Source organism: Carassius auratus, unplaced genomic scaffold, assembly GCF_003368295.1.
Source record: "Carassius auratus strain Wakin unplaced genomic scaffold, ASM336829v1 scaf_tig00013114, whole genome shotgun sequence".
In the NCBI taxonomy this organism is placed as follows: Eukaryota; Metazoa; Chordata; class Actinopteri; order Cypriniformes; family Cyprinidae; genus Carassius; species Carassius auratus.
This window is the reverse complement of record NW_020524363.1, coordinates 1-64,414: the sequence shown is the minus strand read 5'-3', so window position 1 is coordinate 64,414 and position 64,414 is coordinate 1. Positions and strand designations below refer to the sequence as shown.

Genomic DNA, 64,414 nt, shown 5'->3' with positions numbered 1-64,414 from the left:
TATATATATATTATTTCTAGCCATATTTAACTTATTTATTTATTGATTTTTATTTATTTATTTATTATGCAGTCGACTGTTTATTTAATAAAAATGTCAGACCTCAGATTTTTGTTGACTTTGTTTTGCCATACAAAAATTATTTATTTATTTATTTATTTATTTATTTGTGGCATGTGTTTATTTGGTCGACTGATTACACAGTTAGAATCTGGTAGATTGTTATATATTTGTTTGTCGATTTATGACATAATGTTAAACATTTTGAAAACAAACAAACGTCATAAACGTTGTCTGTGTCTGCTACGCCCTGAGCAGATCCCAAGTGCCTAACCTTAATAGCCTTAACTATGACTTCCGCTTTTGGTTGAGTGGCCATTACAATAATAATAATCTTGTGCACCTGCCGTCCTCGTTACGGAAATAAAACATATGATGAGCGACAGCAGAGTTAGCACAAACCTGCCAAACTTAATTAGTGTTTAATGGGTCTCAGCCCTGCGTCTGACAGCTCACCTGGTGCTCTGTTTGTCTGGAGGAGCATCAGTGAAACGCGACCACACGTGTGGCACTGGACACTTCAGCAAATCTCTGGATTACCTGAGCTTTTCAGACCAATCAAACAGACTTCAGTCGGGGGTTTGAGAGAGTGTTGTTATGGGATAATATTAATAATAATAAATAAAAAAATAAAAACAGTAGGCGAGACGGATGTGAGCGATGCGCATTCTCGGTTTTACTGTACAAAGGACCTCAGTGATATTTAAACAAAGCATAAATATATACTTCTATAATGGATCATTTCACCTAAGATATAGCATGTGCGTATAATTGTGTCGCCCTGGACGCGAAGCATGCATTTTCGCTCTTGCTTCACATTTATATGAAAATAAAGCAGATACTTTCGAGCCTTAAGCCGCACTGAAAGAGAAGCATAGGGAGATATTTAAAAGAAATCCATCTGAAATAGAATATGTTACAGACACACACACACACACGCAAACACAGAGGAAGATTAAGTGAAAGTAAGGGGAAGTTATTTAGCTATTAATATTTTTTTCTCCTCAGGCGTCGAGAGTGACTCCATCTGCACTTTCTTGCAGCTATTTTGGCTGGGCTGAAATTGTGGGAGACCCAAATGTTGGGCAGAGATAACATAACCATCAGAGTGTGCACCATCACTGCATTAAACACGGATTAACCTCTTCTCTCCCGTCACCCTGTCTCAACACAACTCTAGAATGTGACTGGCGAGGGATTTTCTGAGTGTATAGAGTCCAGGGTTTTATACATGAACACAAACACAACACTATAGACTAAATAAATATATTATTATAATTATTTATAATTGTTCTTTTTATGCTCTGTTGTTATACATTTTTGTTGACAGGGATAATAAGTTGAACAGATAAGCTCTTAATAATGTTACACTGCTGCTGCTTATTGTACAATTTTCGCCATTCCAGTGCTCCTTACTTAAAATCCGCATAAAGACCCTTTTAATTCCTGGAACCAATCAAATTTGACCGAACCAGATATCATGATTTGCATTCAAGCATTGATGATGGTGACATTGTTTGTTTTTGTTTTTTCAGGCGTGCATTCATTAGTTCATTTATTCATTTATTTGTTTGTGTCATAATAACAACAATAATAATTGATATCCTGTATATATATATATATATATATATATATATATAGCCTATATATTATGTCTTTCTATTTGTGTAAAATAAAATAGTTTTTTTGGTAGGCTAGTTTTTGGGAAGGGAACTGCTGGGAAGGTAACAAGCCCCAATGGCACGGGTATATATTTAATGATAGGTGAGGAAGTGAAAACTATTCATGATCCAGCTTATATTAGCTATTGAATTGAACTGGCTATTTTTAATGGCTTTTATAGACTAGTTTATAATAATGTCGTTTTTAGACGCGGATGACCTGTGAACTCGAAACAGGGCCTGCATTTGAAGATCTGAGATTTGATGTGTTTCAGAGAAGTTTAAAAATAACCAAAACTGGTAAGGATGATGTGAATGAGGGCTCGGGTAGTTCAGGGAAATTGAGGAGCTTATGATCTTTGATCCGTGAATGTCTTCTGCTTATCAGAAACACTTGAGACGACTGCAGAACAAAGCGACTTCATATTACTGCTCGACTATGTTCATTAAATGCGCTTTGCCATCTGGGACAGTGTAAATCTCTGCACAGATGTTATGGAGAATATCATTCTCTTATATCTGAGAGAATTCTTGTAATAGTGCGGTTTCAACACTCCCCAGCTGTTAACAGAGCGCGCAGCAGACTTTTACGCACATAACGCTTTTATTATCTGCTCCCGCTAATAACCAGAGAGGATTTCATTTTTCAACTTTTTAAAGGGCTTTGGAACCCAAATGTAATGTATGAATCACACATAATATATCTGCGTAGATGTGTGCTCGGTTCTTTGTGGCGTAATTCCCTCTCCATGCGAGCAATGGATATTTGGTGCGTTCGTATCTGGTTAATGTTTGCAATGGGGGCTTAAATGCACAATTGATTTTGACATGTAAATTGTCATTTCCGTTTTAGCCATTTGATTTGTGAAGGCGGGACACACACAAGCTGTGATACAGGCCTCATTAAACTGTGTGTGTGTGTGGGATTTTGGGAGGGCATTAAATTTTTAAACTAAAATTTGTGCTTTTATTTGCTAAATATTGTATTTTATGGCAGCTGAATTGTAATTAATAACACATGGATAGCCTATTACAGACGGAGTGCGCGCAACATTCTCAAGTGCAGTGTAAAAATAATTATTTATGTGATGGAAACCGTGGTGTTTATGCCAAATGATGTGTCAGAAAGACATGCCTCCTGAGATTATAATTTAAGAACCTTATGCCCACATCGATGATTAGATTTAGGATTATTATCCAGACATTTAATTTATATGTATGCCTTCGAGAATATAAAAGGGCGTAATAATTGTTCATTCATTATTTGTAGTATGTATAGTTAATATTGCTGTCTGTTCCGTTGTCTACTTTACGTATTTGTCTCCAATCCTTACGCACTCTTTTCCTGCGCGGGCGTGTGGATTTAACTAATGGAGCGTTTCGGTCTCGTTGGTCGGTGTTTTAGAGATCCGTTCAAGTGGCTTTCAAGGAACAATAGTGGATCCCGGGACGCGGTAAATGGCAGTGACCGGTAACCTCTCTCACACTCGGGCAGGTCATCGCGCTTCACTAAACACAGTTTATAGAGCTGAGAAAGTCATCTCAGCAACAAGTGATTCGCAGAATTTATAGAATTCTACATCCGAAACTCAAATCGCCCGGATCGAACATTTACTGGAATTACCCTACTAGTACTGAATAATAATTATTTTTTTGGTTACATTTAAATGCATCTGCAGCAATGTAACATACACAAACATGAAATACAAACTAAAACAAAACAAAAAGAATACAATTCTATAATTGTATTTAACTACAGCAAATATTTTATTATGTAACATTTTATCCTTTCATTCGTAATATGTATTATTATTATAATTATTATTATCACCATCATCATCATCATCATCATCATTATCATTATTAGTAGTAGTATTTTTAATAAGCTGAGGGGGGCACGTTGTGTTTGACTCGGAACTCAAAACTTGACCAGAGACCGAAACGAACGCTTTGAACTTGTCAGATCAAATTAAACGCTTCCTTCACAAACAGCACAAACAGACAAAAACGATTATGTATTTATTGCATTTTCTCTCCTGTATTATTATTTTTATTCGTTATTTTGTTTATATATGCAGATATCTAAATTTAATATAGCCTATATATATATATTGTTGTATTATTTAAAATTCGTTGCTTATTATTATTATTAGTAATATTAATTTATATTATTCATTATTTTTTTAATCGGAGGACGAAAAGCGCAGCAGTCAGTAGTTTTGCACCTTGCATTTAATGGGTGTGCGCCCTGTTAACTTAGCAAGCAAGTTTGTGAATTTTTTGGAGTTGTTCCGGACCCCACAGGAGAGAAGGGAAGACCCAGCTTGGACTGTGGCGATCTGTTCTAATTGGCGATGAAATTCATTAGAAAATACTTTGTTTTCCACCCATTTTCAGAATGGTTAATGGCTTATAGCCAATACTGAAATGTATTGCCTTTTTAAAATTTGTCCTGCCTGTCTAAGGGGTGTCAAAGGAAGCACTTAGAAAAATGAACAAATAAAGTGTACTGTAAAGTGCATGCAGCCATGCATGAATGAAGCAGGTGATGGTTTATTCATCTTTTTTGTTTTTATAGGCTAATGTAATTTGATATGATCTCTTTCCAAATATAGTAAGCTCATTTATAATGATATCCTTTTTAAAAAAGAAGAAAAGTCTGCTCTTTGTGCATTGTGAACATATATTTACTCTCTGTTTGTATTCTCACACTTTGTGTGCGTTTGAATGTGTGTTTTCTCTTTTGGAATAAGATATGAAGCGATGCTCGGATCATCCTCTCACTTTTGAATGGAAGAGAAATCAATTGTCCCCTTCCCCTTTATGGAAAGCATTTTGTTCTTTTAATTGAATGCTGCCTTTTTTCCTTGTGTTGGGCCTAAGACTCCTCTGAAGTCTAACAGCCTTCTCTTTCCATTGTCAGAGAAACCGCTCCTAAAAAGGAAAAAAAGAAAGAAAAGAGCAGAAGTAAATAGAACTCTGTTATTTTCTGTCTTGAGATTCAGTGCACAGGCTATTCAGGCCAGTTGATGAACTCCTTCAAAAAGTTTATTAAGGGTATGAAAACAATGTGAACTAAAGCCTTTGGGCTCGCGGGCAGACAGTTTATAAACTAGCGGCCATTGTGCCTCGAAGGCAGATGCATGAATACTTTTGAATGGGGGCTTCAAACTGACACGATGGGGCTGGACAGCAGCCTGTTTAGTGAAGAGGGCCCAGTGTGTTGTCTGCATTAATGTACATCTGTAGGGACTGGGGGTGAATCCCCACTCCAACACACTGAGATGGAGAGCCAGCGAGAGCTGCTTCTGCTTGGGTCCCTTTGGGAATTTGTGCTGTGCTACATTTAGGTTTACTCAGGAGAGTAAAATCAGCCAGCTTAAATATTCTAGATGTTTTCTGTGTAGATGCATGGGAATGAACGCTGATGTAACGATGACACTACAAAGAACGTTATACGTGAGGTGGGATCAGAGACTTCTAGTGGAGATGCATCTATTTTGCATTATTTTCTATTTAATTTTATATGTTGCATACTTTTCCAAACTGATGATCATGTTCTTGGAAAAATTGACAAATAAGTACAGATTCCTCAATCAGAATACATTTCAAAGTGATTTTAATAGATTCAAATCTTTTGTAGTTATGGTGCATCAATATCTGTGAATGAATGTGAGGTCCAAAAGACTGAGACTACTAGTGAAAATGCATCCATTACGCATTATATTCTAATTCAAGCATATTTTATATTATATTGCAGAATTTCTTAGTGTTTGACAAAACCTCAGCAAATGAGTACAAATTCATATTCATATTATATATGAGGTGAGGTCCAAAGCTCTGATCACTTGCATCTAATTTGCATTATCTTCTAATTAGTTTAACAATGTTTAAATTGCAGAATGTCTTAGTATTCGCTATGACAATACGCACATCATGACAAAACCTGATAAATTATGTTCTTGAGCATGATTCCAAAATACATGTTGTGCTTTAATTAAAGAAAATCAGTCCGTATATACAAAGTCACATGTTACTCATTTGCTTATTTAATTAAAGATTTGTAAATAGTGCAGAAAGTTAAATGTCATGCGCTTATCTAGGTTTCAATGAAACCAGCATTTAAAGGTGGCCTCAGATTTTTGTACCTGTCTGAACATTTATGTCACATAGCTTTATTAGTCACATTTATTAATGTTGTCATGTTTCCAAGCCTCCAATATGAAATAATAGATACAAAATAGCCTTCCAAAGTCCTTTTCAACTTTTTGTGTGGTTATGTGGTTGGTTCCCATAAAGTATTTGTAATCGTCCTGAAGAGATCCCGTTTTCGAGGTGATTTGCATCAGGCTGCAGCAGGCACAAACAATCCTCACTCCTCTGGCAAGTGTCAACATTAGCAACACAATTGGCTCTTGGAGCCTCACTGTAGAGAGACGGCTAACTTTAACTGTGTGAGACGCCATGAAAAGAGGGCCATGAAGAGGTTGTGGAGGGAGATTATACTTTGAGACAGCTATTAGTGGGGATGAGGCTTTTCTAAACAAACAGCCGAGAGAAAGAAACCCAAGAAAAGATCAATAGTGTGTTAGTTTTGTAGGCTAAGCCATGATGGATCTGAAGTACCCATTTTTTCTTTTTTATTATTATTATAATTTTTTTTCATTCTTCTTAGAGATATTTTTCTTGATATTATAGGTATTGGCAATCCAATTTGGGTGCAAATCATAAGAGGCGTTTTGTGAAATTCGGCTGATTATTTGAACATGCTCTGCGTGTTGCATGTGTATTTCCAACGCTATCTCACGACCAATTCGTACGTATTTTACGAGGTTTCTTATTCGTACGAATTTGTATGACCTCACTCGTACGATTTTATACGACCCCATTGACGGTTAGGTTTAGGGGCGGGGTTAGGTGTAGGTCATTAGTACAAATTCATACGAATTGTGCAAATCGTAAAATACGTACAATTTGGCAACAATCGTATGAATTTGTACGAGGGTGGTCGTACGAATTCGTACGAATAAGCCACCTTGTGAAAAATGTACGAATTGCCGTGAGATCGGGTTGGTATTTCTGACACATGTAGGGTGAATAAATTGTTGGAAAGGTTTTTTTTCAGGTTTTGGGCTCAGAAGCCTTCTCAGTTAACTTTGTTTTGTTAAAATATACAGAAAGAAGTCAATCACTGGCACACAGTTAGAAAGCTATAAAATTAATGTGAATAGCAGATCAGATCATTGACTCATTGAGAAATGAGTTCATAATGAATTTTCTGGAAGAATCTGAGAAGCTGGAGACACAAGTAAAGGTCTCCATTATGGTTTTTTTATATAATCTCATTGATGTCCAGGTTTAAAAAATATGATATCATCTATCTACATGTATATTCATCTGACTGTAATGTCTTTTTTCTGCAGCGCAGGACTTTTTGAAAACTTTGACAGTTTCCATAATCGTAGGCAGTATTCGTTCTCGGTCATGTGTCAAGATGGTGTCTGCAGGTCTCCTCTATCTTTTGACGAAGGTAGGAGGAGACATTGGTAAAGGAATGAGTTGACATCCGGGTTGCATTTTTTTGTAAGTGCTTGTGTTGACGAAAAACAAGCTTTCCAAAAGTCATTTATCTATCTTTCTATCTGTGCTCGTCTGGTAGATCTTGACAGTGCCATTGGAAAGGACAAGAGCGCTCTATAGTAGGTCCCATGGGGCTTTGACTCAATGTTTTTCCTAGAGCGAAGGCAATTTTGCTTTAATTGGTTGTTTTAGACTCCTTTCTTGTCACACACTCAGGATGGCTCTCCAAAAACAAATAGAAAGGAAAAGTGTCTCTTGTTTTCTCCAGGGTTTTATGTGAAGCACATCGTCCAAAGTGAGGATGTTGATTGAATTGTCTGGTTTCTGCTTTAAATATCCATTTCAACACAGATAAAACAGATGAATCCATTCACATTTAGTCTTGAGAAAAAAATAAATGTTCTTTGTTTTGTAACTGGCTCTTTTTTTATTCAATTTTCACAACTGCTTATTGCAATAGTCTGTTTATCAGTTGGTGAAAACATGACTTCATTCACATTGCAGACCCGCATCAAGTTTTCAGTGCACTTAAAGTCTTTTTTAATTTGCTGCATTGTTAAAATAAAGACCCAACAGTGAATGTTTAGTCTATTTTACTCATACTATATGAAGAGTAAAATTTGGATTGCAAATACGTGTGTAAAAGTGGTAGATATATGACATTTATAATTCGTCAGTAAAATCCTACAATCACTGAAAATTCCTATCTAAATATTAAACAGCGATTTTGTAACGAAGTCACTAAGATAAAACTAGAACGCCTAAACATCTTTTCACCCATCCTCCATCTGTCATCATCATATCACTTTTACCCTTGTAAACAAAGCAGTATTTTTTAAAGATGGGCTAGTTTGGCTTTGTTTTGATTGGATCTGGTGTCTCCTAAGATCTGTGTGGTCTATTATATTTGTGGTATATTTATTTTTATCCACTGCTTAGGAAAACATTCAGCACATTATGATTCCTTGACTGATAAATCAGAAGGGATTCGCTTGAAATGCATGCCATATTCAGTGACAGACATAACATCAGAGTTTCTGTTTTCTTCACAACCCATGTTTAAAGAAAACACAGGATCATAACAGAGCTAAATGTCTAAATGTTAAATGTCCCGTTCTTCCTGCCTGCCATAGATGTTAAAGTTTTTGACAGTTGGCACAGACACCACCGGATTATTGTCATCCTCCGTTACACCAAGGCGTGTTAGAAAGTACAGCAAGCATTCCACTAATTTTATTACAATGGAGAAAATACCACACATAATGTGCAACACTAATTAAGTTTAGAGCCGCGTGCCCAGTCGGAGAGCTGATGAATTAGAGCCATTCACACCATGCTCGACTGCTTTAAAATCACCATTAGCCCATGCTACTTATGCCCATAACATCACTCATTTTATGCCTTTGACCTGCTTTGCAAATGGATTCTTCATTATTTTCGTGTACGTATACGTGTGGCCGCTCGTTTCTAAAGCTGTACAGAAAGACAATAAACACGTTCACAGACTGTTGCAAATCAGAAATTTGTTTCGTCTTTCCACCAAGTTAAAAAATATGCAGTCGTTAACTGGTGAGCGTAGAGAGACAGCGAGCATTGCAAAGTGAGCAATCCCTGTAACATCAAAGGAAAAAGCAGAGCCTTCCATTTTTAACTAATGGGTTTATTTAAGGCGTCCCCTGTCAGACCCTCCCTAGGGGAATGTACACTCTAATTTGAAATGCCCTTACGGTCCAAAGACACAATATAGAGTGCTGATCTCTAACTTTACCGTCCTCTGCTGTGAGCGCGAGCTAATGTAAACTCAGAAAACAGGAAATTTTAAAGACTTCCTTGAAGTCCATGAAGTGTCTACTGGATCAAAAGCGGTATGACTCTATAGTTAGGGACTGATGTTTTTTTTAAATAGTTTTCAATCTTTTCAATATCTCGTATCAGTAATTAGAAATTGTATTTCAGATAGAAATGTGGGGAAAAAAAATCAGATTTTCACTGGACTCTCCTGCTTCTCATATAGTGCTATGAAAAAGACTTGATTCTGCAATTAAAATGTGAGAGATCTCAATATGAACATTCCTCGTTCAGTTGTTCTGAACTCTGTACTTTTCTTATTTCTATTCATTCTCTTTTTTTCTGTTTTTTGTAGAATTTCAGGAGGAATAGGAAAAAATTTAAGGTACATAGGCTCTTAAAAATAAAGTTTTTTCTCTAGCATTGATAAATCCATGAATCCATTGAACTTTTCAATGCACAAAAGGTTCATTTTATTGAAAGTGGTTCTTTATATTTCAAAAATATTCTTTATGCTAAGAAAAAAAAGTGTTATTTTACGAATGGTTCAAAATGGTTCTTCTAGCCCCACTTTTGGAAACATTTCTTTTTAAGAATGTAGAAGAAGCGTAACAGTGCATCTCCAGCAGATCTCCTGTACATCTTCTGGGCTTTGAAAGAGCAAGCAATGGGTCATGCATGCAAGTTTTGTACCTTATAGTACTCCGATAAGCCACGAACACCATCTTTTGATAAGGTAAACCCAGCAGTTGGTTTAGAAATAAAATAAAAAAATCCCAGAATGCTGCCCCCAAAAAGTATGGCGATAACCAGTTTTGTCTGTACTATATAACCACTTTATGATGAAAGAATTATATGCCTTGACTCCGGAGCCGTCCTTCAGGCACATATCTCAATTCTTGAGTGCATTCCGTCTCCTACCTAAACTTCTTCCTTTTACAGTCTGGATAAAATAAACAGGCGCTTCTTAGCTCAGAGTTAGTATTTGATTTCCTGCATTGCTTTTTCCTTTCAAGCCTTCTGAAGGGGCTTCTGCACTACTGGCACAGACCCCATGGGTTCCCTTTTTGCTTTGTGGTCCTTCTTAATTTCATTACTTTAGCTGTGACCTTAATTAGCAGGGACCCAACCCCAGGAAACGAAATCCCATTTTGGCAAAAAAGGAAGGTTGTAGAAAACTAAGCCCTGCTCCCTCGGAACAGAGGTAGGTAGGGTGACCCTCAAGAAAACGGCTCAGGGAGGCATCCTCCATTTCTCATTTCTTTTGCTCCCTATGGTGACAGGAATTCAAAAGGATTCTCTTGAAAATATTCCTGCTTGGACGGTGCTTATGTGAGTACGTATAGAGTCATAAATGGCATTCTCTTAATTTTTTTCCCTAAAGGATTAATGAAAAAATCGAAATGCAATTTCAACATCAACCACTAAAGTAAGGTGGTCATTAAGGGAATATTTTAAAGAATTTATTCCCCATTTTTTAAGGGGCTAAAAAAGTGTGAGAGTTATTGTTTAAACGATTAGTAGTAAATTTAGCAAATAATTACAACGAACCAACAAATAGCACATTGAATTAAACATGACATTTTGTGGAACTTTTATTTAACACAATTTTTTTTGACTTCTAAAATACTATTTTTTGAATAGAATTAACATTTTAGGATTTTTAAAAAAAAAAAAAGCCATGTAAAATTAAGGGGAATTTTTTTAAAAATTTAATCAAATGTAATATAACGTGGATTAAAATTGATCATGTGACACCTTGCTGAAGTTACTATGATGATAATATAAATTGCAATGAAACAATAAATGTAAAAGAGTTGTGTTTTTTTTTTCTTTGGTCTCAATCAGATTTTGAACACCACTGTATATTTGTAGCAATGTTTATGTATAAAATACATACCTACCCAGTTTTGCAAACAATTCCAAAGAATCAACAATTAACGCTTAAATTAGTTAAACATGAAATTTTGTAGAACTTCAAATAAATTTTTTTTTATTTTTATGACTTACAGTGTGGAAATAAATAATAAATAAGTTTAAGGATATTTACAATTTTTTAAAACAAAAAAAAATTGTAGAATAAAATTAAGAAAATATATTTAGTCACTAATTTAAATGTCAGTTAGTAAAACTCCTCACTGAAATTCTATAAATGCTGATAAAATGTGATGGGGAAAAAAAATCAATTTAAAAGAGCTGCAGTTTTTCAATTGGTTTTGATCAGACTTTTGAACACTGCTGTATATTTATATCAATGTTTATGTATAAAATCCCACCATTCAAGTCCTTCACGCTCTCATATTTCGGCACGCCTGTCCCCTGGCGCTGGGGCATAGGGAGTCAATATGTCAGCATTTATCGATACCCCACTGTGCTACGCGGGGTTGTCAGGGACCTATTCAGGCTCTAATGGCCCCCTGAGGTGCAGCGTCTATGCAGGCTGAAAGCGAAAGAGGCCCGGGGCCCAGCCTGTTGTTGGACGTTAAGCGTGTGTTCCTATGGCCGCCCTGTGCCTTCACGCACATGACAAGAGCTATAAAAGAACAACGCCTTTGCTGCTTCTTCTGCCCCTCTCTTAAACTGCTTTTTTCAAAATCTTCTTGAAAGAAAAAAGGTCTAATTGTTTGTTGTGGGAGCCAAAGATTAGACCCTCCCCTCCTTTTGCACTTTTTTTTCCCCTTTCGTCTGTTTTCTTTGGGCTCGTCTTTCTCTCCGGCGTTCTCGGTCATTTCTAAAGGATGTAATTTTTATCCCAAATGTTGTGAAAAGGGCAGCAAAAGAAGAAAGATGCTGTGAGACTGCTTTTGACAATGGCAATGAGACACAAGAGACTGTTCAACTAAAGTGGAATCGTTGGCTTCCATTGGTTACTTTGTATTAATATATACTTTTAACTCTTATTTGCAAATTTCTTTTTGCAAAACATAAAAAAACCGTATGCTGAGTTACGAGTTACAGTATGTTAGCATTTGGTTATGTTTGGTTTGGAGTCTTTTTGACTCAATAAGAAATAGAGCAACATAATGTTTTTGCATGCATGTTTTTGAGTAGTCAAATATTTGAAGCAAGCACGCAATTTAGACGTGCATATATGCTGGATTAAGCTGACCTACATTATCTAGGTCGGTTATTCTGACTTGCACAGATTTCAGTCAGACTAATGCATCTACATGACATTTTCAGACACTTTTCTGACTGAAAGTGCATGAAAATGTATTGATGACATCGACTAGAGGCCAAATGATCTTAGTCGCTTTCCAGATTCATTTTGGAGCACTATACTCTTAATATATGTAACTTGCATTAATCATTAAACTTTTTAGGAGAACCTTTAGCTGAAACTAATGAGCTACGAATGAGAACTTTCCTCCAAATACTCTTTTCACTGTCAACATGCAATATTGCATCATAGTTGTGTATATATAAGCATATGTAATTGTTAATCCAAGCCTTTTCATAGACTTTTATTTAAATGTTGCTGTTTGAACATTTCGTCAGATTGGCTTAACCCTGTGGGGACAGGACCGGAAAAGTACGTTCAAGTTCCATCTTCAACAATGTCCCCCCGATCCTCCACCTCCCTCTCCCACCGTAGGCACACCACTATCAAAGGATCAATCCCTTAACAGACCTGAGGAAACACTCTGAGTTTTATATTCAGGCCGCGAGCCAGAGAGATAGCAAAGAGAGGCAGATGGATGTCAGAGATATTAAATCAGATCGCACGGCGAAAACCCAGCACATTATGGGCTGTTCGGCATTATGATTCTCCTCTCCTCCTCCAAGAGTGACAAAAAAGTATAATTGCTCCAGTGACTCTTACAAAGGGTATGTACAAAATAAACATGTAAACAAAAATTAAGCAGGGACGCTGTTATTTTTGTCCTGTGGGAATATGGGGTGCGGTGGGGGTGGGGGGAGGTAGGAAGATGCCAAAGGAAGAAAAAAAAAGGGAAAGATGTGTTGTCAGTTAAACTCAACTGGTGTCATTTGCAGCTTCGAGGCTGGTCCTATTGAATGCCTGTAAAATAGCAAGCGTAAGACTTGATTGTAATTATGCTGGAACTAATATGCTTTTCAGAATAAGCCATTATGAGCTAATGCCGCACTGCAAAAAAGCCCTGTCTGTTTTTGTCACTCTGTCTTGGGTAGTTTGCAAGGTACAGCTGATATTGAGGACATTGGTTACGGTATTAAAAAAAAAAAATGCTGCATTGAATTTTACCGTAATGTTTGAGCTAATACTGATTCAAAGGCAATCTTAGCAGATGAGGCTGGAGATGCCTCTCTACCTCCTTCTCACTGTGTCATGGAGGCTTTTTATTATCCGCCATCCCCTGACTAATTCCAGGGATTCTGATGATGTCAAAAGCTGCACTTTAAATTCTGGCTCAATCGTGCTTTTCAATTGTCTTTTTTATTTTTTTTATTATAAGGATCTTTGCTATCTTTTTTAGGCTCTTAGGTTTGGTAATGGTATATCGAACTCTATTTTCAGATGAGCTGCGCAAATCACTTTTTGATGCTGTTGGGAGATATAATTAAAACCATAAAGATAGATCAGGCAGACAGACAAAGAGACTGTTTTAACTGGGAGTTTTAGCCGTTAGTTATTCACCATTACTTGGATGTGTTCCACTAACAAATGCTGCTGTATAGCATGGTACAGTGATGGTATCATACCATGCTACTAAATAACCATGGTACTTTGTTACAATTTTGTATAAACTCTCTTTTTAGCAGAAATATTTATATTTTTTATTTAGCTTATATGACAGTTTGTAACATACTCAACATGCTTCTTTTATAGCCTTAGAGAAGAAAAGAGACTTTGCTGTTAGCATTAAAGTTTTTAGACTCTTAAGTTCCTTATTGCCAATGATGGCTCCATTAAGAAACACAAAATGTTTTTTTTTTTTTTTAAATGTTCTTTTAAGAACTTTGCATTAAAATATTCTCTGAGTAACCCAACATGGCTCTTTATGGCATGCAAGCCCCTGAAAAAGGGAAATATAATCATGAAAAAAAAAATTGCACGAGGTCATTTCAGAACTGTCTTTAATTCACTGTTAACCATCTAGGATTTTGTAAGATGATCACATTTCTGATAAAGATAGTTTTTCCTATCAAACACCAAAGAGGGTATTTTGAATAAATTTTTTTCCACAATGAAGGTCAGTCAGGTCCAATGTTGTTTGGAAGTCAACGTTCTTTAAAATACATCTGTTCTGCAGAAGAAAGAAAGTCATACAAGTTTTGAGCATCATAGGATGAGTAAATAATTATAGAACCTTCATTTTTAGGGTGAACTATCCCTTAAAGCCCATGTAAGCTAACGTGAACTAACTGTTATATTGAGCTAAATGTGTATGTTAGCTTAATTCTTGCAGATAATAGGTCCAAAATGCATGAGATTTTGCTATAGTGATTCACGCATCCAAGAAGCAAAGAACTTACTCGTAACAGTTTATCTTCTTCTACCCCTCTGTTCCACAAGGGTTTGGTTTTTAAATGAAATACGATCTAAAATTCATCAGAGCATTCTGTTCAACCCTAATTTTGTTGCAAATTAAGTACTCGGCACAAAGTCAACATTTCGTTAAAGATCACGTTGGGCCCTGGAGGAAAAAACATTCAGGCTGTAGCACAGAATGAATGGAACATAATTAGGCTTTAATTGGCTGATAAGTGAGCAGAGGAGTTTATCAATATCCCCAGAACCCTCAAATAGAATTACAGCTTGGTTATTGTGAGGTGGATTAGTCAGGATGTACCTTATTGTTTTTAAAACAGGGAACAGTTCTTGTGAATTGACCTCACATCTTCTTGGCCTTAATAGTGTTTAAAGAGCAAATTAACTGCTGCTTTTTTTTTGGTCCCCCGATTAATGTGGTTAAATGTACTGCATTTTAAACAAGCAATGAGAGCTATATATATATTCCAGAATAATGGCAATGATTTAGTTTATAATATGCTTAAAAAGTCAGCTAAGTCACTCCATGCTCACCTTAGAAAGCTAGGAGAGACCGTATGCTTGTAGCATATAACATGTCTACCGTAACCTATCTGAACCCATTTGGGGCTTCTGTTCCCTTGATAAAAGCCAGCATCCCAATCAGTGGAATCTCTTCGGGATGGAGACGAGGCCTGTATCATGCCACTCTCACTGCTCTATCTCTGCCAGCATCTGTTCATTACCATAATCCTTTGCTGTTGTCAGGGAGCCTGTTGACCTTCAGTCTTGGGCTCACAAGACAGCTGAGCTAGAGCTTGTGAGACGGCAACAACAACCTGAGTTTTGTTTCTAAGTTTTGCCCATTGATTACCTGTGCTTTGTGACATATTTCAACACAAAGACCTGTGGCAGGATTTGATATGGTTACAGTACTTTTGCAATTAAAACGAAAAAGCTTTGATGCGTCAAGAGACGCAAGTGCGGGATATGCTGACAGAATCTTGCCTCATGAATCATGTGGTGAAACTGTGCAATGAAACAAAAACCACAGCGGCGCTTCTTCCCTCTGCCTCAGGACGCCGAGGTGACTTTGGAAATTGATCCGTAGACCACTGCTCCAGTCTCAAGTGTTGTCATGGTTTGTTAGCAACAAATCGCTCTGGCGCATCCTCATGAAAACCAACAAAGGGATATCCAGGATATGTGCATATTAAACTTTGTATATTCAAGATTTTGTTCATGTGCTGGAGTGCCAGGCAGTGTTGTGAAAAAAAATATCTATGTTTTATTAAAAGGGGGAAGATGGAGGAATTGATTTAATGAATGCGGACTCATGTCCTGCGGCCGCATGTAATCCATTGAGAATCATTGAGCCAGAGCTTGGGGAGACAAAAAGACATTCTGTGAAGATGCTCGAGTGGTCTGTAATGATAGTCTCCATATAATCCGCTAATTCCTTGTTTAATTAAACTCCAGAGCTGGTCTGGAGACTTCAGCAGTTTGGTTCGTCTTGAAGCAGTTGCATTGCAGAAGGGGGTCTTTCTTCTATTGTTGATGTATTTGCACCAAATACTTGCATATGCACCAACAAGAATGTATTCGTTAATGCGCCACTAACATAATTGCATGGCCAGAGTTTGGTTCTTTTTATTGATAATTTGCAGTTTTTTCTGCTGTTGTGCAAGTATTTGGTGCACCAGAATTATATGCACCAATAAGAATGAATGCATGAATACACAAGACAATAGTTTTATTTTGTCTTTTACATGGACTTCAACATACATCGATGAAGATGCATTTGTTGATAGCCAACATACTTGCATACCTAGAGTCTGTTTCTTTTTAATGATAATTTGCAGTTAAATTTCTTCTATTATGCAAGTATTTTGTTCACCAAAATTGACATGCACTAAGAAGAATGCGTGTATGGATACACAAGCATGCACAAACATACTTGCACGCCTGCAGTTTGGTTCTTTTTGTTGTTGGAAGTTGCATTTCACTGGAGAGGTGTGTGGGGGGGGGTTGTTTTTCCCTCATTGTCAGTTTCAAGTGCACCCAATACTTGCACATGCACCAAGAAAAATAAGTTCGCCAATACCCATGGACATTCTCGCACGCCCATGCACATACGGACATACACACTTGCGCACTCCCACAGGCCTTTTTGTAACCTTTCCTGGCAGCCTATCAGCCATAGAAAAGGCCTGGCAAATGGGGGTTTGAGGGAGATGATCAAGCTCCGCTCTGGCAGAAGAAAACGGAGATGCAGGAAAACTCTTGTGAAGTGGTCCAGGGTGCAGGAACCTGCTGATCAGCAGTGGGCAAAGAGTGCGTATGATGGCTCAAAGGAGATTTGTCTCCACCGTGGCAGCTGTGGCGTTGCGGGGGAAGGAGATCGGAGCCCTTCTTTCTGTCTTTCCCCCGTGGATGATGCAAGACCAAAGGGCCTGGAGCAAGAATCATGCTACGCTGCTTGTTAGCACTCATGCGTTTTAAGAAAGCAAATGTAAAAGTGTGATTTTTGTGACAGGACCTTTTCTATTCACTGCTGCCTTGAATAGATATACAGAGGTGGCTCACAAATAAAGTATGATGCAATTTTACAATCAATTATCATGGTAATGTATTTTGGTAATATATCTTAACGCACTGCATATCTCTCCTTACAAACGCTTCTCTTGGCTCGGTCATAGTAGTGTTCATCTTTGTGCCGGGGAAATACTCCTCTGGCTAAAATGCAAACTGCCAACTGCGATCTGCACTTGTCTTTGACTGCACGTCTGAAAAAAAGTAATGTAAAATATGTTGTAATATATTTCGAACACTAGCTTGAAACACAAAGAGAGGGATTCAATGGCCCAGAAGTCTCATGCATTCTTATTTCAAACACTTGCTCTTAGGAGCTAGCCCCAGGCCTCTTCAGAGAGAATAAGGCGGACGTGCTAGAGCAAGGTGTCTGGTGTAGATTACTCTAACCCTCACAGTTACGTCCCCCAGGCCTCTCTAGGGCTCAGTGGCAGGATTATGTGTCTGAAGACTTCTCACATATGAATAAGACCCAATAAAATGGTATCTAGGGCTCCATTGACACGTCGAGATAACGGAAGCATTAATATCGCCGTGATAGCTGGTCTCGACTTTCCCGATCATTTTTCTCTTGACAAATTTGTGGTATGTTATGGTACTGCTGTTCATATCAAAATTTAAAAAAATAAAATGCCATTTTTGTAAGCCTCAGAGACTTGGTGCTGATGTTCAAAGCCTCTCAAAGACTTATTTCCAAACTGTGTATGCAGGTAACCGTACGGACGATGGTTCGGATGTGGAGTCAGAGCCCGACCTGCCCCTGAAAAGGAAACAGAGACGCAGCCGCACCACCTTCACGGCGGAGCAGCTGGAGGAGCTCGAGAAGGCCTTCGAGAGGACACACTACCCCGACATCTACACTAGAGAGGAGCTCGCACAAAGGACCAAACTGACCGAGGCTCGTGTACAGGTGGGATAAGCTCTCTTGCACAGATAACAGTACTTCCCCTGTACGGTTTTGCAACTGAATGTATTGCTTTCAACTATCTGATTGGCTTTTAGAACTCCTTTTGGAGTGGTTTCTTCTCTTGTCATCCAGATGCCTCGGTTTATTGCTGGTGTTTGTTATATTTATTTATTCAGCGGAGACTAATTGTTTGACCTCTCCTCCCCTCCGGGAATACATCACTCTCAGTCATATGACAGTTGGAGCCCTGCCCTACTACTTTCACCCCGAGTCTTTGGAACGCTTTGTGAACCCTGAAGTTTTATGTAACATCACAAAACAAATACAGTAGAATTATAGCAGCAGCTGCACTCTGAGCTAGTGTGAGACAAAAAGAGGGATAGGGGAAAAGAGAGGGGAAGAAAGAAGAACAGACAAAATGCATTCCTGATGGATTTCTCATCTCTTCCCTTGGCCAGCGATCCCTTCCCAGCACTTGAAAGCTGGGTGCTACTTGTAAATCCCTCTACATATCAGAAAGGATGCCTCTGGTTCTCTCTGGGGACTCTGTTCCCTGACAACAACATTCATCAATCAAGTGCTTGTAAAAGACTCTGCAAGGTGGGTGTAGGGGGGTCTAGGTTTCTCCAAACTCTCATGCTCATGTCACCCTCTTTAGATTCTGGGTACCTATGCTTAGGTTCCTCACCAGAACATACACATCAGCAGGGTAACTGATTTAACATGTCTTTGTCTGTCTCTGAGAATTCAAGAAAGAAGACATATGTGTCTAAATGGTTGCTTCCTCACTCTTGGGAGAATTTTGAGAGATTTATGCTATGCTTGCTTTCTCACAATATTTCAAACATGATGAATTTAGGAGACCGATTTGCATTGATTGCAGGTTTATGCATGCTAAGCTCCGGTGTTTGTAAATTGTAAAAGCATTCATTATTGCTTAAACAGCATTACATAAGATAGAGGTGACTTGGGGATTTTGAAAGGGAGAAAGGGGAAGCAGTTAAGTTAAAGAACTAGAACTCGACCATCCATATTAACTGTGATAATAATAAGCATAAGACCGAGGCTGTGAAAAAAACACTTCTAATTGTTCAATGAAAAGCAACATGGTTGTCAAACACAAGCATCTTCTGTTCTAGCATGTTATGGCAGCCAATGAGCCATATTTGTAGGTCTATTGTGCATTTCTTGGCTGTAAGAATCCCCTGGGGGTGCTTGACGTATTTATGGTAACTGATGTAAATGACAAGAGATAGGACCAGAAGAAAAACCTTGAACAAGGCTGAATAACCAAAAGGACATATCTCCCCCTCTCGCGTAATAGGGCTAAAGGGATATCATGTGAAAAGCTGAGGTCTTCGAGACATTGATATAATTTGTTAATGCAATTTTTCTCATAATCTAATTCTGGAACACTTTGAAAATTTCCAAAGGTCAACTCAAACTGAATCTTCCAAAAGGTCACCCTTAGAAAGTGACTCTGCTTAATCACAGTAAATATTGGTCATAGGTTTTCAGTGTTGTTCGCTGCTCAGTCCAGTGTTGAGGGGGGATTGTGGCATTTCTCTGTAGAGTCTATTGTGAAAGTCGTTCCCCTTCCCAAAGCAGCCCCCTCCAAATTTGGATTTCATGTGTGGTTTTTCCATTTACTTTTAACTGTTTAAGGAGTCAGTCTGGTATAGTACTCATATAGATTTACTCATAAAATTGCAGTTCATCTTAGCTCACACTTTGACCTCCCATTGGACTGACATTAAAGGGTACTTGATGATGCACTTAACCCGCACAAAACCTTTTTTCAAAAAGGTTTCCGAGTTTGGCACGAGACCCAACAAGACATTCCATGGCTGGTATATGCCAATTTATGGCAGCTGTTTTGGCAGAGACTTATTCAAGTGTTCTCATAAAATACGGCATGGTGTTTGATTTCAAGAATTCAGGACTTTTTCATACAGCTACCATAAGGGGCGTTTCACAGAAGTTCCCACTGATATGGCTTTGCGTATGACGGTAGGTTTCAGTACAGAGATTCCTCCCAGGCCAGAGTGAGATCAGACCTTTGGCCCGGTTGGTGACCTGCTCCGCCACAGCTGTGCAGACTCATCCGGCAGATGTCAGTTTAGTGGAGAGTGGAAAGAGGGCACTGGGGTGAGACAGGGGCCAAAAGAAGGGCCTCTCCTCCTCTGGATCATCAACTCCAGAGAGTGTTAGACAGCCCTCCTTCTGCAGTCTTGGGGCAGTGATATGCATGGCAAGTAAAATAGAGAGCAGGGTTGTAACCAAATGAAATTCAACTGAGAATGCCTAATAAATTCCAGAATTGGAATTGAATTTGAACTGATGTAGCAAACATGTTGCAGGGTTAAAAAAAAAAAACAACACATTTAAAATTCCTTGAAATTTGAAGGTATATATATTAGATGGATGGATTGTGTTTGTATTATGATTGATAGATTGATGGTTGCAGGGATGTTGAAGGGTGGTGACAGGATTATGTATTCTTGCAGATGTTCTCCTTGTGGCTTCATAGTCCTGCTGCTTTACTTCCAAGAGGTGAATGAGCAACACATAAATGCCATGTGACATCTGAGGAAGTTGAGCCACCACTCAGACCATTAGTGTAATGAGAAATGTTTGCAGGACGTTCTAAGTGTCAGCTTGGTAAAACAAAGAGAGAATTTTCAGAGAGAGCAGCAGAAAGTCTGGTGGTTGTTATAAATCATTCCCTATGAATTGAATTGCATTCTGTTCTTATTCATTTTGAAGTTTTTAAGAGGTTATGGCAGGCTCCATTTCAGTTAGCAGTCATAAGAGAGCCACGCCGCTGGCTCATGTTCCTCCTTTCTGACATTGATCCTCTTTCACAAGCAGTGTGCATTTAGCATGCAGCTATTATAGTTAGCAGAATCTAATAAAGTGTAGATGTTTCCCTTTTATGAAGCGTAGAAATCAGTTTGGCAGGAAGTTAGCCGTTCTGTACCTGGGAGTTGTGTTTTACTCCTAGCGTTGTAATGCTAGCTTTAAAGTAGAGGCTCATGAAGATATTTAGGATATAAAATGCATTGAATGTATTTATGAAAACTAAATTGACTAATTAAATGGGAAAGACAGGACAATTAACTATTAAAGCACTTTGTAAAAATATTATGTTTTGATGTTGTCTCTTTATGATTTCTCTACAGTTTTTATAATGCATAATCGTTATGCAAACTATTTCTATGGCAATATTCCATATAATATTCCAGCAATTCTTTGCACTCTGTGACCAAAAAATGCTAGCAAGAAAATCCCATCCAGCCCAACAGGCAACCCTGTTCCTGAGAGTCTTAGCTTGTGCACCATAAAAGAATAAATAGGATTTATGAAGACTGCAGAGAGCAAAATTGTTGCAATGCATCAGTGAGAATGTTCTAACAGTTTCACATTATTAGAATTTAAATGACTTTCTTTTTGACGCTTTGTGTTCGTTGATTCTTATCTAAGTAATCCCAGACTCCTTTTTGCAATTCGCATTCCCAGTAATGTTAATTAGCATAGCGACAGACAGAGAGAAAAAGAGCAGCAAGAGAATTCAAGCGGGCCACAGAAGAAAAGATTTGATTGATGTAGTCAACACATTGCTTGTTAGTCTGAAGTTGGTTAAATCGCATTTGTTGGTATAAAAACAGATGTCGCCCTTGTTTAATGTTCATTCCTATGAAACATGAGGTGAATGGCCTCAAACCTTTTAAAAGTATCCGTTAACAACATTTTCCTTAAGAAGAAACAGGTTTGAGTGGAGACTGTTGTTGTATCCAACACTATCTTGGATTTACGGGCGACTGCTTGCAGTGACTTATTAAGTGCACACGTGTGGTTGTGTTTTGGTGTACACTGCGGTCTCACAAACAAGGGACTTGTGGGGCAGGAAACATCCCGTAAAAGACAGGAATAAGAAACATTGTGCATGTGCACACAGGTTTATCCCATTTATCCGTGACAGGTGTGTGCAGTAAACACAAATCTCCATAGATTCCTGCATTGGACACAGGGACAGCCCTGGGCCCAGACAATGCTCTGTCTCTGGGTTTAAAATCTAATGATTGAAACAAAGGCACACATGATCAGCTAAAAACACAGTTTCTAACACACTTTACAATTTGAGGTGTGCAGAAGCTTTTTATTGAACTTTGATTGATTAAAATGGAGCTATGCACTCAAAAATAATAATTTACTTGCCAATTACTTTCTTCTGCCGTACCAACAGAAGAAACAACATTGGGTCCCAATGACTTTCATTGACATTGGTGTTTAAAAGACAAGTAATATTCAGTGATATCACTGCTTTAACTGAAGTTAAACAATTGGATGAGAATAACATTTGAACTGGACAATGACAGTATTGTCTTCTGTAGAGCTGCTTTAGAGCTGACGTGAATTTGTTTCACAATTGCTGAACTTTGCAACACTGACAGTTGTTGGACTGAATTGAAACAACAAAACTTGAACTAACTTGAGCTGAATAATGAAATTGTCTTCCTTAGAGTTGCTTTACACCTGAAATATCATTTGTTTCATAGTTGTTCAATTTTACAACATTCGCACTGTTATTTTCCTGTTTTTAATGTGATGCTGCTTGAAAGAATAAGCATTATATAAAGTGCTATATGTATAACGCTTTATATAATACTTATTAAATGAATGTGACTTGAGTTTCACTGTAAGGAATGTCAGAAAAGACAGAAAAAGTACAGAAAATACATTATTTCAAAATATATTTTTTGAGTGTGTTCACAGAATGAGAGTCATACACGTTTAGAATGAAATAAAGGAGAATAAAATACATTTGTAGAATTTTTGAGTGAACAATCCCTTAAAAAAAAAGCAGAAAAAAGCAAAAGTATTCAAATGCATAATCCAAAATTAACATTTTTTTTCTTCATTTTTTCTTAATTTATTTATTATTATTTCAAACTGTTTATCATGTATCGGCCTCATTGTTTCAGCTTTCTCCCTAAAAACTGCTGTCTGTGGACGGCGCTGAAGTTCTTCCTCGTTTGGTTTTGGTGTGGGCTGGATGAAAACCGTCTCAGTGGAGGAATTAGACTGGATTGCAGACAGCAAGGGGGGAATCTGGGACTGTTCAAGGTGACTTTGTGATTGGGTTCCAAATCCAGCTCAGAGGGTACGACTGGAGCGACCCAGAAAACACACACATAATAATCTCAGCAAGGCGCTATGATGACGCATCCTTCTGTGCTATAAAACAGAACTGTATTTATTTAGGCATATTGGGCTTAATATTTAACTTGATAGAGTTAACTCGTGCACCTCTGTGACGCCACGTTGCTTTCAAAAGCAGCAAATTCACTTAGACAGATATGCTTCATGGGCTGCTGGTGTGATTAAGGTAGACAGGAGTCTTCACCGAGCACATGGTAAAGCCACAAGATCTGCTGGCTGCATCGTAAGTGCTCTGACCACAGGGATGCAGGCAGCTCGCTGAGAAAGATGCATCCCAAATCTCTTTATGAATTGCCATAGCATTTCACAGATTGTGTTGTAATGCATGTGCATAGTTCATGTGCGAGGATGAAAGATGAAGAAACAAGCCAGATTTTAAATCAATAAAAGTTTGCTTTTCTATGTTATTGTAGAAAAATCACAACCAAACTGTTGTGAAGTGACGAGAGTAAGGCAAGATACCACAGGCAAAAACACTTTTTCATGCACTGGTCAGTTTTGAGATTTTGGGCTATTTTGCCTCTATAATGTATTCTTTCATATCGATGAAAAGAAAAAGTTTTAAATACACTTTATAGTATTTTATTACACATTATCTGTTTGCGCCTGCAGATTTCATTTACAGTACTAATCTTTAAAGCCTGTTTTCTCAAATGTTCTCCTGCACTGAGCAGGTTTTTACAGAGGGGTTTGTTCATTTATCATTTGATTTATGTTACATTTTATTCCAAAAAGCATGGAGTGATAAAAATAAAAATAAAATTAATTCTGTAAAAATTTTAGGTAACACTTCAGTATATGGACCAATTCTCATTATTAACTAACTGCTTATTAGCATGCCTATTACTAACATATTGGCTGTTTATAAGTACTTATAAAGCAGCACATATTCTACAACTACCTTATTAACTATTAATAAGCAGTAATTAGGAGTTTATTAAGGCAAAATAGTTATTGGTGAGAACTGGACCTTGAAATAAAGTGTGACCAAACTTTAATATGTGAACAAAATGAAACAAGTATTTGAACTTGACTTTATCTAATCTTCATATATCTGTTCTGGAAATGTACGCATATTAGTGCATATTTATTTTTATATAATTGCATCATAATTAACGGGAAACTATGGTGATTCTTTTTATTTTAACCTATTCACCTGTTGTGTCATATTAAAGGGGGGACTTTGTATATCTCTTTTTACCATGTCAGAAGTCAGAAATCAGAAATCTGTCAAAAGACAGAAATATTTTTAAGAATAAAATGCTATATAAATCAGCCAAATATTATATGAACAAACTCTTCTTTAAAAACATTGGCAATATTAATAGGAATAAATCTGTATTTGGTGTAAGTGTTGTATAGAGTATGTATTATGATTAAAACTTACAAATGCATATACAGAAACTAAACACAAGTGTACTTTGGGTGTTTCATGCCCACTCAAAAAGAAAACATGATTATGGAAGAGAAATCTGAAAATTGAGCAGTGCGTGAAAAAAACAATGATTTTGTCTTGAATGAAACTGTTCCTTGCTGATGCCCGAGAAATAAGTATCTGAACTTTGTAGCAGAAGAAAGGAGGTGGAGGCTATCAGGATGAAAGGATGAAGGGGTGGAGAGTGGGGTTCAGAGGTCAAGGGTCAGGGGGCACAGCAGAGCTGGACACTTTTGGGTAGGTGGGGGAAGGACTCAGCCTTCTTCCATTCTTCATAACCTGTTTGTCCAATTCCAAGTCCGTTCGAATCCCAGCACATGAATTTCCCGAGCTTCTTCTGGACGCGAGACCATCCTTTATCTGTCTGCTACACCAGGTTCAGGCTCAAGACAGGGAGAGGGGGTGAAGCGTCTCCTCCTAAACCCTTTGAGAGGATGACGGTCGGGTGGGGGTTTCACTTTCTGAGAGCGTAGGAAAGAAAGATTTGAATCCGACGCATGACAGATGGTTAAGAGTCATCTTTAGTTGCATCAAAAGTTGGCGAGCCATTGAAGTCTTCTGAATGAGATGCTAGCTGTTAGTGGCCTGACAGTTTTGCACATGGACAATGTAAGCAACGCTTTATAAGAAAAAGCCAGCGAGTGTGTTTTGTAGAGTGTGTCTACGGTGTCGTTGCATCAGAATAGACTGTGTCCTTGTGTGCATACCATGAAAGTGGAGCTCTTAAAGGCACATTTAAAAAGGGACGCCCACTCTTTGTGGACACTTTTCAGCTTGGTGTATTGAGAGGCCTTTGTCTCCACCTTTCATCTGGACGCACAATGGACCGGCCCGTTTTAAACACAACGCTAGATGAACTGCCTTGACAGTGTATTAAACGTGGATGAATTGCCAGTGCATGGCATAGATCAATGTCCTCCAACCTTTCACATACGCAGGGCTCCAGTCTAGTTCCTCTGGAATAGAGCCGGCTGCTTTCAGAGACGCTAATTATATTCATGTTTTAATGGTGGAGAAGCTGGTTAAAAATGTGCAAATTGTCATCATTTTAAGACGACTGTCTGAAATCAGTCTGAATAAAAACATAAAATAAAAAAATTGTAAAAAAAAAAAGACACATTTTGCCTTTTAAGTAACAAAGCCATTTGAAGAGTAACTTCATGAATAATGTAAACTAAGAATTTTTCTTTCTCATTTTCTTTGTGCCTGTAATGATGAAAAATTACCCACTTTACCTTTAATCCTGCTATTAATAAAACAGGTCATCCATTATATCTGATATTGGATATTTGGATATGCATTTCCAATTTTGCAATTTGTCCGTTTTTTTTTTTTTTTTTTTTTTTTTTTTTGCATCACTCTTCATGATGATTTTTGATGAATTGATCAATTGTCCATATATTTTATTAATTTTGTAAAACCAAACAGTATTATAGCTTGATATGAAGCAGTATATTAAAGATGTGTCAGATCTCTGTGTGTGTGTTTCAGACAACACCGCTGCAGTAAAAGTCCTCTAGACTCTCTTTAAAGTGTCCGACAGGTAGATAAACATACTCAAGATGTCTGTGGAGGAGATGTGTGGGCTACCTCTGACCTGTTTACGACCTCTGGTCTCTGATGGCAGCTCAGATCACCCTGTTTATACAGATCACAGCTTTAGCCACTTAACTAGAACAACAGGGACCTCGGCATATGCTTAGAGGCAGTTTCCCATGAGGACACACTCTCTGCCACACATAACCATGAACCTGTCTGGAAGACTGCTGATTGCGTTCATGTTATGTGGATGAAATCTTGCTTAGAAATGGGTATCTGTGTTCTACAATTGTCAGTCTCCTTTTTAAAAAAAAATGCATTTCCATCTTTTATTAGGTCTGGTTCAGCAACCGAAGAGCAAGGTGGCGCAAACAAGCGGGAGCAAATCAGTTGGCAGCGTTCAACCACTTGTTGCCTGGAGGCTTTCCACCAACCGGCATGCCAACCTTACCCACCTATCAGCTTCCAGAGTCAGCGTATCCCACCACCACTCTCTCGCAAGGTAGTACACAGTGATAATACATAAACCTATAAACATACACACTAACGCTCAAAAGGTTTTTTATTTTTTTGCAAGGATGTATTGATCAACACTGATAGTAAAGACATTCATAATGTTCCAGAAGAATTTTTTTTTCTAATAAATGCTGTTCTTTTGAACTTTCTGTTTTACAAAAAATCTTGAAAAAAAAATTATCACAATTTCCACAAAAATATTGAGCAGCACAACTGTTTTCGGCATTTTTTATAATAAATTGTTAATAATAAACTCCAGAATACTGGAGTAATGATGCTGTAAATTCAGCTTTAAATCACAGAAATATAATATAATATAATATAATATAATATAATATAATATAATATAATATAATATAATATAATATTATAAGACATTTAGCTATATTAAATAGAAAAATAATGTTTCTATTTAATATAGTTAAATGTATATATAAGTATATAATGTCTCACAGTATTACTATTTGTACTATATTTTTTTAATAGAAAGACATATTTCAAAAACATCAAATAAAATCTTACCAACTCTTTTGAACGGTATATAACCCTGCAAAAACAATATTGTTACAACTACAGCAGTACTGCTTTATTGGTATAATGGTATCAGATGATACTGAATGTGTACCATATTCATTGCAATACCATTGTGCATATCCAAAACACTATGGTGTTGCCACAGTACCAGATGTAAAAAAATATATATATCCCAGTATGAGTAACACTTTCGATTAGGGAACACTATTCACTATTAAAATGTTGCTTATTAGCATGCATATTACTAGCATTTTGGGTGTTTATTATTACTTAAAAGCACATATTAATGCATGACCATAGATCCCTTAATCATACCTAACACTTGACTATTACTACAGCTACCTAACTTAATATTAATAAACAGCAAATTAGTTATTTTATTCAGGGAAAACTCGTTTTAATAGTCAATATGTGTTTCCGAATCTAAAGTATGGTGTCTGTGTTTGTGTTTCAGATGGTAGCAGTACTTTGCACCGGCCGCAGCCTCTGCCGCCCTCCTCCATGCACCAGGGCGGGCTCTCGGCTGACAGTAGCTCTGCCTACGGCCTCTCATCCAACCGCCACACCTTCTCCAGCTATTCAGAAACTTTTATGAGCCCGTCAGCTTCAAGCAACCACATGAATCCGGTGAGCAACGGCCTTTCACCACAGGTTAGTGCAGAGGCCTCTTTCCAGGGTGAGAATGATGAAAGGCACGCTGAATGAACGCCAGCATGGTTCACAGATCAAGAACGTTGTCGAGTTAAGCTAGCATTCGCTGCTTGTGTGGAAACCGATCATTTTTGCACTGATAAGTAGAAATGAAAGTGTGTTTTTTTCTAAGTTTGCTCAGTTTGTCCTGGTCTGAAAACAATATTAGAATTATTCCCAAACCTTTGTTGTTTTTATACCAGAAGCCGTCAGCATGAAATGGCTTTTACTTCAATGTGACGTGATTCAGAACAAAAGCAGATAATTAGCAAGAAAAGTGACATTTATGTTGCTTTAGTCAATTTTATCTGAGTAAAGAATAGCAGAATATATATTTGATATATATATATTTATTGAGAGTGAGTTGGTGCCATTTGACAGGAATTGCTTTCTTTTTGAACTCATTTCTTATAGTGTGCAGATCTCTTTTCTCAGGTATCCTCTTTAGTCCTCATTAATCAGAATTTAGGGTGCTGTCTTAAATACACAGCATTAAAAAATAATGTGTATTGATGCAAATCGCATGTAAGGAGTGAATTATACACAATTATCCATCAATACTGGGCAGTCTTGCGGACCCTCACCAACAAGATGTGGCTAACAAGCATAAAATAAGATTGAAATGGTGTGTAAAGAGTTGAAAATGAATTTCAATGCTGCATTTGTCCACAATTACCCTTTCGTTCACACATGTTTTATTGGGGGTTTCCTTTTCTCTCCCCTGCTCTCTCAAAGCAGATTGAGAAACATTCTCTGTATTACCCTCTTTTTTCCAGAGAAGAAAGAATAAAGGATTTGGTGACAAAAAAGAGCTTTTCCCCTCGTAACTACAACGTCTGAAGGATAACATGGGCGTCTTACAGTGAGAGAGATTGTTAATCGTGGCACAGGGGCTTTGAGCACTAATGCCTTCGCTCCAAACCTTCCTAAATACCAGCAGACATGGAGGTCTTTTTTCTATTAATGGGAGCATTTAACACTGGTGACGGAAACGCTGCCTCTTGATTCCTTCTCACTTTCTCCTAATAAATGATATTTTTTTATTTTTATTATTTTTTTTATTTAATGAGTTGGATCATGTCTACAGGCTTTAAATTGAAGAACAATTTTCTACAATTGCTATGTTTTGATTTTTTTATCGGTGTATTTCTATATACTAAAAGTTTGAATGCTTGTTTTTATAGTTTTGTAGATTCATATAAATTGGTTTGACATATGAATTTCTTTACAAAAGCAATTTTATAAAAAAAAAAAAAATTTTTTCAAAAATGTATGAGTTTGACTATATAGTGAAGGAAAAGTGTGAAAAATACTGGTTATGTTTTATTTCTTAGCTGCAAAAAATATTATTTTATATCATAATAATTATTATTATTAGTAGTAGTAGGAGCATTTTCCAGCCAAAATGTCAGTGTTTTTCAGTGTTTTTGATCACAATAACTGATATATTTTGATATACTATAATATTTTGACAAAAGTGGACTTTTTTATTTTCTTAACCTTTCTGATCTAGCACCTCTCACTCTTGTCCATATGGGAGAGTCATTGTGAGGAAATAAATGCCGTTTCTGACAGGAGAGACAGAGTTCAGTCACAATTCACACAATTCTTAGCAGCATTCATACGGAAAATCCTCATCTCTGTTTCACAATGTGCAAGAGCATCTGCTGGGGTCATATCAGACATCACTTGACCCGACCTCAACTCTGATCGTTTAGTACAACACGGCTGACTGTTCTGATCAGTGAAAAGAAACTGCAGGAAACCTTGTCCTTCTACAAAACATCAGATGTCACCTTGCCTCCTGTGACACCTTCTAAAAAAATTCTTATTTTTTAGATCGAAGATAACTGCTTTTTATTGAAACTTCACAGACAACACCTGTCTGGAGGAGATAGACGCATGTGTTCGGAGCTATTTCTCCAAGCGTTTGCTTCTGATGGGCTACTGGTTGCTGGTAAAGATTGTCCAAAATGTGGCTGTAAATGGGTTGTGGTGGCCGAGTGGTGAGCGGTAATGGACTCCTGCTGATCTCAGCACAGGTGTTGGTGTAACCCATCCAGACAGAGCGTATTTTCCCATTACAGGCCAGTAGAAAAGCCATCCACCAGTTGTTGTAGTTGTCGTAGTCCCTGATTATAAGTTTAGGCTGGTCTGGGAGTGACGCAGTGTCAGATGGGGTCTATTAGACATTGCTCGGCTTTTCTGCAGGTATGTTTTTGGGTTGAGGTGAGCCATATCTCCCCATTTCATTTTGTCGCACAGCAGGTGATGGATAAGTATGCGTACTCTGGAAGATATCGGGGAAATTTCACTCATTTTCCTTTCCTTCCTTTGGACAGAATACATTTTTGTCGCTGGAAGACAAGTTTCCAGTAGGGAAAAAAATCTCCAGCTGTGTTTGTTTTACAAACAAGTTACATAATTATATACTTTGTCCCGATGACCCCTCAAATATCCATACTGAGACAGCTAATGTCCCATAACCAAGCAGAAAATCTCTAAATGATGTTATCGAGAGGAAATAAAGCAGAAGTTTCCTGTCTCTCTGCAGATGGGAATAAACAGAGACTATCAGAGCCAGAGATGGATCTAGAGCTGCTCAACCACAAAGAACGAGATGTCAGGTGCTCGTGCTGGCTATTACGCCTTTCTAAATGGGTTTTTAAGAGTGGTCCTGGGAAATGTGTTTCTTGGCTGAAGCGTCTGAGGTGGATTCCACTGCTCTGCCTGACAGGGACACCTGCTGGGAGAGCGAGGAAAACAACATGCACCTGCAGAACCACAGACAGCTTTCCTTTCCTTTAATTAGTCTGTTCATTTAATTTCAATGTAATTATTTAACTATAATAACACTGATTAATTGTTGGCCTAGGATAAGAGGGTCCCTTAAACATCAAAGATTAGAGATACTGTGGTACAGTATAGGATGGAAAATTATGATACTTTGACATTCATATATATATATATATATATATATATATATATGAATGTCAAAGTATCATAATTGCAATTGCATTGCATAATTGTAATGCATTTTTAAAAAGTACAGTATAGGATGGAAATATTGTGATGCTTTGTCATGAAGCGTGACCAGATTTACAGAATAACCACAATCAAACACCAAGATATTTACATCAGAGACAGTATTTCTAAGAAATACCATGCTATTATCACAATAGTTGTCCAAGGTAGCCCACGTGGTATTGCCAGCAGTTGCAGAAAGAATTTTAATGTGATTAAATCATAACTATAACATAACAACAGGAAGGAAAAGTGGTTGTTGCACGTGCGCGCGTGTGTGTGTGCGTTTGTGCTGTGGAATGAGGCTTCCCTCACGGACGGGCTGATGGATGAGTGCGTAAGGCAGCGCACGGCCGGGGTTGGGTCTCGCCACCGGAGGGATCAGAGAGAAAAACGGCGCTCACCCGAGCCTCCCTTTGATCCGTGTCCCCGGGCCTGCTCGCCTGCACCGTACCGCACAGCAGCGCGCGCTAACAGCAGCCCTCGCCAAGCGCTGCTCGCGACTGTCAGACAGAGATAAGCGCGGAGAAGCTTCAACCCTCTCCCTCTTCCATTAGTCCTTCTCGGAAAAAAGGGGATGAATTACGTCTAAGAACCCTGTGCTGGCGTCGACTAAAAAGGAAAGAAACCTACCTCAGAAATTTCAAGTGCTCGCTTCTCTTGCCGTCTCCCTCGCCTCGCAGTTTTGACAAGACATTAGGCACGTGAATATCAATGAGCCGCGGAGACTCATGTAGTCCCACACATTATTAAAAACTCGCGTTAAGCCGCAGACTGGGCACCGTGTCAGCTGGCACGCTCTCCCGACGAACGAATCAAAGCGGATGAGCGCGCGGCATTCATCCGTACCCCGTGCGCTCGCGCCGCGAGAGAGGGAAATGATACTTAATAATTAGACGCCATATTAAAACAGATACTGTTTATATTTGGCAGTAATGGAAAAGACCTATAAGAGGCTTTAAAAAAAAAAACAAGACCTGCTTGGCAGCTGCCAAGAACATCAGACAGACAAAATCTTCGCCACGGGCAAAAAATAAATAAATAAACTGGTTTTGGTGTAAGTAACTTTAGTCTTAGGCCTGATGACAATGGAAAGTAACTGTGCAAGTGTCAGACCTGTCTACCTTAACTTTTCTAAACCTTTTCATGGACACTAGTTTGTGCTGCATATGACATTTGTGTTGCTGTATATGGTTTCTCACACTGCAAAAACTTTATTTGCATCTTTGGTTCCATGGAGAACCTTTAACATTCATGGAACTTTTACATTGCACAGAATGTTCTTTATAATGGGGAAAAAATATTATTTTGGAAGCTTTATTTTAAGAATGTATAACACACATTGAAGGTTTTATCATATTATTCTGGTCAGTAGATGTTGGTTTTTAATAAAGCATCAGTGCAGTGCTAGTATAATAAATAAATAAATAAATAAATAAATAAATAAATAAATAAATATATATATATATATACACATTATTATTATTATCATTATTATTATTATTATTATTTTGTGGAATCTAAAAAAAATTTCCAATGAAGTAAAACCATTTTAAAATTATAACCTTTTCAGATTGAGATCAATGTTATAGTTTCTAATTCTTTTTTTTTTTTTTCAGATTAATAATTTAAAACTATTCAAATTTACCATATGCACTAATAGTTTGGGGTCAGAATTATTTTTTAAAGAAATCAATACTTTTATTCAGCAAAGGTGCATAAAACTAATAATAAATGTGACAAAGGCTTTTATATTGTTACGAAAGATGTCTATTTCAAATATACTTTTTTCAAACTAATTATCAATGAATCCAGAAAACAATTAAGCAGCAAAAAAATATGAAGCAGTGCAACTGTTTTCAGAAATGTTTCTTAGGTATCAAATCTGCATATTAGAATGATTTCTGAAGGATCATGTGACACTGAAGACTGGAGTAATGATGCTGAAAATTCAGCATTAAATCACAGGAATAAATTACATTTTAAAATATATTCATATAGAAAACAGCTGTTTCAAATTGAAATAATGTTTATAGTTTTGACTGTGTTTTTGATCAAATAAATGCAGCTTTGGTAATCATAAGATATTTTTTTCCCAAACTTCTGAATATAAAAAATGCTCAAATAATTAACATTTTTGCTTGATAGACAATAATAAATAAAAAAATCTATTAGATTAACATTGATGGTGGAAAGAAAACACTCAGAGCATAGCAGCATTGTGACAGGGAGTTTTGCACAGGAAACCATTTCCTTTATAAGGATAAAGAATTTGAAGCATAAAGGTCTAGTTTTGGGAGATTCCAGTTCAGAAAAGAAGTCTTTGTATGATGCAACACACACAGACTCTCAGGTGTTTTGAGAGGTGGTCAGTCTCATCATGAGATCAGGTCATAGATGCTCCACGCCTGTCTGTGTTCTTTAACCTCCATCTTTGGCTTCCCAGCAGTCACCCGTTGAGCCCAATAGCAACATCCTCTCTCATCTCATAGAAAAAGAATTTCATTTATTTATTTCGCTGCACTTTTTTCCTCCTTTAAGACTGCTCAAGACGACTGTGTGCTGGTCTCTCTTTTCCCCTCCCTCTCCTTCCCCTGGAGAGGAAGATGCTTTTCCCGCCGTTCAGATGAAAGGCTACGGCGGACAATAAAAATGCTATTTAAATGCAAGACTGTTTGTATGCGGGTGAGAGATATTTTCCCCTGCCGAAAGTGAGCTGGCGCATCCTGATAAATAGCAAATATAAGGGAATGCGATTTACATTTATCTTGCAGAGGCAGCCAATATAAATTTCAGCAAATCCTAGGAGATAGGGATTTAAAGAGGGAACGACTGAGACCAATTCATATGCTGTGTGTCCCACACAACTGGAAATTTCTATAATGTGGAGAATGGCGAGCGTATAAGCGCACACACAACGATTGTATCTTGTATGTCAACTACTTAGAGACCACAACACGCTGGACGACTTATTTATTGTTTTACCAGAGGCCATGATATTTTTTTTATGTAGCTAGTGTAATTGAACTTGTGGTTTTATCCCATATAGTGACCCGAAGAGATATTTGAACACTGAAGTCACTTGGATATCTGAATGCAATTTCATTAGATTAAATATCAAACTGTGTTTTATTTGACATTTTGCTTGGTTTGAGATTCTAAAATGATGCAGTGTTGAGTCAGTGTTGTGTCTGTTTGTGGTTATTGGATCATGGACTTCACACATCCACTAAAAACATAGACATTGTGCAAAAATAGTGAAGAAAAGTGACAATAATGAAGATAAAAGACCTGCATCGTACAGTATGTAATGCAAAGACATTCAGACATTTTTCCACTAAAACAAATTTTAGGCGTTTGAATGTTAATGCATTTGATAAAACATCAAAGCAAGTGACTTTCATTGATGTAGTGATGAAAAATAAAACTGTCTGTGGTTGTCGGATCATGTTTTAAATACCTTTGTAACTACAAGATTAAACGTTATTTAGGAAAACTCGTGCTTAGGCGTATCAAGTTCAGAGGCATTTTTCAGGTTCTTTTTGCTTGCTGCTGCTTCAATTTATTGTCATTGTCATAAAAGAGGAGTTTTAACACCTATTAGCAGGTGAAGGCATTTTTCCAGGTAACCTAGGCCCTCATAATCATGAGTTCACAGGTTAAGGGTTTGTAGGGTCACTGTGGGGTCGTGTTGGCTTTTTGGATGTCGTCTTTGTGAAATGTGTGTTCTGTTAGTTCCACATGCCACTCTGACAGGTGCACCGTCGTGATTAATACTCCAATGAGCAGCGCTGCTCTAACTTTACCGAACTCAACCCCCCAACCACACACATCTACAGCCAAACACCAGCAACCTGCTGTCTGATGTCTCGGGTTGTCTTCGGCCTGACCCGCTCTGGCTGAGCCCGTGTGACTGCAGCATCACGGGACAGCTGTCGTCTGTCTCATGTGCATCATGATTCTGGTCTCACTCTCACTCAATGTAAGCTATATTTCACCTGTTTATCTTCCGCCATATAATAGTTGTCTGTGTGGTTTAAAAAGTAATTATTTGGAAAGTAGTTTAATGCATGCATGTAGCACAAACAGCCTGACATATGAAATAATAGTCAGAAAATCTGTTGATTTTTGTTTTTTGTTTTTAATGGAGCAATTAACTGAACTTTTAGGCAAAAATATATATTAAAAAAAAGTGCAAAAGGGTTTTTTGTTGTGTATTGTATTTGATACATCAGGCTTTATGTTGCATGATGTAGTGAGAATATATATCTCAAATTGCACAAAATATGCAATATGGTGCAAATGCTGATACTTACATGGCCAGAAAGTAAGATGAAATTCTGATTCTTTGTCTCTATATATTGCGATAATGTGTCCTGGTAAGATATTTAAATGCTTTGTTTACGATCAAAGATCTGTAGTTTCAGAACATATAATGCAATGCAATGCAATACAATGCATTCTTGTATATATGTGTATATATGTATATATATATATATACACAAGCTTGCATTATACTGTGTATAACAGGTTTTCAGCAATGTTTTGATCATGCTAATCATCATTTAAAGGAAATTTGTGTCAAATGCGAAACAGTTTAAGCTTCATCAGATTAATATAGTATTTGTGGTTTGTTCAAATCACTAACTCTGAATATAAGCAATAATAATAGGGATGCTTGTGTTAGCAAACACCACACTGAGTTGAGTTTCTCTGTCTAGTTCATTCACTTTCTGTAAAATGATCTGTGTAAGCGGTTAGAGTCTCAGCTGGCTGTCTCACACAAGCAGTTTCTTCCTCTTAGACTCCAGCTGAGCACTATTTCGCTGTTTATTTACATGTAATTATTGCTGTGAGGTGCAGATATTAACACTGTCAAGAACAATTTGACCTGACATTTTTCACTGTGCTGATCCCCTGCTGATTTTGGCAAACAAACCTCCTTCTCTCTCTCTCTCTCTATCTCTCGCTCTCTCGCTCTCTCTCTCTCTCTCTCTCTCTCGCTCTCGCTCTCTCTCTCTCTGTTGAGGCAGCAGTGCAGAGTGAGAGGAGCTTTGCCGTGTGCTCCTGTGTGTGTGTGTGTGGTTTGAGTTTCACTTGTTTCTGGTAGCCGAATGCATCCCATACTCACTCAGGCATATCAGTGGAGGAGAAAAGATGACTTTGCCTCCACACATTCTCCAAATGCAACAGAACCCAAGGCGTATAAACCTTTGTTTAGCTGAGAGACTGCGGACAAGATCTATGGAAACAAATATGAACTTCAAGGGTTATTTCATGATTATTTAGGGTAATATAATAAATATGAAAGTCTCTTGACATTCTGTCAGTTATTGAATTAATTGTTTTATATCCTTTATATGAGGGAAAAATAATAATTTAAGACATATCTGCATCAATGTAGAAATACAGAAATTTGAGGCAATAAAATATGTAAAAAAAATTAAATAAAAGTGATTTAATTAATTAATTTTACTTTATTTTATCTCATTTTAGCCGTTAATGTAAAAGTCTGTCGTTTTGACATTCAATTATTGAATGATAAGTTATTAACCAATTACTGAATTAAGCATAAGAGTGAATGACCAGCTCTTGGCCACACTTTCTGTATATTCACACTAAAAATTTGATTTGTTTAGATATAAAAATATTGTAGTGAGAACTGAAACAAGTCCATACATTGCATTCTTCCAATTTCAGCCTAACCAGCTGATGATTTAAAAACAGTTAATATGATCACCAGTATATTGTGTCTGTCTATATTAGATGCTTTTTCGAGAAGTGTTTGTCCGCAGCTGTTAGTGTGTTTGCTGACGTGAGGTGTGACTGACCAGAGGAGAGAGGTAGAGAGCATACGCACACTATTTAGTACAGTAAACATCCTCTTTGAGAAGTGACAGCCTGTTTCAGCGGCTGATAATGGCTTTCATCTGTGTCCTGTATGTCAGTGCCCAGATTCTGTCAGTGTCAATCAGAATATAATTGAGCGCGATTATCACACGCTCCTCCAGAGCACCTACTGCCCTGCTGGAAACTAGCTCTGTTCCAAACTAGTGAACTGCCTACCTAGACAGCATTTAGACATCATAAGTAGGTCAATTCAAAGGTAGCATTCCCAGAATGCACTGTGGAAAAATTGATCAAGGTGTTAACAATAAAATAGGTTAAAAAAAAAACATTCAATTTTTTTTTCTCGCACATTTCTGCCTGTATTTATAACTGTTAGATATACATTCAGAATTGCAAGATATAAACTTTATAAATATTCCAATTCTGATAAAAAAGTCAGAATTCCAAGATGTTGACTTGCCGTTAGAAATGTATCGCTAATGTAAACTCGCTATTGTAAGATTATAATACGCAATTTTGGAAAGTCCAAATTGTGAGTTATAAATGTGCAATTACGAGAAATAAAAGTCTGAACTGTGCGATAAAAATTTGCAATTAACCTTTTATTAATTATTTTTTTATGAATAGCAGAACTAAGCTTCCATACATTTTTGCAACTTCTTGTCTCACAATTCTGGGTTTATATTTCACAATTTGATATACACTCTGAGAAGAAAAGTCTTAATTGTGAGATAAAAAGTAGCATTTCTGTATTAATATCTCACAATTTCACATGAATCTGATAAGAAAACCCTGGACCACAAAACCTTAATAAATTGAGATTTATACATCATATGAAAGCTGAAGAAATCTTTCCATTGATGTATTGTCTGTTGTGATTGGGCAATATTTGGCTGATACACAACTATTTGAAAATCTGAAAAAAAAAAAAAAATCTAAATACTGAGAAAATCGCCTTTAAAGTTGTCCAAATGAAGTCTTAGTAATGCATATTACTAATCAAAAATTATGTTAAAATATACCTAACGATTTAAGACTGTTTTGTGCTCCAGGGTCACATATAACTTGTGAAATGTATTTTTTTTTTTTTTTTATTTAATTACCAAATTATTCCATGGTGGAAATAAATTTCCATACTAATTAATGTACACTGAGAAAAAAAAGAGCAAATAAAGAATTTTCACTCAAAAATTGCTAGTAAATATCACAATTATAAAGGCAAGTAACACATCAAGTTAAACAGAAAGGCTGTTGTGTTTTCTTGCAAATCATGCTCCAAAAATCTTATCTTTGAAAGAATGCTCCTGTGAAACACTATTGAAATCAGTTGTTAGTGTCTCATGCAGGGGTTCAAAATCAGTCACTTGTGATGTTCTGTCGTGGTTATGCTGTCTTATAATGCTACTCAATATTAAGGCAGCTGCACTATATTTTGGAAAGCTCTTCTGTGTATGCAATGCAGAAACTAGAATGCTTAATGTATTGTAACAGGACTGTTCTAGTTGTATTGCATTGCATCGCTGCTCAGTGTCTTCACATGAGGTCCATCTGTATTCTTCTCCTTCATTGCCTCACCTCTCTCTGTCTATCTCTATGTGTCTCTGTTCATTTACTCATTTTTCTTTCACCCCTATTTCTCTTCCTCGTCTCTCTCTCTCCTTCTCTTTTCTATTTGGAAGTCCCTTTTCAGTTTTGATTAATATGCTTTGGCCAATTACGGCTGTGACACAGCGAGCGGCCCCCGTCATCTGTTCTGTGTCAGCAGTCGGGCTGGTTAATTGGCCCGCGCTCCCCTTCCACCGTGACCAAAAGCCTCTAATTGAATCTATGCAACCACTGTTAGTTTTAAATAGTCATTTTGTCTCAGTTGAGCACCACTATGGGAAGTGGAGGAGAGTCATTAATACATAGTCGTCTTTAAAAAGCATCTGATTACCAGCCAATCTGTGTGGATTCATATAAAATTTGGTGTGTGTGTATATATATTTATATATATGTATGTATTTATATTTGAATTATTATACATATATTTATTATTATAAATATACTCTAATTATATATGTATACACCATATGTTCTATATTTTTAACAAATTTTTAATTATTATTATTAATATTTGTATGATTTTTTTTCTAAATAATTTCTATTTCTTTAATTGTATTTGTAAAGCAGGATGGCCAGTAATTTTTTTAAAAAATATTTTTATTTACAATGTTTTAATATTTAATATTTACAAATGCTTTGTGAACGTTGTTATTTTCATTTAAACAATGTGTTTAAAATTAATTAAATTTAATGTGTTAAATTTAGTAAAAAAAAAATATTTGTAATTTTTATTTTATTATTTGTCAGTTTATTCAAAAAGTCTTTATACAGATTTTCTTTTATAGAATTTTAAATAAATATTAAGTGATACAATTCTTCACAATTCTCTCTCTAAACATCCATTAAAATTCTCTGAAATTTTTTTTTTAATTAATATTATCGTTTGACATGGCTCTTGATAAATTTTGTAACACAAGAAAGAGTTAACATTTCTGCAATGATTATCGGTTGATGATTAATATATGAAAATGGCCTATTCATTGAGGTCGCCGTGATTTTGCCAATTAGACTTCTTTGATGATCCTGGATCAACATTATTGTCCAAAAATATAAATTTAACCCAATCCCTACCCCTAAACCTAACCTTACCCATAATTTATTCCTAAAATCAGTGGGAAATGATAGTTGATTAACAAGAGTGCAGAAAAACCTAACTCTGGTTGTTAGCCTAAAAGAGATATTTCCTGAAAAGTTCTATCTCAATTCTGATTGGTTGATTGGAATGTTGATCCAGGAACATGTTGTACTTGGTGAAATCACGCTTGTCTATTACTTGTTCTAACCAATTTATCAGTCCATTCTTAGTCACATTATTAGACAATATATCAGTCTAAAACAACTGCAGTAATAAGCGAAATAGTTTTGTCCAAAATATTTGTCATAATTGTACTCCACTGATTGCTGCAGTTTTCCCAAGATTCTCTGTTCCACGTTACTGTGCAGTAATCCTGAATGGGCATCAGTCGAAGGGGTTGATGAATTACAGCAAGCGTTATTTGCCGTAATCTTGGCCCCAGGACTGTCCTTTGAAATCCAGACAAACAATCGACAGCAGGAGTGTGAAAAAGCGCTCACAATTTCCAGTAGAGACGACTATCAGCCGCGCAGATCAGTGAAGGGAAGAGATGATATTCTGTGGCTCTCAGATAACTCACACACACTGAGTGAGCTGATTCCCCTCCGTCTGCCCTCCTGACCTGCACTAAACTTGAAGGTTGCACTGGAGGGCATTGGGTTGGGGTGGTGAGAGGAACTGTCTAATCCACTCTGGGCTAGATTAAGAGTAGTGTGTGTGTTGGCCGAGAGCCTGGCGAGGGTGCAGAGGCCTGTGCTATCTGCTCTGTTGGCAGGCTGGCCTGAAGGCAAACTCAGTCCTGCTGGAGTCTTTGTACTCTTAAAAGCCCCCTGTCTGACTCTCTCTGCACCCCAACCCCTTCCTCAAATCCTCTCGATCTGTCTGCCATCCCTGCATTTCACTGCTTTTCTTCATTTATCTTTAGTTTGTTTCATTTTGAGATGTTGTTTACCTGTATTTTAGCTCTGTGTTCAGATATAAACAGACATTAGTCGAAGTAGATGTCATGTTTAATTTGATGTATGAACGAGGTCTTGAAAGAGCATATTGTTTGTAATAATGAACACCTTCTAGCATCATAATAGAGGTCAGAAAGTGACTGGAAGTTAATATTTATGGATTTGTATGTGCTTAAAAAAAATCTGAAAAAATAATTACAAAAATAATTTAAAATAAAAACAGCATAAATAAATAAATACAAATGAAAGGAAAAGCTCATTTTTAATATTTTGACTCTGTTTTTAATTTAATATTTTCCATTTAGTGAAAGTTTGAATAATTCTGTTGTTTTTGCCAGTAGTTTTTATCTATGTACAGTCTCATTTTATTTGTAGTTATTTTAGTTTTATTTTATTCAAGTTATACTAAAATAAATGAGAAGACTTGAAATAAAATAAATGTTAAATTAATTATATATATATATACTGTAACAATAAGTAACAATAATGCTTTTTTAATGGTTTTAGTTTTAGTTTCAGTTTTAGTGATCTAAATAATGACCTAATGACCAGAATATTATATTGACTCCAATTTTTGCAAAATGATTTTTAATATTTACATCATCCAGTAATCACAAACAACTGTAAAAGTAATGAAAATGAATCGGTCTAATGCAGAGTGTAAGTAACAGTGATTTGTTGTCTGTTCCAGTATTGCAACAATTAGAGGTTAAAGCAATTTTAATTTGCACAGAAACACTATTTTTAATACTTAATATAGATGAAGTAAGAATTGTTTGCTGTTCCATCTTTCCAATACAAGTTATATATATATATATTATATATATATATATATATATGGTGAAAATGTAAAATTGAGTGCATGTGCAGTTGTAGCATGAGCTTAATGTTTGGTTTTTGGGAAAATTTCCTCTTGAAATGTTGTCATCTGCACCCAACAGATTCCTTTTAACTCCTTAGTTGCCAAGCTGTTTCTCCAGAGCTTGACTAAACACGAAAAGACTCGTCGTACATTTAAAATGGATATAATTTGTCTGTTGAGGAAATTTGAGTGGTATGAAAGAATCCCTTTTAGTGTGTTGCACGTGCACTATTTGTTTATCTGAAAGGATGCACATTGGATCAATTTACAATTCTGCGTTTGTGCAGCCTCAGGCTGGTGGGTCTCAGAAGTTGGAGAATTAATTAGTTTTGTATTATTATTTATGGAGTAATCTATTTGGAGAGAGGAAGGCATTGCCTCTGGGCTGTGTCCTTTAAACACTGGAGCCCTGACTTCCATTATCTACCGAGCACACGACACACAACAAACCAGAAAAGCACTGCTGAAGATATAGTCAAAAACAAAGGAAAGAAATGTATAGTCTACTTGGGGGAGAAGAGAATTCAAGTATGTGAAATGAAGGTTTATTTCGTTTGTGAGCTGTATTATCAGCCAGTGTTTGCCGGAGGTGCTTGTTTTGTGCAGATATGTCACACGCTCCCGTATCAGATTAATAGTCTGAATGATATTGATTTTTGTTTATTTAGCTGCGTTAATGTTCGGGGTGGGTAGATTTGTAATACGATCTCAGCTGGGCTTAATCTTTCCCCTGCAGCGAAGTTCAGCTGCTACGCCACTTTTGGTCAAGGTCACGATGCTCCTGAACGATGTGAAACTATGACAGCTTTTGGGAAGCTGTTGAATTCAGAATAACTCAATTGTGCTCGTATGAATCCTAGACTCCTGAATTTGGTCATAACTATACCTTTCTAAAAGGACAGTTCACCCAAAAGTGAATATTCTACCATCATCTACTCAAATTGTTCCAAACCTGTATGAGTTTATTTCTTCTGTTGAGTACAAATGAAGTTATTTTGAATAATGTTGGTAACCAAACATTTGATGATAGCCATTAGCCGCGTTTGTGCTAGTGCATGCCAGGGCTACTCGTGTTTCCACTTCTGAGGCTTGATAATGCCTTGTCTGGGCTTCCTCGGGCTTTCCCATTTTTTTTCTGCTGAAAAACTTGGGCCAAAGCATTTCAGCTCGGGCTTGAGAAGTCAAGTCTAAATGCTATCACAGTTGTGTATTTATTTTAGTCTCGTGTCTTTATACCTGACTGTCTGATGTTCATATTTAGCTCTACATATGTTTACTGCCAAATTTACTTTATGGTAAACTACTTTAAAGTGTGCTTAAGTGTCAAAACAGTCATGGCAGTGTACTTCCTTTAACAGCCTTTTATTTCATAATATTATGTTTCAGACTTTATTGATGAAATGTTCCCCCCATTTATATTAAGGGTAAATTAGGAGATGTGAATCATTTCTACAATGTGACTTGCATTATAGCAGGTCTTCATCTTAGAAGAAACCAGGAGTGTAACATTAGAAAATGTGATGAAAATAGCTGCTCGGTCTTTCCAAGCGAATGTCCAGAGATTTCCAAAGGAGGTTCTGTTGAGGAAAGCGCTGCTGGAATTTGGTGCTTTATAATTAGAAGCGCTGATAGAGGAGTCAGTCCTGATTGTCTGCTGCTTTAATTTAATGTGCATATAAAGAAGGAAGCAGTGTAATCAAGCTTCAATTAACCGTTGACTAAATCACTCCCACCCCTGCAGCTGCCATCCGCCCCCATCCCACCCCACGGCCCACTCGTGTGGCCACCAACAAGGGCTACTTGTGCTTTCTATTCCCATAATCTGCTATAATCAGGAAACGTATGAATCTTCCAGCCATATGGCCACATCACATGTGTCTCTTATAAAGACACGGCAATGAATCTCCCACTTATGTGGATGCGTGTCACATGTGCACAGAACGGGCTTCCATACTGACAGAATTAGCATGAGGAAACCGCTAACCAGCGTTATGTGTCTGAGGCGCCTCAAGTGCTCCATATTTCCTGCGAGACATTTAGGGAGTATTAATCATAATGTGATTCATTTTCCCCGTCCGCTTGTGCACTCCTCTCCATGTTTTGGCGGTTTGTGCTGATGTCGCCATGTGAACTGTGTTTAAACTCACACGGATACGAGTTTGTGTGTGTCACGTCTGTGTGTGTTTAAGCAGCTCTGGATGCTCTAATTGGTTTAGCAGCCAAAGGGAGTCAAAGGGCAGCATAGCGTATCGAGACTCAATGTGAACCTGATGCTGGGAAGGATGCTTTCCTTCGACGGAGAGGGAAGACCATGTGTGGGGCTTCCTGGAAAAACTCTTCTCAAGCCCCGAACACTATATTTCTTCTTTCGTTCTTATTCGTTTCTTTATCTGTTTTCCTGTTTTTTGACCTTTTCACCAGACCTCCTGCTCCTTGTTGTTTAATGGTCTAAAATAATTCATTTTAAGGTAGAATAGTTTAATTATATATATATATATATATATATATATATATATATATATATATATATATGTGTGTGTGTGTGTGTGTGTGTGTGTGTGTGTGTGTGTGAGATCAGTTGTCGTGTCGATACACAAAGTGCATCTTGTGTTTCATGCATGGCGCCCAGTGTGTGAAATCGTATACAGTAAATGTTTCAAATAGTAGTCTTCTACGTTATTGTCACATGACCTTACTTGGTCTAAGTTGTTTAATTTTTTAATGATTGTGGGTAATTTTTTAATTGCGGTTCTGTTTCATTCCTCAAACTAGGAATGGAGGGTCAAGTCAAGTGCACTGAATTTTGGGGTACAACATTGTGCAGTGTACTCAGATTGCAATCACATTGTGATTAACTTATTAGGTCATTTGAGGCACAGTTTATGCATTTATATTGCAAAAATAGTATGAGTAGTATGCAAATATTCGAGCAGTCATTAATTGAGCCAATGATTGTAAATGCCACAAATAATGCAGAACTCAACCATCAAAACCAAAGAGATAAACGAGCAGCTTGTGCTCACATTAATGTTAGTTTAAGAGCGGGGCCTGAGATCACATACTTGGCTCTGTTGAGGCCGCTGCTCATTATTATTCATGAGCGTGGGGGTGTTTCTGGGGCCTGGGGGCGGGATTATCTTCTCCCTCAGTGCTTGTTGTGCTGAAGGCCTCAGGACAGGGGTCTGTTTGGCACTGCCGCTGGGGTCTGATGGGTCTGGCCTCGCTCCCCCGTCTCTGTCTTTTGCTGTATCACTCTCTCTGGCCTCTGCTAATCACTCTGGGACGCTGGCTGCACTCTGTGCCTGGCACGAATTCACTCTCTTCCCCTCGCTTTGCACTGAGAATGACCAGGCATGTGAGAAGAACTCTTGCTATTATACTGTTTGATAACTGAGAACAATAAATACCTGCAAAAAAAAAGTGACGTGACATTCAGCAAAGTATGGTGACCCATACTCAGAATTCGTGCTCTGCATTTAACCCATCCAAAGTGCGTGTGAGTGTGTTTGTGTGTGTGTGTTTGTGGAGAAAGTGGAAATCAGGGTTAAGCATAAATTAATGTTAGAATCATTCATGCATGTGAAAGTTGACAACATATCAATGTAAACTGGTGATGAAGGATAAATTCACGACTTCTTAGCCAAGAAAAAAATGCTACAAAATGCAACATTTTGTGAGAAAGTGTGACATGCTTAAGAAAAACAAGCAGTGTTTTCTGCAGTCAGCATCCAAAAATAGGAAGAAACAAGTACTGTATTTCATTCAGCAAATACGATTATGTATTCACAAGATTTATTTGAGACACTAGAGGGTGAATGCGATATTCCTCTATAATCTTCTAAAGGTTGCATAAAAAGCAAACTGTGTTTTATTGGTAATTTTACATGCAAGTTGGTTATTCTTGGTTAGAATTAAATTTCTAAACAGCTGCTTCTGTCTCTGTGTCTCTAGGTGATGAGTATTTTGAGTAACCCCAGTGCCGTCTCGTCCCAGACTCAGCATGATTTCTCCATCTCTCCTCTCCACGGCAGTCTGGATGTGTCTAACCCCATCTCAGCGAGCTGCAGCCAGCGTTCAGACCCCATCAAAGGTGTGGACAGTCTGGCCTCCTCTCAGTCCTACTGTCCCCCCACATACAGCGCCACCAGCTACAGCATGGACCCCGTCACTGCTGGATACCAGTACAGCCAGTACGGCCAGAGTACGTAAAGCCCCTCCATTATACACTCTGCATGTGTGTTTACATGTCTCTGATGTGGAAAATGTTTTAGTAAGTCTCGCCAAGTGTGCATTTCATTGAGAAAAAATACAGTAAAAACAGTAAATATGATTACGACTGTTTTCTATGTTAATATATTTGAAAATGCATTTATTCTTGTGATGCGCAGATTAATTTTCAGCATCATTACTCCATTCTTCTGTGTCACATGATTTTCAGAAATCATTCTAATATACTCAGTTGCTGCTAAAGAAACATTTCACATTTTTATTCATGTTGAACATTTATGCAAGTGTCAATGCATTTTTGTGCGCCAGGATTGCTGTAATAAAGTAACAAACATCAAAATGCTGGTCTTGGTTCTGGACAGACAACCCAAAATGACCTACAATTTGTTTTGTATTTTATATAATTGTAGTTTATAGCTTGCTTTTGGTGCAAAAGTCATTTACAGTAGCTCAAATTACTCAATTTAATTGTTTTCCATAAACTGTTGTCAGTGATTTTGTTTAAAAGAATTTACTAATTTTATTCAGCAAGGAAGCATTTCATTTATCAAATGTGACTGTAAATATTACAAAAGATTTCAAATAAATGCTGTTCTTTTGAACTTTCTATTCATCAAAGATTCCTGAATTTTTTTTATTATGATTTCCACAAAAAATATATATTTAGATGTAATAAGCACCATTATTAATAACTGAATACCCAAAATAACTGATAATAACTGAGCAGCAAATAAGCATATTGGAATGATTTCTGAATGATCATATGACGATGAAGATGCTGAAATTTACCTTTGATCAAATGAATAAATAATACTAAAAAATGTATTATTTAAAGTTGTAATAATATTTCACAATGTGAGTGTTTTGGCTGTATTTTTGATCAAATAAATGCAAGCACAGCACATGCTGATCTTTTCAGTGGGGAAGCCATTACAGTTTAGTCACACTGATGCTCTGTGATTATTGGCAGTTATAGTTCATTTCCTCTCTGAGGGTGAGCCGAGCCCCTCGCTGACCATCTCAGGACGCTTTGACCCCTTTGCCCATCAGAGCAGGGCAGACACATGCTCCTGATAAACCCCAGCACCGGCCCCGGGCTCCTCTGTTAGTCACAGAACTCTTCCCTCGACTGGGAAACGGTTACTTCAAAGCCCACTTTAACACCCCGAGGGTCCTAATGTCCTTCACCTCACACACACAAACACACACGAGCTTCAGGGCAGGAAAGAATTGATTGATTGATTGAATTAACATAATCAGAGGCTGATGTTGTCACAAAAGTCACTGGCTTCCATCTACATGTATACGTCTCACACACCTTCAGATATTGTGTCCAAACTTTTAAATGGTAGTTTGAGAATAAAATCATTCCGATAACTGTAGGTTATCTAAATCAAACAGAACTCTCTTTAAGGATGTCTTCAAAGGTTAAAATGGTGTGTTTATGGTGTGTCTGCAGTGAGATGTGTGTGTGGGAGTGTGAAGTAGTGTCAGGTCCATCAGAGGGTGCAGGAGGGTTGATTGAAGAGATCTGACGAGCGAATGTCAGGTTAATTATGAGTAAGATTGAGAGGACTGATCTGTTTAATGAGTCAGATGAGAGAGCTGCTGAAATTGAGGCCAGTATGAAGCATGAAATCTCAAATGCTCAGAGTAATAAAGACTGGCACACACACACACACACACACACAGAGAGAGAGAGAGACAGAAGCTGAATGAATGACACCAGGCATTCTCCTCTCTCTGCCTTCCCTTTATAGCTTATATTTTATCTTCTCTTAATCTTTATTTGTGTAATTTGTTGAATACTTTTAAAAGTCAGAAGTTTAAAGAAGTGACTAGTGACTATTAAACATGTGATACTGTGCTACACTTGTGAGGGATTGTGTCAGTATGCAGTGATGTTTGAATCACAAATGAGTCAGTTCAGTGAGTCAGTTCAGTTCTGTTAATGATTTGTTTAAATCAGTGTTGTTGTCCCTGTTATCTAAAACTATAAAAAATTGTTTTGCCTATTGAACTTTAGCTGAAATAAATTAAAATCCAAATATAACTAATTTAATATAAGCTTTAAATTAAACTTGTTTATTTCAGCTTGTTACCAAAGCAACATTTCTAATTTTCTTTTGAAGCTTAAGTTGAAGTAGCTATTAAAATGAATGAAAAATAAATAAATTATATATATATATAAATATATTGTTAATATATATATATATATATATATATATATATATATATATATATATATATAATAACAATTTATTTATGAAAAAATTAAACACACTCACACACACACACACACACACACACACACACACATATATATATATATATATATATATATATATATATATATATATATATATATATATATATATATATATATATATATATATATATATATATATATATATATATTTGTTTTTTGAAAATATACAAATAAAAACTGCTTTAAAATAACTACTTCTATAATAAGATATAAATATTAATAAAATAAAATGAATACATGAACTGATTCAAGTGCACAGGAGTATGTTTGGGAGTAAACCATGCTGAAACCATAAATAAGTATTTTTTTAACTCCATTGTTTATGGAACTGTTTCTTAAAATCACAATAAAGTCTTATTTATGGTAAATGCAACTAATGTAAATAAAAATACACCTAAAAAGCTATTTTGACCACACAGTCTTCAGGACCAGCATGTTCTATTTTATAAAACATTAGTAAATAAAAGTGCAATGCATGTACATTTGAATAAGTTTTTGAACCAGTTCATAGAAACAAACCATTTTGAACAATGAATGCATTTCCAAATGCTTTATTAATGCTTAAATTGGTGTGAGATTGCTTTCATGTGGAATGTCCTGCTCATGAGAATGTGTTTGTGTCGTTTCCTCCAGCTGCTGTGGACTATCTGGCCAAGAACGTGAGTCTGTCGACTCAGAGAAGGATGAAGCTGGGCGATCATTCGGCGGTCCTGGGACTTCTGCAGGTGGAGACGGGACAGGCTTACTGAGTTTGACCACTACGAACACCCCTTCACACGCTCTGAGATGCACAACCAGCTGGAGCTCTTTGCTGCATCTTCTCTGCTTTTCAAGAAACTCTTGCCATTCCATCTGACGTGACCTTCTCATGATTGTGGGCTCTCACGTGGACAAGAGGACCATGAAATAGATACAGGCACATCGTCAGATGCCCCGTACTGCAAAAATGCATTCCGAGCCATTTCCAAAATGTCCTTTCACCCCACTGTGCATAATCTTGTATGAATCTCAGTGTAATTATAACGGATTGTTTTCTATCGATATTGTTATTACCATTGCCCTTACAGTTGTTGTAATTCTGATTATCGTAACTATTGTTTCGTTTCGTTGTTTCAAGATCCACACGTAGCATTTTTTTTACAAATTCAAACCCGAGGTTTTTTACGTGAAACGCTAGCAGTGAGCTAAAAAAGGTGGATCGAGTGTGTGTGTTGAAAGTGTGACTGCTGGTTTTTCACTTTCAAGCCGTAACGTTCCTGAGCGATTTGACCTTCTCTGCCTTCATATTTCACTTGATATTCCATGCAAACTTGGCCAGTCTGTGGAAAGTCTGGCTTTCTGCTGGGAATTAGTGTTTTTAGAGGACCAGTGATTTCTCCTTCACTCAGATGCCTGTTTTAACTCAGCGATCATCTGGGGGAAAGAAAACGGCATTGTTTGGATAGAGGATTTAGAAAGTAATTTTCTAGAGAGAAGCAACACTTTGCCCTCAAACTAGAAGACAAAAAAATTAAAGTTTCAAACATTCATATTATATGTTATTGAGTTAGGAAATGCAAACATTTTTACCATTCCATATAGATAATACAATTTACTTGTATTAACTAAGTTAAAAAGTGCACGTGAATTTTAGACCAAGTACAAAAGTGTTTAAAAGTTTGGGGTTAGTATGATTTTTTTTATATATATTTCTGAAAACGTATTTTTAATCAAAACTGCAATAAAAAGCAGTTAATATTATTATAATAAAAAAAACATTTTTTTTAAAGGTTTAATTTATTCCCATGATGCAAAGCTGTATTTTCAGCATCATTCCTCCAGTCTTCAGTGTCACATGATCCTTCAGAAATCATTCTGATATGCTCAAGAAACATTTTCGATTATCATCCATGTTTAAAATACATGTCGTGCTTTTGAGGAAACCATGAAACAATTTTTTTTCAGGATTCTTTGATGAAAAGAAAGTTCAAAAGAACAGCATTTATTTAATATTATAAATGTCTTTACTTCATGTCAATTTATTGCATTTTTGCTAAATAAAAAATCAGACTGACCCTATACTTTTTACATTTTGACAACATTCCATACGTTTATGCCTATGACCAGATTACAGAGGTGACCAGTCAAATAATCCATCTCTGCCTCTTTCTTACTTTCTCTCTGGTTTTCATTTTCTTTCATTTTCAAAAACACATGCCAGGGCTCATGTATTTAACATCTTGTGCATTCACAAGTTTGTACAAAAAAATAAAATAAATACCTTGTGAAATTGCAACATTTGTGTAGCACTCCCAGGTCACATTTTGACACATAGATGGAACTGTACAGTAGATGAAGCAGATTGTTTATTGTTTGTTTATTAAGAATATGTTTTATACTAAAACAGCAGAGGTGTTGTGTGGTAGATTAAGCAGGGGATATGTATAAGTCTTATATTGTAATTTTGTGTTTATATTTACTGCTTTTGTTTCTTGCTTTCACTAGTTATTATGTATCATTTTTCTTAGGATTCAATGTGAGAAGCTCTCGGTGAAAGACAGCCACGCTTAAAACTTAATGAAAGGTGAATCATACTGCTTATGAATCCTAGCTTCAGATTTGCTCTGCTTAAGAAAGATTACATTCGTGGATCCGTAATAAAGATCAAAGTGACTAATGGCTCATTTAACGGACTGTGGGAAACACAGCAGTGTTTGGTGCTATAACGGACTGCTTCGGACTCAATAGATTCCTCAACGAATCTGCGAGTGAACGTTTCACTGGATGCATTTAAGGCAAAACGGACTGTAAAACAAAACACTTGACCCAAACCCGGTCCTCTTCCCTTTCAACTGTCGATATCTTCTTTGAATGAGCAATGAAAACACTTCTAGTAGCCTATAGATCATCCATGGCTAACACCTTTGTTAATCAACATTTGGATATTAAAAATATTCCCCTCCGGGACGTCAAACTGGGCACCTGCTTTCGTTAGCATTTGTGTTTATGCTTTCCTCCCATTTCCTTTCAGCATGTGTGTATGTTACCATGGTATAATTTATTCTGTTGTATGAAGTAGTAGCTTTAGTGGGAACCTTGTATTTGGTATTTACTACCTTCAGCCTGTTGGTGTCTTTACTGTAACACTGGCGTAAATGTTATCAATTAAAGATCTAAAACTGACATGAGGCTCAAACGCCCAGTTTCCAGAGTTTGTCTTTTATAGTAGCCATACTTTTTATTGATTTGACAAAATAATGAAAGGTTTGACTACAGTTTGAAAGCTGGACTTTTTATACCTTTTTATATGTGTCAAGCTTTCCTATGATGCAGTTTATAGAGTGCAAGGAAAGTTGGTACTGAGGAGAACTTTGAAATGGTACAAGATGCAAAACATTTCTATGATAAGGGTTCTTAGTTTTGTTTTGTTACTGTATGTTTATAATAACTGAAACACAGAAGATACCTAGGCTGTGTCTCCCAAAAACCTAACTAGATTATAAAAACAATTTCCAAACCAATGGTCTCTACTATTTGAAGTCTCGATCCGAATCAAATGATTCGCTATTCGATTCGAGGGCTTCGAAACAGTGAATCATTTTGCGACGCAATCGTTTAACTGATCATGAGTTTCGAAAAGCTCTTTTTCACCCATCATTTTACTAGCTTTTTAAAATCATTACAAGCATGCTGATATTCAAAAATGAATGGCTCCTTTGATATTTTATGGAATCGCTTGAACTGAATAATCGAAGTAACGAATTTGAATCAATCCAGCATAAATGACTCACTAAATTGAATCTCTTTGTCTGTTCCTCTTTCCTCGTCTTCAGTTTACACGACCCTCAGCACTACTACTGGCTTAGCTCGATAGTTTTAGAAAATTAACTGAAATAAAGCATTCTTCTACTACTGAAACACCATTAATATGACACGCTGCAGCTCAAAATGCATGTTAGATGGAAACTGTGCATTATGATCGAGTTTGTAGCTTAAGTGACTATATCTGAAATACTTTGAGCACTATAGTTCAGTTGGTGGCAGTTCAATAGGAAATCAGCTGAAAGCATCCAGTAAACGTTGAATTTATCAGTTTAGCCTATATTATAATAAATATTTAAGAAATTATTATTGTATCTGATTGTATTGCAGTGATAGTCGATGTAAAAAGAGCAAATGGGAGAGGCAGATGAACACAAAACTTTATCACTAAACTTTAACATTCAGCTGAACTGTGCTCGAAATCTTGGAAACACTTCTGCAATTTATTAAATACACAATTAAATTTGTGCAGTTTTCTAATGTATTCTCCATTAACTTAACAATATTATTTCGGATGCGGACGAAATTACAACAACAACAAGTGTAACACACAGCACAGTATACACAGCTGTGGTGTGATTTATCTTGCCATTGTCTAGCTATGAGATTCCTCCTCACTGTCTGCTTTGGCCTGGACTCTTGTGGCAGACGCTGTCACACAGGAACTGCTGGTATGCTGATGGCATTGCTAGAAATCCAAACCAAATGATACTAAAACCAGCTGCTGCTGTCACAACACCGGCATGCTGGACATTTATACACACTGTAGGTGATTTTTTTTGTTGATCATGCTCATGATAACTCAATGCAACCATTGCTCCTTTCTGATCAACTTAAAAATAATGCATTGAATGTTTATTCATCACCAGATAGTTTCACATAACTGCTCCTTTCTGAAACTTAGTAAGCTGCTTTGTTTTCATAGCCAGCTACTTTCTAGGAGATTATCATATCTGAAATATATAGAAATACATTTCTAAACTTACGTAAAGCCATGAGTGACAGATTTGTAACGCTCTACAAAAGCATCAACTCTGCACAATAGTGCTCCTTTTGTGAGCTAAACAAGACTCATAAAGTTTGCTGTTATCAAAAAAAGATTTTTTTTTTTATTGCAATATTGTGTCTATATTTGTCCAGTATTTAACATAATGCAATTATTTCTCTCAAACGATTCTGCTGAAGCCACTAAAAGGCTGAAATACACTACACAACATATGCACGATTTGCAATGTGGACAAGCTGACACAAAACACACAAACAAAAATCTGGGGTAATCGAAGTTGACAGATTTCAGATTTTGACAGTGTATGATGGGCACAGATATAGGTTTTGTAGCTTCAGTCAGAACAGATCAAAAATGTTTGTCAAACTTCCAAAATTCAAAGAACACATTGTTTTTATTCGTCACGTTTCTCCTTTTGTTTGTTGTGTTCAGAACATCTTGATAAGTCTGTTAGTGTGTGATCCTCGGTCCATCAGTCTATGTTTTTCTCTGCGACCATTTACAGCAAGTGAAAGTCCTGAATTCTCAATTATATAATACTTTGTTCAGATTCATGCATGTGGTCACAAACCAAAATGTTCATATAATAAAATCTTTTCAAGATATATTATTTTTGCTGTGCAAAATAAATCAGCTGTAAGTGAAAGTAAATGATCTGCAAAGCTGTAAAGCCAAAAGTGCACAATAAATAAAGTTATTGTCTCCAAAAAGAAAGAATCGACTCTGAACAATCTAAAGTCATCACTATTCAAACAAGTCATCAGTTGTATCTGGACTGGGCAGGGGGCAACTTTTGGTTTCATACTCTCAGCAACCAATAATTAATTGCACAAAAACACATTTTATATCCATGATGTAAACCAATATTCCTTGTTTATTTGTAGCTGCAGAAATCATATTTATTAACGTATCTCTAAAGTACCTTGTAGAACGTCAGTCCTTTGTGATTCATTTGGTTTTGCAGAGCATAAATCTTTAGGGTGAGCAGGTTTTTTATCCTCTTGACATGATTGCGTTAAGGTCTTTATACTTCACAATATGCTTTTCATCCTATATGATTTGTCGTCAAGCTTTCTTGAATGCATGTGTGAGATGTTTCAAGTCTTTTCTGGATTAAGCTAAATCCGATCCTCCACCTCTGTCACTGTTCTCTCTTCACCTTTCTCCCTCCACGAGGCTCCACCCAGTCGACCGTGTGTCCTCGTCTTTGTAACCCTCTCCTCTCTCGCCTTTCGATCCCGTAATTGATTGACTACAGGAGGAGGATTCGACGAGACCCACAAGAGCCAATTCCCCTCGCTTCTCTGGAGAGGTTCTGATAAAGTGCTGGGCTGTATATGTGGTCCCTTCACCAGACGTATGGTCATTGAAGGTGGCTATGAGCCACGGTGGCTTAGCCGCAAGCTTTCTCAAGGGGGCCACGAACTTGTGTCCTGCCGGTAATGGGCTTGTTTAGATCAGAGGGATGGAAATGAAACTCTTGAGCCGTGGAGAGGAGGATGCCGGTGGATTCCTATCTCCCAGGAGGCAGGCCTCACGGTGAGAGGCATCTGCATAGGCCGAGCGGGCCGTGCTAGAGGAGGGACGATAGATTCGGATCTCATTTAAGAGAGCTAGCGGTGAGGAAGCAGGACCAGACAGGCATGGAGAATGAGGAGATTGATGGACCTGGCCCAGCGAAAGCCAACAAACAGAGTAAAGGACAGTTTAATGAAGCCATTTTTTCCGCACTTCCAAGACACTTCAGGAAAATAAAGACCATCAAAATATAACCAACATCAGCAAAACGTTTCAAAGTTTACTCTTGGCTCATAGACATTGTTATGTTTTATTTAAGTACTTTTGTCTGAGATAATAAACTTTTGATTACATAATATATAAAATTTTAGATGTCTTGAGACTTTCATTTAAGTATGAACTTTGTCTCAGATGCTTCTCCTAATATTCCTTTTTTTTTTTAGCTCATTTCTTGACTATTCCACATCTAATTTAGACTTCTACAACAAAATGAGTACAAGATCATTCGAACAAAAGTTCTTGTGTATTACAAACCTTGCTGAATGAAGTAATCTCCAATATATGACTAAAAGTAATGCAAATAAATATTTTACTGTTGGCCAAATTCTCATAAAAAAAAATCTGTCACTTTTGTACCTTTAAGATACTAATATGCAGATATAATATTCGACATGGACCCTTAAGCTACAAAGATAAACCTTTTAAAAAGGTACCACCAGTCCCATATACTAAAACTGTCATAATGCTGCTCACAACTTAAGCTCCACTCTTTGGCATATGTGTGTGTGTGTGTGTGTGTGTGTGTGTGTGTGTGTGTGTGCGCGCGTGCGTGCATGCGTGCGTGTGTGTGTAAAACCCATTTAATTATACTTAATTGCAACATTTACTTTCCAAATCCAGTTCCGTCCAATGCTGGGAACTAAATAATCCATGGTCCAGTTTCAGTTTTTAAACAAATATAATTTGCTTGAATTTAAATGAGTGAATGCAAAACAATTATTGAACATTTTGTCAAAGTGATGTGGTATTTTATGTGTTTTCAAGCAAGTTGAATGAAGGGGGAGACTTGTTCATGTTTAAACTGCAGTTTAATTGGGATTTTGAAAAGTTTGTTAGGTTACTATTAGTTTGCCGAGTGAACCCTTACGAAAGGAAAATATATTTACCAATATATTTCTTAAAATATATTGTGATATATTGTAATATATTATTTTCCCTTTTTATTTTCTAATATTTTATATATTTGAATACATTTAATAATATATTGATGATACATATATTATATAATATATTGCAAAATATACAAATAATTGCTGCTTTCAATATATTGCAATATATTGGAAAAAATAAATATATATAAGAATATATGCCTAATATATTACATGATATTTTCCAAAATACTGCAATATATTTTTGTTTCATATGGGAAGATCGTGGGTTTGGGACAGGTAGAAGTTTGCTTTTGTGTTTGTTAAGAATAACACTGTTTATCATAGCTATTCCTACTCATTTGTGTTGCTTTAATCTTCACGTATATTGAGTACAATGGTGCATACAACTAGTAATTCAAATACAGTAGTTGCCTTTTTTTGACAATAGCTATATTTATCTTTCAAGCTGGTACTTTGGCAAATCTGAGCACAGCTTGAGGTCTTTTCTAAAACTCTCCTTATGCTCTCCATTTAATCTCATTGATGTTTAGACCATGATAGCCTCCCAAAGAGATCTCATTTGTGATTTTTCCCCTATAGGATGCAAAAAAACAACAACAAATCAGCATGGTATATTTCTTGGCCGTGTCTCTTTATATCTACATATATATGTAAGAAAACGAGGGTTTAAAGAGCCACAGAGGACCTGATCCTGGCAGATCACACTGGAGGTGTTCTTCTCTGAGGCTTATGTGTCTTAAGAGAGCTGCGCTGTTTCTGACTGTCATGGCTGTCACAGTGAAAGCTCTTACGGAGACCCGTAATTCTCTAAATCCTGTAATTATTCTGAGATACATAATGTACCTGCGCCGTGGCCCGTCTGACGGCCTACTTTGACTCCGGCTTTGCACAGACAGAGGCCTCTGTAAGCTGGGATTTCAGTCTCATCTTTGGCAGCGGGAGATCTCCTAAAGAACATCTTCCAATATTGCTTTTTTATGTAAGGCCTTAAATTTGCAAAAGCAAGTCGAATTAAGATATTTCAAGTCGATTCGTTTTGAATGTGTCATTGTCATCTCAGGATAAGTCTTCGGGAGACCCGCCGCTGTCTTACTTTGTCCCATCGTTGAAGTCGAGTGCATCTTCAACTTCTAAAGCAGAGCTTGAAGAAGTTCTCCACTTCCTGTGCGCCTCAGCTCGAGTTCAGCACGTCACGTATCACATATGCATGTCGGGATTGTTTATTTTTCCTATTCTGTTCTTCACACGGATGGCATCACACACCTCTCTCCTCTGTAGATAAGCGGTTAGCACAAGAATAAAGCGCCACTGAAGTTGGGAATCTGAGAGATGGTTCGCCGCGATAAGGCCGCTGTGAAGCCAGGTTTGATTTACATATAAAAATCTGTGCACGCTTGGCTTTCAGACTAATTAATATTAATAACTAAAATGCAAATGAGCTCAGACAGAGGAGGCCCGAACGGTAGAACAAACCGGGGTTTTGTTCGGGATTCACACATAAGCCTCTTCTGAACGTAAGAGGGCCGCTAACAGCCGTAACGCCGGGGCATAGAGCGCAATACACAGAGACAATTTTTCTAGATAATAGCCTATCACGCAGGATACAATTTAAATTAAAAAATGCAATTTTCACCTTGAAATGAACAAATGATTACAATTTCTATACAAATTAAGGCATCCAGGCTGTGGCTCAGTGCAGCGCCAGGGCCATGAAACTTGACATAATTGCCATGAAATACATTTTCAAATATTTGTATTTTGTCCAGCGCTTTAAAACATGCCACTCTTGGCTTCTGTGGGTGTGTGATCTTACCTTCTGGTGGAGAAAAAAAAATAAAAACATAAAAAAGAAGAGAAAATCATCAGAGATAAAAAGCTCTTCAACGGGGAAGATAAAATGTGTAGAAGTGGAGCAAAGCACACACACACACACACACACACACACACTGAATAAGTCTCTGCAACCCCTGTGGCTATCTCTAAAAGCCAAATTATGGTTTCTTATCAAGGCAATCATATCTAGCAGTTATCTGCCGCAATGATAGACACCCTCTCCTCCCGATATTTCATTCTCTCTCAATGTTTCTGTCTGAGCACTTATTTATTTGTGGTCAGGGACAGCATTTGGAAAAGAAATAATTGTGGAGGACAGCCAGAAGTTTCTCTGATCTTGAACTTTAGAGGCTCTTTCAGATGACGGCAGATAAGTTCCTCTGTTTGCTTAAGGCATCTATAGAGTAACGGGGCCAAAATTTTTTCTGTCTCGTTTTTTTTCTATCATTTTCTTTTATTTGTTAGTGTATGCATCATGGTTAATTTTTCATCAGATTTCTTCAATGCATTTTTTTTTCAGAATTAACTAAATGTGAGCAAAAAACATTATAAATAAAACAAAATATGCTTCATGAAATCATATACACCTCATTTTTAACATAAAAATGGGTGCTGCCCGTTGTAACAGGAACCTGGAGTTTTGCACATAAACAAAAAACAGGGTGGATAGAGAACGTCATCATACTGGTTTATAGGAATAGTTCATCCCAAATTATTTAGTCTTGTAGTCATTTCAAACATATCTGACTTTATTTCTTTTGTGAAAAACAAAAGTAGATGTTAGGTAAAATGTTCATGCTGCTCTTTTCCATACAATAAAAGCATGACGTATTACAAGGAATATAAAGCCATGCAGTAGTTCTGTGTTAGAAAAAGACTTCATTTTAAGTTGCTAATTGATGCAAAATCTCTTAAATCCAACTTAAATTCCATCAATATTTGAACTCCTTGCAGCCAACATGGAATAGAATAAAATAAACGACAAATTAAAAAAAATACTAACTGAAAATGTATTTACAAAGAAGATTACACAGATATATTTAAATGGTCTGTAATGAAAAAAATATGCTTTTTGCAGCCAAATGATGTAGTTACAAGAGTCTAATTAGATCATACTAACCAGCCAAAGCATGACACTTTAATTTTCATGTCTTGTAACTAATGAAGTTGCACCCAATGCAGAAATACAAATGATATTTCATAGCTGTGTGGCATAAAACAGTCAGGCCAGTATTTCATTTTGTTTCTCTGCTTTGAAAAAACACAAGCGTCTGATCACAGAATTGTAGTTTTTGGGGTGAATTAATCTATAGCGCTTTTGTATTTCTTGAGTCTGTGTTGTTATTTATTATATTTAAACTAATGTAAATAAACTTGATGTAGACTGCTTCTTCATTCACTGCTGAGATGGTGAATCTCCGGGAGTTGTTTCTATCTCCCCTCCTCCTCTTCCTTATCACATGATTGGACAAAATCGACTAAACTCTGACAGTGATGTGGACAGCGGGCCCATTAAATCCCACTCTGCTCCCTCCCTCCTCTTTTCTATTCTCCTCGTGAAGAAGATTCTGTCATCCAGAGATGCACATCAGATTTCAATAGCTGACCTCTTAATGCCCGGGGTCAGCAACGCACCGGCAACAATTTCACACTGAAGATGAAAGGGAAATGAACAGGCAGGACGCCGGGCTGACCGAGAGGCCCTGACCGGGCGGAGAAGTGAGGTCCGAGCTGCTCCAGTGCACTCAGAGCTGAGGATGGAGGGGCGAGGGGTGCTGACCTCCATGATGCTAACACCAGGACAGGAGAGAGCAACTGATGGGCCTTTGAGAGCCACAGCAGGGGAACAAACCTCAGTATGGTGAAAATCAGCTTTACTGCTGAACTGAAACATTTTAAAGTCCTTATCATATCTCATACAGCTTTCCTATAGCTCAGACAGTAATGTTCGGTGCTAACAATACCAAGGTCATGGGTTCAATTCTCAGGGAAAACAAAAACTGGTCAAATTTGTAACTTGAATGCAACTTACGTCACTTTGGATATACTGTATATGTAAATGTGTTTTAGGATAAACACTTTTTTAAAGATGGAAAATATTTTCTCTTGTTACCACAATGTTTTTGTCTCGTATAAAAATCATGATATAATTCGATTAGTTTTCAGTATCACTTTCCATTCTTTTAGTCTCTGGCTGCATCCTCAGTTGAGAAGTTACAAACAAGTTAAAATAGACGGGCAATTTCTGACAAGTACAGATTATAAAAATAAATAAATAAATACATAATTAACATATCAATTACATAATCTGAAAACTAAGAGAGAAATGTGGGAAAACGTCATCCTTTTATTCTCTGGTTGCATCCTCAGTTGAAGTTACAAACAAGTTAAAATAGACGGCCAATTTCTGACAAGTACAGATTATATATAAAAAATAAAATAATACAATATTAACATATCAAGTTACATTATTCTGAAATCAAAGAGAGAAATTTGGGAAAACATCGGTAGTATTCCTTTAACAAAAGTCAGTTCCTTAATCACATCATCATCCAGGAAGTGACACCATTTTGGAGGGAAAACAACCACACAAACTAAACAGTAAGTATGTGCAATATTATGAATTCTCTGCTGTTTTTTGGTGTTAATTTTGGATCAATTAAACATTTCATCCTGCTTGATAAATATGTACTGAATGGCTGTGATGACATCACACACAAAAAAATAGATGAATATATCCAAATTAATTTCAAGTTGATTATAAGCGGTCAGCACTTCATTTAAAAGTCTTAGAAGTTGAGTCTGCAAAAAATATTGCAGTGCTTTCATTGCATTTTTTCACACTGGACATCAAAAGTGGATTGTGTGAATTGCATTGTGTGATATGAAATGTCATGCAAGGAGCTCTAAACATGTACTGCACATTCTGGCAAATGCAATCCAGTTTTTTGTATGATAGGTATTCATATGTATCAAGAAGTCTGAATCACTTTAGTGAAATGGTTCATTCAGACGAGTCATTTAAGTTGACTCAAATGAACTGAATCATCACACGACATGTTTTTTACACAGTGTTTTTCATGTGTATTTATTTTGAAATAAATGTTAAGTTTATAGTACATTAAGAAGATTTATTTAAATAATGTGCATAGATGATTTCCTCACAAAGAGCAATAGTAATATTGATGCATGCTGTAGAAAGTAAAAAGCAAATAGTGCATTAGATAAAATATTAAAAGTAACAATCACTAAACTGAATACTAGAAAATAAAGCAACTAATCATTAAGAATATAGTTTTATTAAGTGTTTTTACCCTACAAAGACATGGGTTTAAATGCCTTACTCATTGGAACTTTACTGATAACTTGTGGTTCACTTTGTGTGAGAACTGAATCATTAACCTTAGCTTATGAATTCAAATTAAATCCTTGTTCTGACTTAAACTCATATTAAAGTAGACTCAAGTATGGACATTTTTTCAATTTTCTCATATTATACATTTTATTTCTAATTTCATATGTCATTTGGAAAAACTGTGTTTAAAATGTGTGTGTGAATGGTCAGGTGGAATTGTTGGCATGCAGACTGTCATGTAATGCCTGTGACATCCCTGATTCTCCACAGATGCTGAGGCAGGGGATCCATTCACACGTTTAAAGCCACACGGAGGGGGTCTTGAGAGCTGTCAGGGGGCATTTAGCTTGTGATCTGCCCACAACAGTGAGGTCAGTTGATTGCTTGTGGCTGGGTTGTTTTACTGGATCTGAAGCTTGTGGAATTGCTGCAGTGGTTGTTAACAGTGTTAGGGAGCTAGTTTAAAATTATGGCTTACCTAACAACTCCTTAGCACATTTAAAAATAATAATAATAAAAAATGACCTACAGTATTTAAAATAAATCTTTATTGGCATTGATGGTTCCATGTGCCAAATTCCTTAGAGCAGAAAAGGTTTTAAAAAAATATTTAAATGTTCTTCAAAATAATAATAATAATAATAATAAAAAGGTTGTTTTAGAAACGGTTCACTGAAATGGTCTTCGGGGAACCAAAAGTGAATGGCATTGATGCAAAAATATTCCCTTTGGAATTTTTATTTTTAAAGCAATAGTTCATAAAAAAATTACATTTGCTGAAAAGGTACTTACCCACAGGCCATTCAAGATGTAGATGTGTTTGTTTTTGTTTTTGAGATTTGTAGAAATGTAGCATTCCATCACTTTCTCTCCAACGGATGCTCTGCAGTGAATGGGTGCCGTCAGAATGAGTCCAAACAGCTAATTAAAAACATCACAATAATCCACAAGTGATCCATAAATCCATAATGCTTCCTTCAGTGAAAAAGTCCATCTCCTGTTGTCCTCTCACATAAAAATCGGTTTTCACTTGTAAATGATGCTTGGTCTGTGCATATTTCTCTCCTGGTTCAGGTGAGATAACTTTTTCATTGGAGAAAGCAGTATTATTCAAAGAGGGTCCTTTTTATCAGGACCCAAAGGTTTGAACTTGAAAACATCTGAATGATGTATCTGTTTCTTTCAAAGATGCATCTTTTCTCTTCTCAAGACATTAACTGATGGACTGGAGTGCTGTGATGTTTTTATCAGCTGTTTGTACTCTCATTCTGACGGCACCCATTCACGGCAGAGCATCCATTGCAGAAGAAAGTGATGGAATGCTACATTTCTCCAAATCAGTTATTGATTTGATTTTGACAATCCTTAACCCTTAATCCTTAACGTTTGTGTGTAACTTGCACTGCTGTGTTTGTACTATATCCATGAAGTCCGAGATGTGTGTTATGTATATATGTGTGTATATTTTTTATTTTATTTGTGTTTTTAGCAGCTCTTCAGTCATTTCCCTACAGTATTCGATGTTCCCTGCATTCTGGTCACCATAAGCAGTCATTCAAAAGGCCATGAGTGCTGTCTCTCTCTCTCTCTCTCTCTCTCTCTCTCTCTCTCCAGGGGGGAAGCCACAGAGAGACTCCTTATGCATTCATGAGGAGAGTGGAGGATAAATAAAAAGGTTCATTACCACGCTAAAGTGTTACTAATGATATGTACCTGCCACCCAGCACCTCCGAAAATCTAATGTGACACAGTAGAATGGAAAATCTATTCCGCCGCAGTGAGCCACCAGTGGTGCCGCAGCGGGCTGTATGGAAATTTCCCACAGCCCTCCCCTCCGTTTGTGTCTGTCTCTAACCAATATTTACAATTCCGCTACTATAATGTCCTACCAGGCCTTTTATGCCGCTGTCACGACCTTCATATTAGCTGAAAAATTGGTCTTTTCAAACTTAGCAGGGAGCGTCTCTCCCGACCGTGGATGCAATGCTTGGGTGCACAGCATGGGGGCATCATGGGAAGGTTCCTCGACCCCCTGACCAAGCCTTGCTCTTTAGAGGTGTCTGTTTCTGTTCATCTGATATAGAAGGAATAGATCTGCTCTATTCGTGTTTTAATGAGAAAAACTCCTAGTTAAAGGAACACTCTGACTTTTTGGGACTTTAGCTTATTCACAGTATCCCCCAGAGTTAGATAAGTCCATACATACCTTTTTCATTTCTGTGCATTCTGTAAGTGTTATTCGAGGCACCCACCGCTAGCCTAGCTTAGCACAAAGACTGGATGTAAATGGATAATGGTAGCATAGTAATCCCAATAAGTGACAAAATAATGCAAACATTTTCCTATTTACATGTTGTGATCTGTATAGTCACAGCGTGTACAAATAACAAGGCTATATGAGACAGAGACCATTTTTAATCGTATAAATACTGGGAACTATATTCTCACTAGGCGTAGGAGCACAGCTAATGTTACTTTGGCGGAGTGATTAGCGCAGTGTTCCTTTAAGAATATACACGTATGCATTTAAAGAGACAAATCCTAGACACATGATGACATGCAACATAGCATCTTATTGAATTTAAATGATAATCGCCACATTTATGAATTTCAATAACAATAGTGCTTTGCTTTTATGGTTACTTAGTAAAATAGTTATGTTTCAAGTCTGTGTGATAATCTGGGTTCTAGATTTGAATTTGTTTGGAATCAGTCAAGACTTTAATTAAAATTATTACATTTTACAATTATTATTATTATTACAGTAAGAGTTTTCTAGTATAATATATTTTAATATGCAGTTTTTTCTGTGATGAATTTTCAGGAAAGTTCAAAAGAATAGCATTTATTTCAAATAACAATCTTTTGTAAAATCATAAATGTCACATTTGTTCAATTTAATGGCATCCTTGCTGAATGAAAGTATTCATTTCTTTATTAATTAGCCTTTAGTAAACCTAGTGTGTCACGGTTTCCACCGAAATATTAAACAGGCACGGCTGTTTTCAACACCTGATAATAATCAGAAATGTTCTTGAGGCAGCAAATCAGCACATAAGAATGATTTATGAAGATCATGTGATACTGAAGACTGGAGGAATGATGCTGAAAATTCAGCTGCAACGTTTTATAATAAAAAAAAAAAGGAACATTTAAATGACCATTTTAAAGGGCAAATTTCCCCATTTAGATGCTTAACACTTCTTCATCACAGCTGTATTAAATGCAACAGCTATTCAGTATTCGGGATTCCTCAGCTTCACTCCAGGTTGAGCGCTTTAACAGAGGCCACAAACAAACTGAGGCTTGACTTCTCAGTTTGTCGTAATTAACTTATGTAATAGGCATCGTTATCCAGTGTTCTAAACAGCAGTCAGTATGTATGCTCGTGTAATTATCTCATTAATACAGTAGACACGGATGGCGAAGAAACAGCCTGTTAAAAGCCTCTGTGCAGTTGCCATGGAAACCAGGCTTAAGTGGCTTATTGGTCGCTCAAGTGAGCTCGAAGCTTCACGCGAAGGTGAATCACTGTGTGTGTGTGACAGCTGCAAAAGGCCATCACATTGCAACAATCATCACATTAATAAATATGTAAATTTGCCAGAGTTCAATTATAGATGGCAAAAGTGTGTTTGTACGCAGATCTGCAAGAGTGGCATTGTAAATAGATAGTGTGTACACAAGATTCACCACACCAAACATGTAAGTCCATTATACTTATATTTATACATAATATACATATTTATATTGTGAATAGATTCTCAACTTATGGGCTGAAATTAAACCTATTTGATATATTTGCACTATTATTATTTAATATTTTGATTAATATTTTAGGATATTATTTTATGTTATCGTATATTGCAGTCGTATTATGA

At 36.9% G+C, this 64,414-nt stretch overlaps 1 protein-coding gene across 2 annotated transcripts; it reads left to right on the top strand.

The window, feature by feature from the left end:
• The first annotated feature begins 17,484 nt into the window (after positions 1-17,484).
• Positions 17,485-49,615, top strand: LOC113073859 (paired box protein Pax-7-like). Of its 2 annotated transcripts, none has more exons than XM_026246608.1 (5): positions 17,485-18,043; positions 26,574-26,739; positions 27,742-27,914; positions 45,304-45,553; positions 48,482-49,615. In XM_026246608.1, exons 1-5 carry the CDS (start codon positions 17,726-17,728, stop codon positions 48,595-48,597), a joined length of 1,023 nt encoding a protein of 340 aa, XP_026102393.1. In that variant the 5' UTR covers positions 17,485-17,725; the 3' UTR covers positions 48,598-49,615. The 2 variants fall into 2 exon arrangements, with proteins under 2 accessions (XP_026102393.1, XP_026102392.1); XM_026246607.1 differs by having other exon boundaries at positions 17,490-18,043; positions 27,742-27,938.
• Positions 49,616-64,414: the final 14,799 nt, after the last annotated feature.

Bases quoted from the DNA above. Each gene is read 5' to 3' on its own strand.
- LOC113073859 (XM_026246607.1), top strand. From the start codon at position 17,726: ATGGTACTGCTGTTCATATCAAAATTTAAAAAAATAAAATGCCATTTT. The intron at 26,740-27,741 runs GTAGTACACAGT...TTTGTGTTTCAG, and splicing joins CACCACCACTCTCTCGCAAG to ATGGTAGCAGTACTTTGCAC. The intron at 45,554-48,481 runs GTACGTAAAGCC...CGTTTCCTCCAG, and splicing joins GTACAGCCAGTACGGCCAGA to CTGCTGTGGACTATCTGGCC.